This window comes from Callorhinchus milii, unplaced genomic scaffold (genome assembly GCF_018977255.1).
Source record: "Callorhinchus milii isolate IMCB2004 unplaced genomic scaffold, IMCB_Cmil_1.0 Scaffold11, whole genome shotgun sequence".
NCBI lineage: Eukaryota > Metazoa > Chordata > Chondrichthyes > Chimaeriformes > Callorhinchidae > Callorhinchus > Callorhinchus milii.
This window is the reverse complement of record NW_024704752.1, coordinates 9,218,314-9,284,023: the sequence shown is the minus strand read 5'-3', so window position 1 is coordinate 9,284,023 and position 65,710 is coordinate 9,218,314. Positions and strand designations below refer to the sequence as shown.

Sequence of the window (65,710 nt, the reverse complement as noted above, 5' to 3'; positions counted from 1 at the left end):
CTCACTAGGTGGATGGTAGGTTTCTGGACCTCCCTGCAAGCTTCCAGGTGGGCAACATATCTCAGCATGAAATGTGTGAGAGCATTTCAACTAACAACAACAACTTGGATTTATATAGTGCCCTTCACACTGGACGGATCTCAGAGCTCACTAGGTTCCTGTCCACATCTCAGGCACACTTCCACTTCCCATTGAGCGATGGTTTCACCAATTGAAGGTGCGGAGTTTAAGCAGCAGCTGCTTGCCTCTCTGCAAGCTAATCAAGATGGATTCCAGGCACTGGATGTACAAAAGTGTGTTCACGAACTAGGACTCCAGCTAACAGCTTCCAGGAGCTGTCGCCCCAAGACTCAGAGTTTCCTCATTAGCTATCTGGCGGACATCTGCCTTCTCTTAAGCATGGTGATGAGTTTCCACACTCGGCTGATAAAACAAAATTCTTAGATGTTTCAGTCCTTTACACAGTACATTATATCCTAGATACTTTAATCCTTTGCATAGCACATAATATCCGGATACTTTAGACCTATATACATTGCACTAAATCATAGATACTTCAGTTTTAACTATACGCAATATACATAATATCCAGATAACCTGTCCTGTACACAGTGTACGATATACCAGATACCTCAATCACTCTTCTTTGTAAAAGTCAACTCACGTTATTCAATGAAACTGGGATAGTGTAGAAATCCCCACTTGTCTAGACTTTAATGGGATGGTTAGTTTTTAAAACAAAAAAAATTGTCTGAACCTTTTGAGAATGTAAAGCACACAAAAAGTCTGTTTTTAAAAGGAATTTTTCCCCATTAAGTTTTGTTCTTTATGGTATGGAGACATGTGTTACCAGCAGTAATGCAAACCCCAACTCAAACCAAGACCCTCCTACGTACAGCTCTGCCAGTGTTCAGTTTTGAACTTGGAAACTCAGAAGGGAAATACAATACAAACGACTTTACATTTATACAGTGCCTTTCATGTCGGGAGATCATCACAAAACGCTTGAACAGTCCAAGATGTGGTGGGGAGGAAAAACGATGGCCAAATGCACAGTCAAAGAGGAAGGTCTTGAGACAGGTCTTGAAGGAGATGAGGGATGGGGTGACTCCGGCCAGGGTGGAATTCCAGAGAGTGGGGACAAATAGGCTGAAAGTCCCACTGTAGATGGTGAGGCGGGTGAGGCGAGGAATGTTGAAGCTGGACTGTGCCCACTGAGCAGAAGAAGAGGACAGGTTGGTAGAGTTTGAGGAGGTCCAAAGGTACGGTGTGGCAAGACCAAAGGGATTTAAAGGTTAGGATGAGGATTTTGAACTCCGCTGAGGGATAGGGAGCCAAGCGAGGTTGGGGGTGATAGGCTCACTGAGCCCAGTGTGGGAAAGGACACAAGCTGCAGAGTTCTAGATAGTCTGCAGCTTGTGAAGGGAAGAGGCAGGTAGCCCAGCAAGTAGAGAGTTGGCATAATCTAGCCTGGATGTGATGAATGCAAGAGAGAAAATAGGTCAAATCAGAGATGGAATAAGGAACATTTGAAACAGTTCAGGAAGGTAGAAGAAAAAAAGAAATAAGGAAGCAAGACAGGCTTTTTCACCCAGGAAATACTGTACTTGAATGGAAGAAGTTAAAAGCAAATTTCTGAATGGGAGATTATAAATGGGTTAAAGAGGCAACTAATAGGTTTCGGGGCGGGAAGGATTGAAGGATATGGGAAGAACTTGAAGTTGATCTAGTAAAAATGGAACGAATAGGTCTTTTCCTGTTCTCAAAGGTTTTTATGTAAAGAACACAGTTGGAGGAGCTGATTAAGGCAGATGCTATTAAAACCGCAGGATATAACTAGAAGCTGGTTGAGCAGGGACCAAGTGCGCAAAAGCAAGCAGCCATTTCAGAAACAAAACTTGGTTTGGAAAACTACACTGAAGCAGGGCTGAAAGGCTGTGGTTGACACCCTGTCAGGCCACTTGCAGTACCCTAATTGCTGCCCTGGGCGGCTAATGTTCCTGGTTTCGGGCTTCGCTTAGCAATTGGGTTTATTTTTCCTGAAACCGAAAACCTGACGTCAGGCCAGGACGACTGACACAACACCAACAATTATACAGTACTTCAAAGCACCAATTCAATTGTTTTTATAGGCAACAGCTGACAGTGTATGAGAAAGCGGTGCAACACTCTATAACCATATGAAAGGATTCAGGAGCAACAATAGCCAGCAGCAGTCACAACAGGGTGGCAAAATTAATCAGTTTGCAACAGTCCCTCTAATGCAAGCCATTTGACCAGCTCCCTACACGCACATTAGGAGCACTGTTCTCTGTAGTTAGAGCAAGATTTCAATAAGTAATACTGGAATTCAAATCATTAATCTGGTACTACACAATTTACATATAATTTGTAAAAAAAAATGCATTTTAGATTAAATAAATTACCCCTCCAGCCCAAACCATCTTACAAATGAACAATGCTGTGGCACAGTACACAAAGGGTTGGGCACACCGCTGGTTAATATACACAGGACCCCTTTCAACCCCTCATTTGCATCCCCCCTCCATCCAACCAAACTGTAGCAATCAAAACTAAACACACAACCTAGAACCTTAAATACACACCTTTCTCACTGGGTCAAAAGCTGTGGCCGACTCCCTGCCAAACCCATGTGCACACCCTAATTGCCACCCTAGCTGAAATCAGCATACTCAGCAGAAATCTAACCCGGGTCCACCTGGTCAGAATGGCTCAGTTTCTCACTGGATAAACTTGCTGAGCTGATCAGTCCACCATCTGGAACCATTCCCTGAAGTTAACATTTAGATCCCAAATCTCAAAGGCTGAGCTGAAAGATTTTTTTAAAAACAAATGGAGAAGATTACATTTAAGTAACACAGGAAACTCTCGAGACATCCCTCTTCTCTTCAGTGTTCCCAGCCGCTGCACACCGACCTGCTAAACTTTCATGTTTACTCGCCTGTCAGCAGGTTCCTGTGAACTTTCAGAAGGAAATTGAATTACACCTACCACCTGGGCGCAGCAAAACAGTGAGCTTCCTGACAAGTCATTCGTTCAAAACCCCAGTGTCACTTTAACATCGAGAAACAATGACTTTAAGAACTAGACCCATGTTGACAAAAGCAAGCATCAATTCTCCTGAAGCAGAAGGAACCGGTAACCACCCACACCCAACAGCTGGACTGCATAGAAACATCTGCTTGAAAAACTAGAAACTATTTCTTCTCAAGCCGCTAAGCATCATACTGCTAAATATCACCACCAAGTAGGTGCTAGAGCAAACTGGTTAAGGCACAAATAAATGACCTCCTGGTGTATCCAGTTTCGCACTGTTAGAAAGAATTTCATTGGCAGGTTATTTATAATTAAAAAACACCATCAATTGTCTCCGTTCCATTCTTCAAAAAATTATTATTGTGAGTATACAATTCCATATACATCAACCACCCTCTGAGTGACCAGTCTTCATGTCGGAGCCTTGACTATTTGACCGTGGAGGTAATTATAGCTAGCCCGATCCTAAGCTCACCCAACAAACACATACAATTATGTTCCAGTCAAGGCTACTGGACAGTGATCAGAATTAATCCCCACCCCACCCCTCAAGGGGATTGAACTAAATTCTAGCACTCCTCCTGCTGCCTGATGATCAGGTAAGATCATCTAACTCAGCATTGACTGACACGCTGAAAGTTACTTTTATTATGGCAACACATACCCCATTGATACTTAAAAAATGTTTGACACAGGACCAGAATTCTTCCCTCATCTCTCTGCAGACCACAAGCTTGATCTCCTCATCCTCTTTCAGCCAAGACAGGCTCTGCCAGAGATGTTTGCAACCACCACTTCACAATTAACCAACCAATCGACACTGGAATTAGAGTGACAGGCAGTTTTGCACCTAAATCTAAGACATTCCTGCAAGAAGTTAATTAGCATCTCTGCTGTCTGAGTAACCAAGCTACTTCAATTGTTGCAGCATCATAGTGAGTGTGACATACATTTGTTTGGTTAAGGGCCTGCATCTTACTGAATTGTATTTGAGGGTATCCAAAACTGGAAATTCAGAGACTTTCAGAGGGGTTACTCGTAAACTGTTCATCTGGATGATTGCCTAGTTCCTGTACATTCAATCACTGAGGCCAAGAACAGTTAATGAAGCAACAATGTGCTGCTCTTATACACCCCATTTCATCTGTAGCTGCCAGCATTCAAACAAAAACAACAACAAATTGGATTTGTAAAGCGCCTTTCACGTTGGGAAGAAGCCCCAAGGCACTGGAACTTTCAAGATTTAGCACAAAGTTGGAAAGGAGTCCGATAGTACAAAGACTTGTCTCGTCATCAGAATTTAATACCTATGAAAATCTGAATATGTATGAAAATATGCACAATGGAGTGAGCACCTGGTGAGGAAATGGGAATGCAGTAGAGTAATCAAAGGAAGGCCAGCATCACTCCCTGGTGCAGGACTATTCCTGAGGAGCCAGGAGCACGACACCAGTTGGAATCATAAATAATAATCCTTGCATTTGGTATACCAAATGCGCCTTTCACATCCAAAGACTCACTTCATGGGATCTACTGTGAAGTGACTTTATTTCTGACGAAAGCTCATCGACCTGAAACTTTAACTCACTATCCTCTCTCCATAAATGCTGAGTGTTCCCAGCGACTTCTGTTTTTATTATAACTATTTGCAGATGTATACAGCAGCACACAGCAATGTCTCACAAACGGCCATGAAATAAATGACCAATTTTATTTGGGGAATTGTTGGCTGCAATACCAGGGGAAACTCCCTTCCTCCCTTTCTTTCAGTTGTGGCGTGGATTCCTTAATGCCCCCCTCAACAGGCAGGCAGGACCTCAGTTTAACATTTCATCCAAAGGCACTTCTGACAATGCAAACCCAGTACTGCATTGGAGCATCAGATTTAGATTAGGTGAGTTCAAGTCCAAACGTGGGGCTTGAGACTGCTACAAGTCATGGCCCAAGCCCAAAGGTCAGCAAACACCACCAGCTAATCAGACTCAGTAGAAAGTTCAATTGACTCATGTGAAGTAAATACTAATTTGCTTTGGCTCTTTGTTTGATACATACATAGTTAAAGAATCTGTGCCAAACAATTAATAATCTCACAGCATCTCTCATAGATGGATATCTACTGCCTCAAGCGATGGGTCATGCAGTGGAACCCCTACCCCATCACCATCTGCACAGTGCAAAATGAGATCACTGGTTTTCCCTAAACATCTTTCATTGGCAATGAACAGTGTAAAGTAAGAGATTATACAGCTGTCAGTGGTGGTTTTGGCCATTGCCTCAGGATCCAGCTAACCTTACACTTTACCTGCAGAAATGTTGTACAACAATAACTTGTATATTTATACAGCTATAAACTATTTATATAGTGCCCCTGACACATATTAGCACCCAAGAGCACTTTTAACCCTATACATTTAAACCAGTTAAATGATAAAGGATTCATGTAGGTGTATGCAAAAATGACCTCTGCAGAGAGGAGACACTGATGTTCCTTTTTTTTAAAAGTTTACATATTTAAAAGTTGCATTTTGATTGCACAGTAACTGCAGGAGAAGATTTGGGGAATATTTGCTTTGCTGTGCACACACACTGGGAGCAATGCAGGTTTAAAGGGACAAGGCATTCAGCTTTGACAATTCACGACTGCTTGTGGGACACTGCTATGCGCAATTGGCTGCCGCGTTCGCCCACAAGTATACAGTCAATTCACTTTACAGTATATTCTGTGAAGCACTTTGAGATGTCTCAACGACGTAATAAGGAACTATATCAAATGCAAAGATTATTATTGCTTTACATTAGGATGAAATGTGACTGCACCTGACTATCAAGATATCCACACAGGGTTGATTCAAGTCTGATATTCTGAGCCACCTCAGCTCCACGAAGACCCTGCTAACCTCTTCCCCACCAGCCCCACCCAACCTAACCATGAGGATTTAGAATTGGTAAAAATTGACTGCAGATTATTTAAAAATTAATTTGTCACAAGATAGAATTGTTTGTGAGACATTGAAAATGCCATGCTGAAAGCAGTTTGTTCTAACATCAGTTTATCAGATCATCATGATAAGCTTGCATGTCATGTCAGCGCAATAGTAACCTTCAAGATGTACCTGAGGCCTGTACTTCAATGCTCGACATTCATGTGCTTGTACTCTCAAGACCTTATGCTACTTGAATTTGGTCAGCCTCATCTGTATTCATCACAACACCACACTGCAGGGGTAGAAAAGCCAGCCACAGATAGCTCAGAGTGGCACTCTGGCTGGACTGCAGCATACACAACATGCTTTTCCATACTAACAAAAGCAGTACAGAGCTGCCCAGCCTTGGCCAACTCAGCATGCAGAGCAGCCACCTCGCGTAACGGGGGGAAAAAAAATCAACCCAACAATTTTCCCAAGGGTCACACCTGAAACATTAACATGCTAATTGAGCTCTCAAATTCCAGCATTTCAGCTTTTATTTTGCTAATGTTCACAGTTTAGTTCCATTTACTAAAAAAGTCATTTTTAATTCATCTACACCAAAACTCAGCTCATGAACAAACTATGACCAAATTACCATTGAAGATCAGCAACCAGCCATCTAGAAACAGATGCAACTTATTCCATTCTGAAGGTGTAGTGGTAACTCCAGTCTAAGAATGCAGTCTCTCCCCACCCACCTATAAGCACAAGTACATTTCTGACTAACATCCTCACGTGTTTCAAACCCACACATGCTGCACACTCTCATTTACAGAACTCACTGCTAACACAACCATTCCAATTCAGTAGCACCCAATGGAATCTAGAATTAAAATACATGGGTTTTCTTTCAAAAAGAATGTTAAACCGAGGTGCCATATGCCTATTCAGACATTAAAGATCCCATGGCAGTCTCTCAAAGAGCAGGTAGTTCTCCTGAAATCCGAATCAATATTCATCCCTCGTCCAAATTCACCAACATAAAAGATGAATTGGTTATTCATTGCAATGCTTGTCTGACATTGCTAGTTCAGAGTAGCATTGTATGAAGTGCTCAAAGACATTTCAATGTTAGGAGACAACAAAAGCAAATAAATCCTGTGAAGCACTTTAAGGCATCTGGATAACAAAAGGTGCTGTACACAAGGATTATTTTACAAGTGCAAGTTCTTTCTTCTTCTACGTCCAAGTCACAACCTTCTGATCAGGGAACAAAAATTCAACCACTGGAACTGATGACATGTCTCTCCAGTCACCCCTAAAAGGCTGGTTTTGAAGAATTACACAGTTATATAATAATAATCCTTGCATTTGATGTAGCGCTTTTCACGCCTGCTCTATGTCTCAAAGCACTTCACAGAATAGACTGTAAAGTGAATTGACTATATATTTGTGGGCGTAACGCGTCAGCCAATTGCGCACAGCAGTGTCCCACAAACAGTTGTGGATTGAAAATGACCAATTTATTATTGTTTTGTTTTGGAGGGATTATCATTAGGCGTGTGGAGTAAGGAAACTTGCCCAAGGTTTTGCCAGTTCTAGCAGTCAGACAGATATCAGCTAATCATTAAATCACAGACCTGTTGCTATAGTACTGAACATTTCTAACAGACCTCTCCCTGTCCATTGGTATTGTTCCCACCCCATTAAAAACAGCCGTCATCACTCCGGTCCTTTAAAAAAAAACCTCCCTGGACCCATCACTGCTCTCAAACTACTGCCCCATCTTCGACCTAACTTTCCTCTCCAAGGTCCTGGAACGAGATATTGCTTCCCAACTTCACTCTTTCCTCTCCCACCACCCCCTTCACAAACCCCTCCAATTGGGTTTCCGTGCCGCCCACAGCACAGAAACAGCCCTGGTCAAAGTAACAAATGTCCTGGATGAGAGCTAACTTTCTTCAGTTGAACGTCAATAAGACTGAGGCCCTCCTGATTGGCTCCCGTCAGCACCTACACACCTCAGGCGCTGACAGCATCACCATCCATGGATGCACACACTACCTTACGAAGCCAGTCCGAAACATTTGATCCTCAACTATCCCTTCTACCCCACATTTGTGCCATGACCCACTTTGCCTTCCCCCACCTCCGCAAAACCGCCCAGCTTTGCCACTATCTCACACTGCAGGCCGCCGAAACCCTTATACACGCATTCATAACATCCAGGCTTGACTATGCAAACTCCTTGCTTGTCGGCCTCCCCAACTCCTCCCTCCGTAGGCTGCAGATCATCAAGTACTCTGCAGCCCGTTGTTCATTCGTGCTAATCTTCCAGGAACCATATTAATTGAAATATTGGCAGCTGTCTGATAAATCGTTTTCATCTTCAAAACATTTTCTCCACAATCACAGCATACCAAAGATCTGCAAACAGTGGACTTGTATTTCAAGAATATATATATATTTTCAGAGGGTGGAACAGACCTAAAGATAGAATGTTACTTTGCCAGTCAAATTTTTAACTTGCAAACCTGAATTGAATCCAATACACATTGACCCTTTCCTCCAGGGACAAATATTTCAGTCTTGGTTAGGAAGGAAACCATTTTTCTCAAATCTGCTGTCTTGGCATTCGACTAAAGTAGGCCAATTTACTATATGTGAAATCTTCCATTTTCACCAAGTTTAGAGAGTAATGGAGATATAGCCACCGAGCTGGCAAGGGATATATTTTAATACAAAAGGATGTGATATCTCCAGTTGCCTGCCTCCTTAGTGCAAGTGCTGTCAATCCAATCCTAAACAACATTGTGATCTCACATGGCAGAAAGGGTAGAAACAAACCTGCAGCTTAAAGCATGTTGGCTCAAAAAGAAATCAGAGCATCTCAGTGTAGGGTCACATCACCATCCATAATCTATTATGTCATTACCTCCATCTGATATATAAATGTCTGCCCACCAAAGAGGCAATAACAATCTATACAGCACGTGCCCCACACCAGTCTGGAGCAATCGTTTGCCCCTGTTCAAATCCACCATTCCAGAGGTCATTGAAATGACGTTAGAATAAATGCACAAACAGTAAAACAGTCTTTTTCCACAAGAGTCCTTATAATAATATTCTCTCTCATACACTATTGAAACACAAAACACGAGATGCATTCTTTCCCATTATGCATCTGTGTCTGTCCCTATCAGTACAGCCAGTACAATTGTTCCAAAGATACCACTAACCCAGGCAGAATCCTACGTGCTTAAATTTCAACTAGATTTGCAATAACCATTTCTATAGCAACAAGCTTAATGCTACCCTGGAGAAATCATTAAAATTGAAAGGGAGTAGGGCAGGGTAAAGCTGATTCAGCTTCAGAGTACCAAAAGCATGAACTCATTGACGCATTTTCAAAATAAATGTATTTTCTAAGGTTATCCTCCCGCAGGCATGTGATCCAGCCCCACAGGTAAGAGGATGGGACTCAAACGACAAATTAAAATTAATTCAAGTGAATGAATATGCAACACTCGGCAGTTACAGAACAAATTTGGTAAAACATTTTGACCCACAGAAAATAAAACCCAACAATCACAGAATCACAAACACACATCTGGTTTGCTTGGTCAGGTTGTGTTCTACACAGGCTGTGAAATTTATTAACCCTACAAAGTACTGCATTCCCTTTCCAAACACGTCCTGCTCTTACAAGCAACAGTACAAGAGATTTTTATTTTCAAATCATGACCATTGAGACCCGGAAGGAGCCAGAGGGTGATTGTCTTCAATCACGGACTGCTCTAAATACAGAAATCGTTTTGTTCTATTTTATTTCTGATGCAAACATGTTCAAAAAAGATTAAAATAATCAAACTGTTTTTTTTAAACTACTGTGTTAAGTACATTGTGAATGGTAAACTGGCTTTTAGATGAAATACCGATGAACTGGGTTTGGAGGGCCCGATCTGGTGCGATTCCTTTGCATATAGATGAGCACTGCAAAGCATAAATGACCGGCTGCTGCACAACTCTTTGAGGATGTAAAATATATTGACAACATATAGCTGTACCTCCTCTTCTTCGCTTGGCAGCCGCTGATATTCCGACTGGTCACCCATAACAGAGCGATATAATCCAACTTTACAAGTGGAAGGTGCCCGACGCGCTCCAAGGCGATAGCAGTGCTCTTTTCAAAGATGCTGCAGCAGCACACGTCCTTTCGTTATCCTCGACTTACCCTCTCTCTCTCTCCCCCCCACATCCCCCCCCACCATCAACCAACCACTTTCTCTGTGCTGCAATTAGTAAGTCCCAGAACGTTTCGCTGAACACTGACTGGCTCAGCAACACTGCATCAAAAACACCCACCCAAGCTGTGTGTGTCTCTCTCGCACACACACATGGTCTATCAGAGCGGCTGCATCAGCTTGTTTTAAACCATACAGCCTGCCCTTTACTGGCTTGCAGCTGCTGCATTAAGAACACATGATCGCGCTCTCTCTCTCATTCTCTGTCCATCTCTTCATCTCCATCAGTCTCTGATTCTTTCTTGCTCTGTATGCCAGTTACTCACTCCCACTTTCTCATTTCCCAATTTACTCCTTCCTCTTTGTCCTTTTGTTATTTGGGATCTACCATTAGCCTCCTACTTGGGATCTACAATTAACCCCTACACCAGATTCTATCGTCTTCCAGCAGCAGAATGGATACTCATGCAAAAAGCATGACAATTACTACTACCTATAGGGATCACTGAATCTCAATCTTTCCCATTCCCAGTACTACTGAGGCCAATTCTAATGACCTTCTGCTTTATAAGGCACAGATCAGTCACAGAATCCTGGGTCCTCCAAGTCCAAGTAACTCACTGCACATACAGACTGAGTCGATTATAACATACTTTGGTAGCGTAGCTCTGTTTATAGCAGTCTCACCATGGATCTAATATACACGCTTCTGACATTGATTAGCCGGCTTCTTGTCCGCAGGATGTAGATACAGAAGGCTTCCCAGAGTCTAGCGGAGTCCCACCAAGTAGCGAAACACATGCAAAAGGAGTTGCGTATTTCAACACCAAAAAATACTGTGTACAGCTTTCCTGTTATAATGTGGGAATTTTATGAAGCCAAACCGCAGGGTAGGCCTGTACTAACCAATTTTAAATGAATGCCCATGTTATCCCGACACTGATTCTGCCTGGTCATAACTGCCAGCCAGTATTTTCCTCCCAGATACCGTTATTGAATACCAGACCTGGCATTGCCCAACAGCAGCCATGAGGCTACAATGCCCCATCCATCCTCAAGAGAAAAGCCTCACCTCCACTCAAGCAGGAAGCAAGCAGTTTCTGGGCAATTAAAGCAGTGCTTCAGTAGTTAACTGCTTCATTTACTTAAAAATGTTATTCAATGTGGTTCTGCTGTAAAGCCCTGACTTACCACAGTCTGGGTATCCGGAATTTGTACCTGGTGAGACCAGGCCTGAAAGCGAAAAATTAAAAAGACATTTCCATGGGCCCATATGCATGCAAACTCCTGCCAGCCCCACTCTCCTAGTGCAAGCCCCACCTCACAGTCTTTGCTGACCTTCAGTGATATTGACTTTGACTCAGGATTAAATCTGCGAGCAGATGACTTATTCACTATCTTCTGCTCGCAGGATTCAAACAATTATAATATCTGTTCCTAGCAATTACCGGCATCTTATGGGACTGAAAAAAAGCCGGCGCTGAAAAATACTTAGTAATTACACCCCGCTAGAAATTCCAGCTCAGCAGTCCGGATCTCCCTCCATTAGTCCGGCTAGTCGGGGATTTAGTGTACCTAATACACTTTACATTAAAAAACCTAGGTGATGGGCCAAGGCCCATAGAACAGGATACCATTGTAGCTAGAGAGGAGAGAAATTAACTAGTTTTTATAGATTGCAGGAGGAAGGCTAGACCGAAGGAAGCAAGAAATTCCAGTCTTGAGATCGCGGGAAATAACGATATTAGAATTTGTGCTAAGTGGAGTAAATGTGAAGTATAAGCTCCAACTTTCATGTGGAGTATAAACACCAGCACAGACTTGTTGGGCCGAATGGACAGTTTCTGTGATGTAACATTCAATGTAATTCTATGAGTCACAATTACAAACTGTGGAAGAAGAAGGAGGAGCATTTTGGGTTGCATATTTTGAACATGAAGGAACAAATGCAGCAAGCTCAGAGGAGCAATAATTCTAGGATTGATAAAATAGAAAAAAATATATACTACAATCCTTATTGCAGCCAATTGCTTTAGATGAATGCAGGATCTCCAAGTGCAAATCAACAAGCAGCATCTGCTTGTGCTAGTTTCATTCACAGACTACTACTATGGTGTGAAACAGAGACCAAAATACACAGGCATGCAGCCCAGGAGGAATGCTGTTCCAACCTAAATCTAGACCTGTGCCAGTAAGTGAGGATAAAATGCTGTCACAAGTCGGAAATTGGAGCCCTCTTTCTGTGGTATATTTTAGCTCAAACAGCTGCAGTGTGACAAGATTTTCAATGCAATGCAGGCATCGGCCGGTGTTTGTGTTGGAACGGAAGTGAAGAAGTCCCTGAAGGCAGTAGGTCCTGACTCTGTAAGAGCCTCTGGAGGACAACTAGGTGAGTCAAAAACAGGGATCAAATGTTCAGAGGAAAGAGGAAGAAAAAGCAATCAATGTTTAATAAGCAGTTGCAGGTCTGCATGAACTCTGGAGGGATAGAATTACAGGCAAAACGTTGCAGTGCATTGAGCTTACATTCTGACAGCTGCAGACAGATAATATAGAACACACCTCAAATGTTAGCACAATTCCTTCAAACATGAAGCATTTTGGTGATTGATAGAGGAGAGCAGGCACCTCATTGTTACTGAATAATGAACCTATCCAAATTGCTGGATGGAGCAACATACCACAGCGCAGAAGTAAAGAAACTTATTGGGTGCAACTTCATGGGCACCAGGTAACCCATTAGTACCTCATCCCAAGCGAGCATTCAACTCAAGCAGTGAGAAGCAGAAGGTTTCTTGATCATATAGAGCATCAAACCTGAACCTAATCAATCCCATCCCACATTTATATACGCATCTTCTATCAGTTCCTATCCATACATGTGCATCTTCCAGTAGTTACTCGATAGCTATCATGAGTGGGAATCTTTATTTTACCCTTACTAACTTCGGGGCACTGAGGCAAACTGCAGTGTCCTAACTGAGACCAACTAATGCAAAAGACCCCATAGACTGAAGAATTTCACCTTTTGAAGGGAATTGAGAAACCAGGGAGGGGAAAATCCCCAAACAAACTTGCCTCAAGGTAATTCACCTCACAGCCTATTACACTGCACTACTGATATAAGGCTGGGTGCATGTCACCTGGCCTCATTCTCTATCGAGTCACCTGTCAGCCAGAACAAAAAAAATGAAAGGAATTAACATTGAATGCTAGTCACATCTGTGCGATCACAACGTTTTGCCTCTCAATTCATTTTTGTCGGAACTTCTTCAGAACAGGCTTGATGAATGTACCAGCCACTTTTACTTGCCAATTGAGTTACTTCTAATGATACTGTTCTGGCAGGTACTGTGCGCTGACAGCTTATGTGAGTGCCTTTCAAACCTATATATAGGTCAGGCCATCTGGAAAGCATTTTGTAGAAAACTATATATAGATTAACGTTACAAAGGAAGCGGCCTTACTATGGGCACTGATTCGTATAAAATATTGCAAACCATTCTCACCTGTGATGGTCATTAAATAACAAAACAGTAACACTATCCCAACAGTTCCTAACAAGAATATTAATACAGATCAATGTTTAAGCAAATCAATGCAACATGCTAACTCAATATTCTATTTACCACATAATATACTAACAGTACACTGAATGCACATTGAACACCAGACCCTTTTTTTGAATAAAATGTAAGTAGGCTTATTTCCCTTGATGGTTTTCCCCAAAGCATTTTTATGCTTTTTCATTCTACCTGAGAGCAGTTGCACAGGCTGGCTAGATAGCCAATATTACTTCAGCCAAACAGCGATCATTCAACGCCCTAGGCCGTTCTTCCAACATAAAAGGCGATATATAAATATAATTTGCTGTTTTTGTTATTATTTATACCATTATACGTTGTGATTGCACAGATGTAACAAGCATTCAATGTTTTTATATTATATTTATACATTAGCTATTCTAGCTGAGCCAGATTGCGACCTGATCAATTATTCATGCATGCAAACTTCCATCACATGTCACTGAATAGCAATCAGGAGTTAACTCAGCAGACAACAAGGACCGAGGCTGGAACTTTCTGTATATACTGTCGTCAACTTGCGGAACTATTGGTGGAGTACAATTCGGCCATTTTGTCAAATATTGGCTAAACATACTTTTCAGTGCCTGTCCTATGTTTTTTCTGTTGTCGCATGACCAGTAGGGGAGGTTGGTCGAGGATGGGGGGAGGAGTGTGACTATTTAGTTCAGCCTCAATCCAACACCATTGCTCACTCCTTATAGTGACAAGAAGGTAAAGCAAACAATGGATTTGTGGTTTACTGAAAAACAGTGGCCGCTTGTTAACCCATCTTTTTCTTTCAAAGATAGTGCATATCCAGGCAGGTCAGAAGAAACCAGTCAAATCAAACTCACTGGCATATGGCCAACAGGATTCAATCTTATTGAGCTTTTATTCACATGATCACACATGCTTCAGCAGCAAGAGTACCAGATTAAACCTGCTGTTCTGCTCCCACGCATTTCAGTTCATGCCAGAAGGATGCATGTTTAGATATGAGGCACCATCTATTAAGCAAGATGTTCCCGTTTAAAAACACTGCACAGTTCTTCTGGATCTCAGTTGACAAACCAATACCTTATGTGAAACCTAATCACACTGATGAGTTGCAATTCTCAGTTTGTGCTGAGTTAGTTGATCGGAACAAGGCTAACCGAATGCCCCTGAGCCAACCAGGGTTTCATTTTTTGAATGCTTTCCCATAGATCCCTTCCAGAAAGTGCACGTCTATCAGATGAGGGCAAGAATGGGCTCCATAATCGAATAGTCTTGACAGCATGAATAAGAGTACAGATTCATGCACTAATCCCATATACTGAATGCTACTTGGGCAGGTACTGGAGCAGGGCATGAATCATTTCCTTCAGAGGATTTTGATGAGCCGCAGTGAATAAAAAATATTTGCACACAAAGTCCTACTGCCTTTATAAAAGGATTTGTTTTAACACTGCAGTAAGTAAAATTCCTCATCAAATTACCGCATTGAATAAGTGCCGACAAATATACTGTAAAATAGCAAGTTCTAGCTGCGAACACCCAGCAGATGGCACTCTCACATCGACATTTCCAGCAAAGGTAAAATGTGAAACAAAGGATCGTTTCAAATAATTTCACCATATGGGTTGATGTATGAAACCCACAGGCTGCGGAACAAGAGATAAAAATATAAGACTGCGCAATCCAGCTGCTGCTAGCAGATAGCACAGTCACTGCAAAGCAGCCATGAGGAAACTGACATACCACATTATAGATACACACAATACAGTCTCCATCCTACTGAATGATTTCTAATTTGTGATCTCAGGCAGACCCATCCTGTAAAACTCTTCTTCCTGTCACACAAATCTCCTCTCTGGAAGGCTACCCACAGTCACTCCAGTTCATACATTTATATTTGCAATTCTCAATCACTGACTGGGTTCCCCTCAAACACAGCCCTTGGTTATCTGCATACGCTCCCAAGGACCCAGGGAAAGAGGCAACACATAAAGTGGGAACAAGGACAAGGCATGCTCTGGAAAGGTCAAATAAAATCTAGAAACTGTAAACAATCTGCTCTCCAACACTCAGAGTAAACATAAAATCTGCTCAAGCAAAAAGCTACAGCAGTTTCCAAATTCATTTATATTGTGGTCACACACAAGGAAATTAACCATCGTGCATAAGAGTATCCAAACCAGACTACCAAGAGTTCCACATATGTGTGGAAATTAATAGTAAAGAGCTTATAAGTTTGTTAAACTTACGAATGTGCGTTTTGCACTCACATGTTGTCAAATAACAGATGCAAAACGTGGTGAAGCTTAGGAGATGGCCCAGTACTGTTGGCAGGTTTCCTGGCAGAAAGACCTAAGCTCAATCAGGTAAAAAAACTTAAGTTTAAATAAATAAATGTAACCTCTTCATTAACTATACAACTGATCCAAAACAATAGTTGTGCAGCAGATACTACAGACAAAACTAAAAAAAACCTTCCCCACCATTCTGCTCAGACTTGAATTAGTGGTAGCCTGGTAGGAGGAGAGAATTGGAAGGGAAAACAGGGAGAAAATACAACTGAATTTGAACAATGACAGGTTGTTACCAAAAGCTTCAATTGCTAATTGAAAAATTTCACAAACATTTGAATGGAGGATGCTGGAATAACAAACACACAGGACACATCAGCTGTCCTGCATAGTAACACACAGTCGGCTTCAGAAACACTGCCTAAGTAAATACCACTCATCGTGCATCAGTTCATTCGTATTAGCTTTTACATCAGATCAAAAGCAGTGAAACAGAAAGATTCCTAGAACACAGCGCCTGAGAGCAACCAACACAACAAACCTTGTTGTGACGTCAAAGTGAGTCTGACCAGCAGAAATGACTCCAGTTTTGATTCCATTTCAAATGAACCTTCCACCCAGAATTTTATTTGAAATATTCATTTATTTGGGGGACCATTTAATGTCAGACTTGAAGAACTATTGGGGGCAAGTCCTGCGCTGCAAATAGAGACACTCAGGTCTTCCACAGAACTGCAACAAATACTCAATGTGACCCAACCATTACTTAGGTATTTACTTGAATCCCAGCCCAGATTCATACTTAAGATCTCCTGCCCTCACAGGGTTCTGCCCGCCTGCATCATGAGACAAAGGAGTTTCCGTCTGGGATAGAGAGAACATAACAGATCTCATGCTGGCTGAGCCTCATAGGCCTGTCTGCCAACCATACCAGAGCGCATACATCATCCTCAGGAGATACTCACAGTGCAGGCCATAGGAACACTGGGAAAACAATGCTGTAGGAAATAGGAAGTTTTCAAATCTCCTTCACCAAAAGGTTCATTGCAACAAGTCTGAGTTTTCGTTTTTCCCATGGCTGAGTTCACTCCATCAGGGACTCCTGGATACCAGTGGCCACTGCAGAAGATGCATTTTTACCCATCAAGCACTGAAGGGTCACGTTTATGGCTTGCTCCTGTCAATCGCCAGGGCCTGCTCCTTTGATTGGATGACAAAGTGGTCTTTAAAAGCAGTTTTCAGCCAATCTGGTCCCTTAGGTGGTCTCCTACCTCCAAACTAAACAGCGAGGGACAGAAAAACATCAGAAAATGGAAAGAGAAAAGAGCCTTTCATAAAACTAAGTGCAACCCACTTAATCACACTCCATACAAGCCATTCAATCATGACTGCATAAATACTACCTCAGCACCAAATGCAAAAACAGTGTAATTGTGAAGTAAACCTCAACGTGCTCTCCCATTGCAAACTAGAGATGAGCTACAGCAAAATTTCACAGTTCCATCCAAATCCATAAGGGCTCCCAGTATGAGTGTCAAAACCAGACTTCAGATCAGTGAGCTCACCCACACTCTTCCTCAAAGATGTGACGACACAATATTCATCCAGCCATGAGGTCACTTTAGCATCACCGCTGTCTGGAATTAAATCCACCAGGATGGTGCCTGAGGAAACAGTTCAGGAAGTGTAGGCGGAAAATAGTCTGGAACATCACGGGCGTCTAGGGACAGAGGTTAAAAAGCAAACTGTGTGACCTCGTGAGTCATTTACCAGTCTCCCAGGGAATTTGATGTCAAATTCATGCAACAATTAGTCTCACGTTACAAGCTACAATTTCACATCACAATTATATTTCCTGTAAATCACTTAGATCCCCTTCCCAGTCAATTCCCACCCCAACTAGCCAAGACATCTGTAGATGTCTAGAGCATGCATATATCACAACCAGCTTGCAGCATCTAAGATATAGGCATCGATGGAGACATAGACTTAAGAGTTTTGAATCGCTCCAATCAGCCAACACAATTAGCAGTTCCAATGGGCCACAAGACAAATTGACTTATTCAATGCGGTGAACCAGGACCTCAATACCCACCGTCATCCTCAGTGTATTCTCCGCAGCTCAATTTATTAGGTACTGAGCAATTCATGCGGTCATGTATTGGGGCACCTGGACAGGGTTCTCACAATAACCTTGTTCCCTTGAATACAGCTTTGGAGGAGCCCTCAGCTAAAATATCTCAGTAGAAAATAGTTTTGGGTGATGTTTTCTCCAATGGGGGGGGGTGGGGGCGTGGAGATTTGAGGAAGGATCAAGCCCTAAGAGTAGTTTATTCCACAGAGAAATTAGGATTGCCAATGCATAATACGCTAAATGACCTACTGTACTGAAATTTTACTAGAAATAAAAACACTGGCAAGACTCCCAAAATATTGTGGCTTTGCTCCAAAGCAGCTCGGAAACAGGTTGATCAGCATGCCCCATTCTTTCATGCACCAGTTTTGCACTTTGTACTAAAAAAACCTATAGACAGTCAGCCACACCAGTACACTGCAATAAAGTGGGTCTGAATTTAACAGGCAGCTTAGGACTCAATCATTGTGTATTTGATGCGACTGAAGATTTCTGCTGTTCCCCAACAGCTGCTCAGAAACCCAATTGGAAGTTTACATCTTTCCTTGGATACTGATCATATTCCAGAACAAGAGGTTCCTCAGAAAAGCCGTCATACACTTTGCCAGAAATATGAGCTTTTAATCTGCTTTCCACGAGGCAAATCCCAGCCATATGCTGAAGACAAAGCAGCCTCCAAGAGCACTGTGAAACAACGGCACAGCTTCCACTTCAATCTGCCTGTGATTCCTAGAATCTGAATCTCCCCAACACACTGACAAAACCAGGATTCCAAGAACTCTCAACCTCAATCTTCCCCCAACACACTAACATTGGAATTAAAAAAAAGGAAACATGTTATTAATGTTGGCATGAATGGAAGAAATATTTTAATCAACTTCTTTCATTTTGATACATCCAGCAATACTACTGTAACAAAGGAGAATAACTCACTCATATTTCCAGGACTTGGTATCTACCTTGATTGATAGTCAGGCTCCTCCACTGTTAAGCGCTCTGAGACGCTACCCTGTGTGGAGGGTCTTATACAAATGCAAGTTGTTGTTGATGTGCAGAGCGATAAGCAATGTGTGTCTGAAGGAAGAGGTCAGCAGCACCTCCTTGAAGCTGAACCGTGTAACACTGAAATCAAGTCAATAAAATTAGAGGATCAGACTAGACTATATCAGTTCAAAGTCCCGATGTGGGACTTGAACCCATAACCTTGTGGTCGTCTGCTTCCTAAACCAGAAGGATTCCCTGGTCCCAATGACTAGTCTGCTCTATCCAAGTCCTGACAATAAGCCTGTGCTGTCATCAACGGTGTCCAAGAGTGCTACCCTTTACCCTACTAAACAAAACAAGGCATCATACAATTAGCACAATAAAGCGCTACAAACTGCAATTACAGGTTTTGCTCAGGCAGTATTTAAGAACTACTCTTCAAAGTATCTCTAACAATGCATGAGGCTAATTATAACCCATTGTAATTCTAAAGGTGAGAATGGATCCATTGCTGACGAACAAAGGGGAGGGTGTTATTTGAAAAGGTGAGAATAGGCTGTGGGCTGGTCTAGTCTTTGTCCATCTTGGGTGTTAACATTGAAAAACAACGGTTGCCCTTGTTTACCATTAAAAACACAGCCTGCCACAGACCAATGAAATGAAAACACATTAGAAGGAAGCGTGGCACAGCAACAAAGAGCCTTCCAACAAATATAAGGCGACTTCAAATTAATAATATCACACCATCCCCACCAGATAAAGTAAAAACAATCTAAAAGTTTCCCTTTGCCATCAGTGAATATTAAGTCTTAATCCATTGGAGTCACAATCTAGAAGAACATGTTCAGTCTGTTTTAAGAAGCCATAAGCATTTAGATTGACTTGATTCTAGTAAATAATATATGAACAACGGATTATGTTTTAATAGGGAAGAGCTCAGCATAGAACCATTGCAATACACTGCATTGTAAAACTTAACAGACAATCAACTCCTTATAGAGGGTCCCACGGAAATTAAAGAGAAAATATAAGGCTGTACAAGTTACACACGCACATTGTGTGGTGTACCCTGAGCAATGTGCACAGATCCCCATTTCAGAATGGACACCACACCCTGCTGTACAGTATACTAGAATGGAAATACAGTAGTAACTAAAATGGTAACAATTGGTCAGGTGCAACTACATGTCTATTACGGTGATGATTACTTAATACAAATAACTGGATAATACCCTCTCGTAAGGATTACCTAATTTAGAGACTGAATCCTTCATTCAGATGAAATGTTAAAACTGAAGTCTTGTCTGCCTGTTCAGGTGGATATTAAAGATCCTATGGTACTATTTCAAAGAAGAACGTGGGTGTTCAACTGGTGTTCTGACCAACATTCCTTCCTCGTAATGGTTGAATGAGCAGGTTACATGACACTGTCATGCTCACACACACCAATTCTCTACAGGTTAAACAACTGTTCACTGTAAACCCTCAACAAGGAATCAATGCCTCATTCTTTCCATCGAAGCACCAGCTGACTCAGAGTGTGGTTGAAGTAGGTGAGAAAGAACAAGGGGATCTTCCTGACCCCAACTGTCAGACCTTAGACACTGCACACGCTTGGCAAGCGAGATTTTTACACAGCTGCAAAATTCTGGACAGTTTATCGGAGAAGCAGAAAGAACGATTGGCACATAAAGTACTTTACAAAATCTCATTACAATCTAATTACTTAATTATATTCAACAGTGTCCATAAATGAACTAAAGAGACTCAGGTGTACCAACAACTGCCACTCACAATAACACCATAGATGTGAGCTACAAGGCTCCAAGAACATTTTAAAGCCTTGTACTATAGGATGCCTCACTTTATTCTACTGGAGTCCTATGTACCGTTGCTAAAGGAAGAGCGATACATCCACATTCTAGAACTGACTTGCCGGCTAAAAACAAACATGTTGTCAGTTGCACTTATTGCACTTATCGTGTATGAGCAAGGCACAGAAGGTGACATCAGCATCGACCCGACAATCTGGAAGTCAGCAATTTGTGTCATGCTTCATTATTAAGAGGCCTCTGAGATAATGCACCCAGAGGACCATGTAAGAACACAGCTGCACTGCACTTGGAACTTACCACAGGATAAACTGGCAGGGTCTCCGATGTTTTCCCGCAAAGAGAATCCAGAGCAAATCGTTTGCTTAACTTCCCCTGGACACTTGGTGTGAAGCTGCAGATGGCAGAATTCCTCACAGTGTTATTCCATTGATGGCACTAGCCGGCTACGAACATCATCTTTCGGGGGAACAGCCATCAATATGCTCAGCGAAACAGCAGTGAGCAGTCACTGATGACTTCTGCCCACAGACATCAATTGTGTGTCTTTCACATCAGTACAAACAGGCTGGAAGGAAAACAATCATATTCACCATTTATTGGAAAAACAAGTGATAGACATTTTAATCATGTAGAAAGTATCTACGTGTTGGCGCATTTAAATTTTTAACAAACTTAAATATTATGTATAATTAACAAGCACACCTTTGCAAATAAAGAGTATAGCTCTCAAGCAGGTTATTGCTTGAGCAAGATGTTATTTGTTAATAATTATTTGTTAATTATTATTAACACTGCCAATTATTGTTAATAAAGTTCGCCCACAAATATACGGTCAATTCACTTTACAGCATATTCTGTGAAGCGCTTTGAGATGTCAAGAAGACGTGAAAAACGCTATATCAAATGCTATGATTATTATTATTTATTATTATAAAAACTCTTGGAGCCTGTTCTCCATCTAAAATGCCTCTGAATTACAAATATAGTAGGTTTGCGAAGAGTTTTTCTATCAATTTTTTGGTCTCTTTCTGAATCCTTCAATTCTTTCCTTCTTTCTACATAGGTTGAGCGCTACAGATTCAGGAACGAAGAGAATTAAAGAGAAATACTGCTAAGTCTGATGCTTTCCTCACCCAACATACATCTCCAGCAATGGCCACTGAATACCAATTAAGAGCACAAACACCATGGTCCAACGGACAACTGTAGCACCAATAAGCCCAGTTGAAACCAGCTAACACGCAAGTTGAGAGTTCAACCTCCAAGTTGGGGTCTTTGATTTCACATGTATAAGCAGACATTCCAGTGCAGTGTTGGGGGTGTGTTTGTGGGCTGTTTGTGGGGCACTGCTCTGCACAAATTGGCAGCCACGTTCACCCACAAAACACACAGTCACCACACTTTACAATATGTCCTGTGAAGCACTTCGGGATGTCTTCCCGACATGAAACTCGCTGTACCAACAATTCTTATAGCTGTGATGACTGAACAACAACAACAACAAGATTCCATTTATAGAGCGCCTTGGACGTCCCAAGGCACTGAACCTAAGATCCATATGCATGGTTCAGCTACTCATGGGACACTTTTTCCTGATTTTTTTTTTAAAAAAAGGCAAAAAGAGCCTGCGATTAAGTGTAAAGGGCAACATTTTGCATAAACATTGGAAGACACCCCCACACCACCACCCCCAACGTTTCCTCTGAACACTTGAGACACAGCCAAGTATGCAACAGCTGAATTTCAGCACCTCCGACAATGCTGAGCTCCCCATTATTGCATTGTCAGCCGAGACTAAGCTCATGCCTCAATGTGGATGAATAGACACACAAAACCAACTACTCCTACCAAAACGATCAAATTGTGCAGCTCATTTAATCACTGTAACACTGTTCTCAGCATGTAAAACAATTCCAAATTGAATTCCTGCAGCACCAATGTTCCTGGGAAGCAGCAAACGAGCCAACTGGATACACAGGAAGTAACAGTCATGAAAGCCCAAGATTTCAACCACATCTCAGTAAGACATCCAAAATAGATTAAATTGCAGAGCAGAAACCGACACTGAGCTGAACTGGCATCAGCCAGCAAACCTTACCTCTACCAATGTTCAACTGAAGCACTGAAAAATGATACATGCAATCGGATTTCTTGAAACATATTCACCTGGTTAAATCACACTCCTGAATTTAGTGAAATGGCACGGTAAATATAGAGATTCCTGGACAGGTGGATAAAGTTATGAGGGAAAATTATGGTTCAGTATAAAACTGACCTATTACAATTAAAAAGGCCCAGACTGGTTGATCGGAGATATTTTGCCATTGGTGTATTACAAATGCCATAATTTGAACTGATTATTGCGTCATTTAAATTGTTAACAAACTATAGGAGTTGAATTAAGCAGTTTGACAGTAGCAGGTAATGGAGCACCAATAGATGAGTGGTTCCATTTCTTGATGTAGTGGAGTTGCAGTCCCGAAACAGTTAATGCCAAACCCAAGCTCCCCTTTTCTTGGCAACAGAACATGAACCCGCTGCCAGGAATATTGCTTTGAGGCTTGGCACGTGGCATGCTAGCTCTACTAAGACTGGGGGGGTGGGCAGTCAGATTACCAACGGAGATTCAGCTAAAACACATCTGCACTGGCAGCACCAGGACCTCAATCTCCTCACTTGTACCTTCACGGCTTATTCTATGATGCCCAGGGAGTCAGGCGTTGTGCTCCAGCCTGTTCTGCAGATGCTTGATCTCCTGATAAAGCAGTACGCACCGGTGGTGTGTGTGGGAGTTTGACAATGTTAACTTTATCACTTCAAGGCTATTTTGCTTCTGCTGAGTTTTTTTTAAACACACTCAGTCCCTTAAGGATCTAAGCCTCCATACAATTTTCTCCCCACATATTCTGAAGGGCCTAATTCATGCTAAGTCAAAAGCACTGCACGCTATCTGGTATTTCATCCAAGTAACTATCCTTCCCGTGTGAGCCGAGGCAGTGAATATCTGGAGGGGGGGGATCCAATTCTGATGCTGCTTTCAACAAACAAATAATAGCAGGGGTTACTGGATAGCAACTGGGAACAAAAACTCTTAATAGAATTTTCCCACCCTAACTAATTCAAGGGCACTGACAGATACTATGGCACACCTAGCATCGCACAGCTAGAATCAGCTAACTCAGTGCTGATTTAAGATTCAGCGAGGTATAAGATGGTTCAGCTCCACACTACACTGATTTACCAAGTCGTTGGGGGAGTTGGAAAAGTACTGTTTTTTTAGTTACCCAAAAACTTGAATTCTGAATTCAGCAAAAACAATGTATCTTACATTTGATACTGTGCCTTTCGCATCGGAAGGAGGTCTCAAAGTGCTTCACAGGATTCACTGTAAGGTGTAGTGTATTTTGTAGTTCATTACTTTAATGAATCTAATCCACATGGGCAGCGTGAGTGCAGTTGCCTCATTCACATCACAAGCCCTCAGCGAGGCAGCTCTCTGCTAAAAAAAATGGCTTTTCTTTCTAGCACCGCTCGGAGCCCAAATCTGGATTCTACAACTGTCTAAGCAGGATGGTTTTGTGGCACTGCAGCTCCGAGGCAGGATTTGCTCCCAGCCGGTCACTACACAGTCTGATCTCAAGGCTGCTCTTCATTCAAATTCATTCCGTCATGGTTCAGACAAGCGTCTGGTTCTTTCCTAGTGTGGTCGCCAGGGGAAACGTCTCATCACGCAACAGAGTTTCAGTTCAATGGGAATGCAAAAAAAAAAGATAAAGCCTGTCTGAATCAACTACAACACTTTTGTTAAATACTGTGGGTAGGAGCTACAGAAAAGGGGCTGCCCCTTTAAACAAAAGAGCGCAGCCAGTCACACTGGCGTCACACAAGTAAACTCACTGTGCTGTTACAGCCGGGCGGAATGCAAATGATATTTCTAATTTCCAATTGAGAGGCACAACATAACATAAGCAAGTGAGAGCAGACGGCACACACAATGCTTGCATTGATGAAAAGTCACGAGGGACACTTCCATTTACTTTCCACATTTAATTTGATTAGTGCAGTTATTTGGACCCTGTGGGAGAGGACAGCAAGTAGGAATTAAAGCATCTCTTTCAACACCTCTCTCTATTCTGAGCGATTCATACAGTCACAACATGCAAGACCATTATGTTGGTCCATTTCTTAATGCCACTGTTCACGATATCTCTTACCCCGACCTCAATCCATCATATAGCTATTGAATTACTTCTTGAAATTAACCCACCTTAAATATCTCCTACTGGGAAATCTGTTCTACACAATCATCACCTCTGCACAAGCTAGTTAAATCCAAATTGTTAATTCACATTTACTCTTCAGAGCCCGAGACCATAGCCATCTATTGTGGGATTTATAATAACGGCATTTGATATGGAGCCTTATTACATCAATGTGTGTCAAAGCTTTTCCCAGTAATCACTGTTAAGTGTAGCAACTGTAGACTTGTAGGCAAACACAGCAGCCAATTTGGACACAGCCACGACCAATCTATCTGTAAAATTGTCAGCTAGGGAGGTTCCTTCTGCCAACCTTGTAAGGTCACTTAGGTGGACAAATAGCGGGAAAGCTTGCCAGACAGTGCTATCAATGGTAAGATATGCGGTTTTAGCTGGTTAGACTCCAGTAGTACCCCAACGCACACTCTGGGGTCCCCAAAACTTGGCTCTTGCCAACCTGCGCCTTGTACTTCCCAGAATTAGGTAAGCGGGATGCATCCCTCCAGGAAGAGAGTGTGCATTCCCTTCAAACAAATATCTCTGGAATCTCCATGCGTTTTAAGTGAGATGCATGGAACTCTCAGTTTAGTTTGGATATTCTCAAGCATGGTGATGGGTTTCCGCGTGTGTCTGACACCTGGCTGACCAAAAAAAAACAAATTATGGAAACATACGTTTGTGGTAAGTGAGGCTTTCTCGGAATAGACATGTTAGTAGCCGCCAGCTTCCCTCTCAAAATGTACATGATTAAACAGGATCAGCTCGCCAGCATTCCTGGCTCCACCTCCTTTCTCCCTGACTGGAACAGATGAACTCTTGTTAATAATGTGAATCATCAAAGCACTGAAATTAACCGCTCCCAGTGTCCGCCCACACCAATTACATAACTGCAAATGTCAGGAGAGCTTACAGCGATTTGTGCCAAGCTCCAGTGTGTTTAACTGCAAACATTTCAGGCCCAGATCCCCTCATGCTCTACCTGCCCTCACACGCAACCCAGTCACGCACTCTCTTACCCAAAGTAAAAAGGAACAAATACTGTACTCACAGCATAACAGCTGTGCAGCCTTGAGAGATTTTCTGCACGTAGAGCTATCAATCAGATCGGCTTTGAATGGAATAATTTCAGGCATTAACCAATATTTCACTTCAGCTAGCATCTGTCGAGGAAACTGCTTACACAAATAGTGGGATTCAAAAAAACTCCCTCTTTATGACAGCTTCTTTCCCGTTTCAATCCAGATTACTCAACTGCAAGTCACAGATAACAAGCAGCACTCCTTGCACTCACCAAACAAACCTTTATTCCTATTTCAACTGGTTACGTAATGTCCTCTCCAATGACATTTCTAATTCTCATAACCAGACAGATGGAAGCATCCAATCACAATACCCAGTTACAGGGCTTTTGGGGCTATGAACTCATTTATGCTCTAAACCTAGATTGAGTCAGTTTTTGCCCAATTTCATGCATTGCGGGAAAAAATCCCCCATCCCCTTCAGGCTAAACTGAATTGATACCCTAAAGGTGAAGAGAGCATCATTACAAACATGTATTTGACACCGTGATGTACCACATCAAAATGTCTCAAAGCACATCACATGGCAAATTATTTTTAAAATGGGATTATTAAATAGACTCACAAACAGTAATGACAAATCAAAAGCACTTGGGTGAATTTGGATGAGAATTGAATATTAGTTAGGACACAGTGCTGCAGGATATTTAACATTCTGTTGAACTGTTAGAACAAGCCGACATGACCTAAGTTTAATGTCCCACAAAGTTAATGTATCCCTCCAATAACAAAGTGCTCTCTTAATGTTGTATTCGAATGTCATCTTGGATTACGCTCAAGTGCTTGTGTGCGTCTCAAACCCCCAACCTTCTGACCCAGAAGCGACAGCATTACCAACTAAACCTGACTGGAACCTTTCTTAATAAATTGACACCAATGACGTTACAATTACCTCTCTCCTCTGAATCTCACAGTGTATCAACTACTCAGAGCAAACTGATGAGATCAGAATAACTCATTCACGTACATCTGAAACAGTGCATGTGTGAAACAACTAGCAGAGAGTGCTGCACAATCGCTCCAAAGTGATTATCTGATCTCTGGGTTTTAGCAGAACACATTTCACAGTTCACAGAATGATCATCAACCCTTTGAGCCTTGAGCTGACAGTTCCGCATTGATTGAGCTATTTGATCTGATCTCTAATTTTTAACATTACAGAACATAAATTCCACGTGGAATTACATTAGATCCTTGTTATAAGGTGGTAGTTGAACGTCCATAAAATCCATCTATAAAAGGTGTTGACCACAGGCCAACCCGTCTGCATGTGCTGTGCAAGCACCCATAAAGCTGGCTTCCTGTGCCGGATAGCTTCTCGTGCTAAAAAAACAACCGACATCTGGGTTATTGGGGTACCTCTGAACGCACAATGTGCAGGAAGTTACTTCGGCAGCAACTGTTTTTTTTTGGCATTGGAAGTCTGCCAGGTTTTTGAAGTCAGACAATCTGATTTGAAGCAAACTTTCTGCATACATTTTAAATTTGGGGGAAATTAAATGTCACAGTCCACATGCAAAACATGCAATAAGTGAACCCTTATTATAATGGGATACTACTGTAGTATTCCCAATACCTTTAGTGACTGATAGAAACTGATGTTTCAATCGCTGTCTTCAGTTTTCTGTTGTGTGCTTCAGTAACACAGAACAGACATTCAAACCCTTGGAGATAACACAAGACAGAACATAATCGATCAGTGTCGGCTTGGAGTGATTCTATACTAGAAATCTAATCAGAGGTTCAGATAATATTGTAAACCATAAAGGCGAAGCTCAAGTGATTCATAAAGATCAAGTCAGTATTATTTGAATATTCTTTACCTTGTGATAGGTCTTCAGTGATGTGCAGAGCCTGCTTCAGTTTCTAACTTGTCAACAGTTTCACATCTTTAGTTACACATTTCTCCCCCCCCACCAAACCCCCCACCCCCATGTTATTTGCGAATGATAAAGCAACCGGCGCACAAAGAACAATACTCGTTTATCAACATCTCAACTTCAGTCTGTGCTACAGAATCCATGATATAAAATCAACGTAAGCCATAATTAGCGGAAAGGCTACAGATTCAAACCCACACACACACACACACACAGCCCTTCACCCCAAACAAAACAATTGCCGGTTAAAAACAGGAACCTTTTACAGGCTCGAATAGAACGCAACAATAACAAATGGCATTTATACAGCACCTTCACATTTTTTTTTCTCAATCAGCCTTTTACTCTTTCGTGCAACACATATATAAATAATCTGTCAGACACATTCAAGTAAAAGTAAAAGAAGGCTGAATCAGAAACGTGTACGATCATGGCTGAAAAATTACAGAGTCTTGAAACTTTCCTTCCATTAGTTTGACCACACAATGCCACTCTTTTTAAATTGTCAGAAGCACCTATTTGGAGAATGAGTCAAGAAACACAAAACAGAACATTCAAGGCAGTAGTGAATACTGTATGTCTCACCATCCTTTCACAGCCTGCGTGTGAACTCAATCACTCATGCTCATTTCTGTTTGAGGTACACATTTATTATAAAGAGACAAAGGAGTGTTTCTCTCTTCTGTATGTAAAACTGTGTGCGTTAGTTCTCGGTAAAATCCACTCTTCATCTCAGCTGAAGTCACCCTGGATGCTTGGGATCGTGAACAAGGGGCCCAAAATTATATCTGGACTGACACTGTTGAGAATTTGGAAGCAGGTTCTTCTCAAAAACTTCAGAATGTCAGCTTCCACATTACGACTGAATTCAATATACAGTATTGCCACAATTCTGCATAGTCTTAAATATTCAAACCAAAATGGTCTCACAGGGTGGAATCTCAGGTCCCAGACCTTATAGCACGCAACCCCCACCCACCCACCCACACCTACCCCCCATCACACAATGCTGAGTGACATGGAGAAATCATAAGTACAAGTTACTACCGCACTACTTTCACGTGGCAAGAGAGGTGATTAGCAATTTTTAACTAGCGAAGTCCAGATTAGTGATTAGTGAGGCAGTGGGTAGCTTCGGAAGTGGCTTGGTGTAAATTCTGAGACACCGTCAGCAAACGAACTGACGCGGACATTAATTTAAGGTAACAGTGCAGTGTGATACACAAACCAAGGTCAGCACACCTTGAGAACATAAAAAATATTGAACTACATCCACCACAAAAATTGTCCCAAGCCTGTTGAAGGCTAGAACTGTCTCGGCTTTAGATGACTGTAAGGACCAGCTAAGATTCTGCTCTCATTCCCTGAACTCCTCCACTATATTAAAACCTCCTTTTTTAAATTTCTACACTTACAGACAGACACAGCAATCAGGTTGTGAAGGAAGGAACCGGACCCACAACCCATTAAACACCAACGAACGAAGCACATGTAGGGATGGCAGGAAAAAAGCTGACTTCCAGGTAAACTGGCCCAAGTTAGTAACTCTTGCATTTGATGTATTTGAAGCGGTTTGAAACGTCTCGAAGATGTGATGAGGCGCTGTATCAAATGCAAAGATTATTATTATTATTATTATTATTATAATGTAGTGCTGCAATGCATAATGTTTTACTGTGAGGCACAGTGACTGTGTAGTGGCAGGCGAACACAGCTGCTGTTTTGTGCCAGGGCTGAGCGGTAACAGCCCGACACGACTGACATGACACACCAACTCTCAGTCCTGCTGCCACCCACCGCCAGGGCTCAGCATCAACAGTGCCGACCAGTGCCAGTGCCGACCAGTGGCACTGACGCCCACGGCCAGTGCCGACCAGTGCCAGTGCCGACCAGTGGCACTGCCGCCCACGGCCAGTGCCGACCAGTGGCTCTGCCGCCCACCGCCAGTGCTCAGCACCTGCCCCCTCTCCCCAAGGCCAGGGTCAGGGTCACTGACCGCCCCCTCCTCACAGCCAGAACCGCCCCGGCACCTCTGCCAACCACCTGCAGTACTGTGTCCTGGGGGGTGCTGTGGGGGAGGGGGCTGTGGATGGGGGTTGTGGGGGCTGTAGGTGGGGGGGGGGGGGCTGTGGGGGTGGTGGGGGCTGTGGGGGTGGTGGGGGCTGTGGGGGGGGGGGCTGTGGGGGCTGTGTGTGTGGGGGCTGTGTGGGGGGGGGTGGGGACTGTTTGGGGGGAGTGGGGGCTGTGTGGGGGGGGCTGTGTGGGGGGGTGGGGGCTGTGTGTGTGGGGGGGGGTGGGGGCTGTGTGTGTGGGGGGTGGGGGGGGTGGGGGCTGTGTGTGTGTGGGGGGGTGGGGGGGGGGGGGGATAGGGTGGGGGCTGTGTGTGTGGGGGGGCTGTGTGGGGGGGGTGGGGGCTGTGTGTGTGTGGGGGGGTGGGGGGGGGGTGGGGGCTGTGTGTGTGGGGGGGGGGGGGCTGTGTGTGTGGGGGGGCTGTGGGGGGGGGTGTGGGGGCTGTGTGTGTGGGGGGGGGGGGGCTGTGTGTGTGGGGGGGCTGTGGGGGGGGTGTGGGGGCTGTGTGTGTGGGGGGGGGGGGGGGGCTGTGTGTGTGTGGGGGGGGGGGTGGGGGCTGTGTGTGGGGGGGGGGTGTGGGCTGTGTGTGTGTGGGGGGGGGGCTGTGTGTGTGTGTGTGTGTGTGGGGCTGTGTGGGGGGGGGGGCTGTGTGTGTGGGGGGTTTGGGGGCTGTGGTGACTGTGGCCGTTTACCTGCGCCTCTCTCTCTCTCTCTCTCTCTCGCGCCGCATCCTCCGCCGCGGGCCCGGCTCCGAGCGTCTGCGCCTGCGCCGAGCGCCCGCCCTCACCTTAAAGGGGCAGCGCCGGTCCAGCGGCCCTGGTGCAGATTGGGCGGCTTCACGCCCAATTGGGCGTGTATTGGGGTTTTTGTGTGTGTGCTGTTGTGCAGCAACGGCTTTGGGGAGTGCATCATCTTCTAATTCTTTTTTAAAAAAAATTTAAACCTGACAAACGTTGACGAGTACCAACAAGATAATAATAATCCCTCCAAAAAAACCCAAAAAACAATAATAAAAAAAAATTGGTCATTTTCAATCTACGACTGTTTGTGGGACATTGCTGTGCGCAATTGGCTGCCGCGTTCGCCCACAAATATACAGTCAATTCACTTTACAGTGTGTTCTGTGAAGCGCTTTGGGACGTCCTCCCGACGTGAAAAGCGCTATATCAAATGCAAGGATTATTATTATTATTATAAACGTCCAAAACACAAGTTCAAAAAGCACTACACCCCCCCCCCCAAAATTGGCCACTCTTCCCCCCCCCTCCCCCTCCCCAGCAACTCATAATATTGCACTACTTTTGGGGCTGGTATTTGGTTGACTTTGGGCTATAAGCGTATTTTTATTGTGTGTGTGTGTGTGGTATCAAAAGTTTTTTTGGGACAAAATGTTCCAACTAAGACCAGCATATGTTTTTTTTGGTGGAGGGGGTTCTGGGTAGATAATTAGAAGTTATAATTTTGGTAAAGGTTCTCCCCCCCCCCCCCCCCTTCCAAACCTTTCCTTCCTTTTGTTTCCAAAAACAACCACAAAATGTACAGAAGGACCTTCTCCCCCCTTCTTTACACTGCCCCCTCCCCCCTTTAGAAACAAGGATAATGTACTTAAAAATTAATTTCAAGGAAGATCACAAATTAATATCGTCAACAACTTGCGTTTATGTAGCGCCCTTTATGCCGGATGGCGTCTCGGAGCACTTTCGATCTGTCCTGAGTTGGTTGATTTCTACTACTACGACTAATAACAATCCTTGCATTTGATATAGCGCCTTATCACATCTGCGAGACGTCTCAAAGTATAGTGACTGTATATTTTGTGGGTGAAACGGCAGCAGTTGGCACATTAGGAGTCCTGTAGCTCAGTGGTTAAAGCACTCGCCTGGCAAGCGACAGATCTAGGTTTGATTTCCTGCAGGGCGAAACCTTGGGCAAGTTTCCCTACTTGATATGACTGATAATAATCCCTCAAGAAAAAAATAATAAATTGGTCACTTCAATCCACGACTGTTTGCGGGACACTGCTGCAGGCAATTGAACCCACAAATATACAGTCAATTCACTTTACAGTATTGAGACGTCTAGAAGATGTGAAAAGTGCTATCTCAAATGCAAGGATGATTATTACAATTGGTTTTGGTCCTGGGCAGAAATGGGGGAAGAGAAATCCTGCTCCTTATCATTATCCACCATCCACAGACCCCTGATGTGACCCTCAGGTGCGACCAGGATACAGCTTGGTGTGCGAGAACTTTTGCTGGCTATCGGCCGAGCTCAGGAACACTGCAGCCAGTTCTAACGCTTTCATTGCACCGGTTGAGACCAGCCAACTCATCACGGATCAGAAATTGGTCTGGATGTGACCAGTTTAACATCGGTCAAAGAACATTTAATTTGTACCACTATCCTCCAGTACCACACCAAAAAGAGCCCAATAGGTGAGAACAAGGCAGGAGATTTCAAAACCCAAGCTCGAGTCAGCATCGTAAATTAACATTTTTTTAAAAAATCAACCAAGTCAGACACAAACAAACTGAATGTGCTTCCACTTTTCTGGCGGAGTCTTGCGATAACATAAAGCGACATAGGAGAAAATTCAAGATTTACTTTGATGTCTAGGCTTTTATCGCCCTCCGGTGGTCATTGCATATATCTACAGGACATCGCCATGTACTAAAGTACAAAAGGCAAAGAATACTCCAGATGCTGGAAATCTGAAATAGAAACAGAAGTCGCTGGGAACACTCAGCAGGTCAGGCAGCACCTACGGAGAGAAGAATGTGAGTTCACGTTTCAGGTCGATGACCTTTTGTCGGAACTAAAGTACAGTACATACAAACTGTAATCAAACCATAGCAGCACCCATGTATGCAAAATGTATAATAATAATAATAATAATCCTTGCATTTGATATAGCGCTTTTCACGTCGGGAGGACGTCCCAAAGCGCTTCACAGAACACACTGTAAAGTGAATGGACTGTATATTTGTGGGCGAACGCGGCAGCCAATTGCGCACAGCAATGTCCCACAAACAGTCGTAGATTGAAAATGACCAATTTATTATTGTTTTGTTTTTTTGGAGGGATTATTATTAGGCTCTGTGTGGAGTAAGGAAACTTGCCCAAGGTTTCGTGCTGCCTGGAATTGAACTCAGGTCTCTCGCTTGCAAAGCGAGTGCTCTAACCACTGAGCTACAGGACTCCACAATTATCATTAAGAACACCTTAGTTTTTACTTTGTTCAAATGCAGTTGATAGTAAACCAGCCTTTATTTAGAAATGTAAATAAAGCGTTCATTCAATGTTGCTCGTTTTAATAATCTAAAGTTTTATTTATTGCAAACGAGAAAGGGGGAAGAATCAGTTGAATTATTTCTGTTACAGTAGTTCTGAATACATTATTCTCAATAGATGATTAATACATTGAAGAACCAAAAGATGATTTATATTCTGATACATAACACTAAGTTACATGGAAAGATGTCTCACATTTATTGCAGCAAATACAGAAGGAGCACAATCAGAGAGTTTTAAAACAGGTATTAACAGAATTAGTTTGTTAACATCTACTTAACTAAATTAACTAGTATCCCCAGCAAGTACAGAATTGCAGTAACCTGTGCAGCCAGGACCACATCAGAATATCCAGCCATCCAGTGCCTCGCCTATTATATTTTGAAAGAACATGCGATGTTACAAAACACAAGAAAATCCACAGGCAAAAGAACACTCCGCCATTGGAGCTCCTTCGATGAACTCTTAGTATTGCTAAAGGCAAAGTACTGCAGATGCTCATTTTCCTCTATCCATGGATTCTGCCTGACTCATTGCATGTTCCCAGCGACTTGTGTTTAACCCTAACCACAGCTCCCATCTTCTCCCAGGCTCACCTCACCCCCTCACCCTCTTCTATAATCCAGTAACATATCCTCTGGTTCTTAGATGCATTTGTTTGTTCTATAATCCCCGTTGCCTTTTGTCTTGCACCATCAACAACAAAATTACATTGGTATAGTGTCTTTCACATCGGGAGGACTTCCCAGGGTGCTGGACAGTTTCGGACCTGAGCTGGGGGTCAGGGAGGGTGGATGGCAGGGGGGCGTGGGGGAAGCAGGGAGATTGAAAGGACGTCCCAAGACGCTGGACAATCAGTGTTTCGGACTGAGATCAATACCTCTAATCTCATCATCTTCTATCCTCCATCTAAAAATGTTTCCTTGTTCTTTCCCTGCCCCCTTCTCTGCTTGTCCTTGTAAGCTGCTCCCTTCAGACGTCGGGGCCGTGTGGTGACCCTAAAATTGAAGCATCTCTTGTAAGTCACGGTGATTAATCTGGAACACAATTTTGAAGATGTGGCCTTATGTTTTTCTGAAAATATGAAATTTTGGGGGATGAAATTGTGTGCAATCCAATAGGGCTGTGTCAAAGCAAAGGTCTGAAAGAGCTGCATCTCATTCTGTGAGGACATGGGATGAAGGTAACAGAGCAGATCATAGTTGGAAGAATCACTTTGGATACACATCGTCTGCCCAGATCCCGACAGAATGAATTATTTTTGGGTCATTAGAATCATGAATTTTCTCATTTAGTCTTTGCATTCCATACAGTGAATATAATGTGAAGTGAACTACCAAATTATCCGGAGGATTTTGGGCTGGAAAAATAAGAGAAAATCCTTTTGTATTGAATAACGTGGAGTCCTGTAGCTCAGTGGTTAGAGCACTTGCTTTTGCATGCGAGATTTGGGTTCGATTCCCGGCAGGGCGAAACCTTGGACAAGTTTCCTTACTCCACACGCCTAATAATAATCTCTCAAAAAAAATAAAGTGGTCATTTCAATCCACGACTGTTTGTGGGATACTGCCGTGCGCAATTGGCTGCCGCGTTTCGTGTAATGATTGCATTTGTAGGAAAATGCATTTTGCACACAGCAAGATCCCATAAATACCTATGAAGTGAACTACCAATTTATCCGGAGGATTTTTGGCCAGAAAAAAAGAGAAAATCCTTTCTCCTGTTGAATTTTATCATCGGATCTTTAATATAACCTTGGAGAGGACAAGTTTGCAGGGCTATGGGGAGAGAGCGGGAGAGTGGGATTGATTTGGATAGCTCTGTTCAAAGAGCCGGCACAGACATGATGGGCCGAATGTCCTCCTTCTGTGCTGTATAATTCTATGATACAGCAGATGGGACTTTGGTTTAATGTTTCTTCTGTAAGGTGAACCAACAAAAAATAATAATTTGTTCACTCAATCTACGACTGTTTGTGGGACACTGCTGTGCGCAATTGGCTGCCACGTTTCGCCCACAAAATAAAGTCAATTCACTTTACAGTATATTCTGTGAAGCGCTTTGAGACACCAACAACAAGATTCCATTTATAGAGTGCCTTTCACGTCGGGAGGACGTCCCAAGGCGCTGGACAGTTGCGTCAGGACCCGAGCAGGGGGGAAATGGTCAGGGTGAGGGGAGGGAAGCGAGGGAGCGAGGAGGGGGTAGAGAGTCGAGAGGGGAGCTGAAGGCTCGGTCAAAGAGAAAGGTCTTGAGACCGGCCTTGAAGGAGGAAAGGGAGGAAGCGGCGAAGGCACTGGGGGATAGAGTTCCAGAGCCTAGGGGCTGAGAGGCTGAAGGCCCGGCCACCGATGATGATGATTGGGGCGGGGGATGTGGAGCAGACAGGAGCCAGAGGAACAGAGGGTACAGGCAGGTAGGGGGATAGTAGGTCGGAGAGGTAGGAGGGAGCGAGGCCGTGAATGGCCTTGTAGGTGAGGATGAGGATCTTGAATTCGTCCCAAAGACAAGATACGGTGCTATATCAAATAATAAATAATCTAATTATTATAATTAGATCGAACCTCTGACAATGCAGCAATCCCCTCATACTGTATGTCAGCCTCAGCCATGAGCTCAGATCCTGGCAGATTCACTGATAGCAAGCAAGAAGTCTTGACAACTGTTACCGCATGAACACAGTTCATACAAGAAGGCAGTGCTCCAACACAATGTTCTGGTTTCCGCGCTTTTCAATAAGAAACACATGCATATGATTTCATTGATTTATTGAAGCAAAAAAATGTGAACAGAACAATTTTTAAACTTTCTACTGCTTTCTGTATTTTACGGATTGAACCTATTCATCAGTTACCACTTTCTGTTCATTGTTAACAATTGCAATAAACAGTGCAAAAAAACTACAATAAACAGTGCAACAAGTGCTGTGCTAATTGGCTACTGCCTAGAAAATATGGTGTAGCAGAAACTAGCATTATTCGGATCAAGGAAAAGGCTAATGACATTAAAACAAAACACAAAGATTCAACTCCCAACAGCAATAGACATGGGGCATGTAAAATACCTTAATTTTCTGCAACATGATGCATTTCAAAGGGATCACGCAACCCCAAGAACTCCGAGATCTGTCTGGTTCAAGGCAGAGCTATCCTGAAAAGCGAGGATTTTATTCACCCACTTCAAGAACAGTATCTGCACCTTATCTGCAATTAAATGGCTTGTGACCTCTTTGACTGCACCTTCGATCATCTTTCAAGCTTTCAATCTTTCAATATCTAGGACGCTACTCTGCGTGGGAGGCACTATATAAATGCACGTTGTTGTTGTCGTTATATCTTTCCCCTCAGCACTTCGCCGGCTCGGTTGTCCTCCCCATATGAAAGGTGTAGAAATGTAATTTTTTTTATTGTATTGTAATTGGTTTGAAATGTTCTTTGCTCCATTCCTCAACAAAAAAAACCCTCTTCAAATAAAGCTAAGACTGAACCCATTTTAAAGAATGCATTTTAAAATTGCAGCGACAAACTTCCTTTATCAGCCTAAAGTTTACGGATAAAAGGTTCCAGTTTGAATCTGTGCTGAGTTGTCTGATCTCAGACAAGGCAGAGACCCGTGTTGGAAGGTGAACAAATGTCAAGTGAGCATCAAATCAGACTGCGGTGTGATGTCTACCCACTGTCACACTGCTCGCCAACCAACATTCACAGTAAAAGCTTACATATGAAGAATGGCCACTTCGCAAGTTACTGGAGGGCAACCGTAGGACTGTACTCCCACTGAAAGCAAAAAGAGCATCAAACATTTTCAGCGACAAGCTGAAGAAACGTTGCCTGAAAAAAGATTATTTCCCTTCCGTAGAACCAAAAAGAACGAAAATGAAAGTGATACCAGCAATTGGAAACAACCATCAAATAAGGACCCACCACTGATTCTCTCTTCCCCCCTCACCCTCTCTCAATCACTCTCTCTCCCCTTCTCTCTCCCTACCACCCCACCAGCTCACTATCTGACAGAAGGAGATTCCTGCCTTATTTCCACTCTCCATGGCTCAACGCACTGCAGTCTGTCAGGAAGTCCCTCTCGAGCTGAGGGGAAGGCAAACAGATCTCCTCCCAACCGTGCCTGCCGTGAGAGGACAGTTTGCCAGGCAGTGAGAGTGAGAGAGCCGGATGAAATCAATCAGCCGGGTCAGATGCGACTGGGTCAGCTGGACCACCTTGTTGTATTCAAATGAAAGCTCGGTGCCATCTGACCATTAGCTGATTTATCTCATCCTCTCTTCTACTCTGATGAACTGTAGGTGAGGGCTCCGGGCTCAGCCCAAGTAATGCTAGATTATGACTGACATCTTGGGACGGTTGAAACTTTTAAAATGTTCTCCAATGTCATTGCTGTTGGTCATCGAATTCCCCCCCCCCACCCCCCGCCCTACACCCAACGATTAATAGCGCACACACAAATTTATAACTATCACAAGGCACAGAGCAACCAGTTGGTGAGGACCACAACTACAGATCAAGCCAACACACACATTTAAGCAAAACTACAAAAGAAGCTCACTCACACACACACACACACACACGTGTGTAAGCAAATAAAGCTCATCACAACTGATCAAGAGCAAACGCTTGGTCCCCACCGATTTTGAAAGAAAATTTGTTAAATTATGGGAATCTCTGTTCCCGATAACTTTATGTACACCTTAAGGTGAAACATATGGAAGACCCTGCTTCCGATACACACCTTGGTAGGCAAAAACTACCTTATTCTGTAACATTATGGAAGTCACTGCTCCCGATAATGGTTTATTGTATAGAAACGTCATTGTTCTTATTTCTTAGTAGCAGATGCTGCTTTCTTCATGACGATATAACCGTCATAATTATGGAAGGCACTGCTTCCGATAATTATCTTATATAAAAAAAGATAAAACTATTTATAGTGAACTCTGTCACTGATAAATAACAGGTAAAAATAAATACTTCAGTGCTGTCCAGTCGGAAAAGTGACACGAACAAGCCTCGACACAAGATGTTTCAAGACATTCAGTACACAGAGAATATAATAAACAAAGTCAAGCAGTTTCAGGGTGAACAATATCCTAACAAAGTTACGTATTCTCTCATGGCAAAATATTAACATATTATAAAATAAGAGAAAATGTGAACATCGAGCTGTTATTTTGGCTAAACATTCTCCTTTGCAGTTTGTTTTTGGTCAGTGTCTGACACGTGCGGAAACCCATCACCATGCTCAAAAGTATCCAAATTGAGAATTCCATGCATCCGATGTGCACATTGAAATTCCAGATGTAGACTGCTGGAATGGATAACGAACTCTCTCCCTGGATGGATGCATCCTGCTTAGCTAATTCCAAAAGGTATTAGGAGCCAAGCCTTGGGTTACTGCTGGTGTCTAACCAGCTGAAACCACAAACCATGGATATTGCTGCCTGGGAAGCTTTCTCGCTGCTTGTCCAGCTACGACCACACTATCCGTTAGAACAGGAGGAGCAATGAACGAAGGGTTTCAGAACAGCCATGGAATACAAGGAATCTCAGAAATAAAACACTCTTAAGTAGATTCTGGTCATTAACAGTGGAGTACTTCAATAGTCAAATTTGCAAAGCAAACTGATGAAGATTGAAATGAACTGCATAAGCTCTAAAACATAAAATTTGATGCAAGCTTAATAGTTATGGTGATGAGTATAAGAACACCTTAACAAGTTCCAGTGCAGAGGTGATTAATTAATTAGATAGTTAATTAATTAATTAGCTCCTGGTGTTGATGGCACAGGTTAGCTGTTACATTTGCCTATGTAACAGTCACTTTCATTTCTATTATGACTTGTAAAGGCTGGCGCAGTGTTATCACTCTCGCTCAGTCAGAAGGTTTTGGGTGAGACATCAGGACTTTTCAATCACATAGTCTAAACTGACATTCCAATATTATGAGTGCCCCATCTGCCTTTTTATGTGAATGTTAAAAGATCCCATGGCACTATTTAAAAAAAGAAGGGAATTTCTCCCGGTGTCCTGGCCAACAATTCCCCAAATAAAACTGGATACTCACTCTATGGCTGTACGTGGGACATTGCTGTGGCAAATGGCTGCCACATTCCACCCACAAAATACACAGTAAATCCATTTGAAGGGCTTTGAGACATCTCAATGTTTTACATTTCTTTTTATGTGAAATGGGCTACATAAGTACAAGTGATTAATTTTGTCATTACCTTTGTACAAGGATTGGGATTAGGTGGAGCGACATCAGATTAATTACGAACTTGTACAAGATATTCCATGTTAAGTATGCCTTTACTCAACATTGCACAAAGTAATAAATAGTGCTTTGGGATCTCGGAGAGGGTGTACTGTGGACTCTGTTCTGCAAGACGATGTTCTACAGACTCGGAGGATTTTTTTTAAGAGGCAACCTTATGGAGTACTGATTAACAAGGGCCAACAAGTAGCTGAGCAATTTACTATCCTCTCAGTTTTACTGCTGGAATTAAAACAAATCCCTTAAGACATCTAAGAAGGTGTCTATAATGCACATACTTCAGATTTTGTATGATAATCATTTGCACTCTTTTTTACGTAAGAGATACAACAAATCAACTCAAGTCTTTTTGAAAACAAGACACAACGTATAAAACTTCCAAATTAATTCTGTGGTTGATGATCACACCACCTCCATAGAATCCGATCTTCCAATCAGAACATTAATGCATTTCCGTTTTTTTGGAATTTAAAAGCGACAGGCAATGATGTGGCCAGCAAATTCCTAAAATACTAGATACATTAACGCCCTGGTTATTTAATGCCATTTAAAACTCTGGCAATGACAGGATCTACAGAGATTTCCGAGAAGACAATGGGATCTACAGAGATTTCCGAAGAGAAGAAGCACCATCAGATACTTCTGATGTAAATCAGAAGATGTTCTTAATGGTCCAGATCTCACCGCTGAGTGCATTGGCTGCTCCCTGGATGGTCCAGGTGGCATAAGCCAAATCGGTTCGGATCAGATTGATGTCGGTCAGGTTACGGTTCTCTCTGAGGAGCTTCAGTCGTTCAACAATACCAGAGATGGTGTGATTCGCGTTGCCATATAGCAGATGCCTGAACGGGCAACTACTTTGAGAGACAAAAGTAGAGAGGAAGTTGTACTCCACCTGTTTGGACAGAACAAAGAGGTATTAGTCTAAAGAGCTCTTTTTTAGGACTGTGCCTGTTACCGTTTTTTAGTAGTTTCTGTCACACTGCATTGTTGTACGATTGTGCACTGTTAATAATGCAGCATAACCTTCTTGGCCTCAGAGGTCATGGTCGGTATAGGATTCAATACAGCAAATATGATGACAATATCAATTTCCCACCCAATATCCACCTCAGTTGTGATAAATATCTAGCTAAACATTGATTGATGTTATCTCTCCTGACTAAAGAAAGCATTTTGAGCTGTCTACCCCCAGACTTAGGCAAAATTTGAGGCACAACATTCAGTAACAAGAAACATATGGATATAATAGGTTATGGGTAAAACTGCCTCTGTGGTGCCTTGGGCAGCAAGCACTGAATGAATCTCATTGACATACCAAAGAGTCAAACATAAATGCCAACGCTTGTTCCTAGAAAGCATACGTTGTGCAGAATGGGCATTCTGGGCTACAATCCAACACTGTAGTTGACAAAGAAATTAATGGGATTCAGTATTCACTTGTGCTAAATGACTGTAAGCCACCAGAACAAGTTGCTTGTATCATCAAAATATTCAAAGTGTTATATGATTGTGCACTATAAAAAGTAAAACCTACACCAAATGTTAAATCAAGGTTGCTTGCAAATAGTGTATTAAAATAGAAACATTGAACAAGCTCACTAGTCACACAGCCAGATAACAGCAAGCACCTGTTGTATTTGAAGCTGATGTTCAAATTTATGGTAAACCCTTGATCAAATACATTTTGCCACATCATGAATAAATAGGAAGGAAATTAGAGGAATAGAAATTGAGGGAGAGAGAGAGAGTGTGAGGGGAAAGAACGTAGTTGGGTGGGTTGAGGAAGCGAGAGAGAGAGTGTGGAGAGAGAGCGCGCGAACGGAAGAGAGGCAAGACAGTCACGGTTGGATGCAGGAAAAAAGAACAAGCGGGGATAGATAGCAAGAGCGAGACAGTCTCAGAGCAGCTCAGTTTTGCAACTACTGTAGAAGCCAGATCTTATTAGTAAACAACTTGCAGATTAACTGATTACTGAATTTCTGAGTGTGTGAAAGGGTGGATCCAAGAGCACACTGAAGAGGCTGCATTCTAACTCCACAATCACATCAAGCATCATTCTCACTTAGCCAGGTTATAGAGATTGAGAACATTGCAGCAGCAGTGTAAGAGTTCTTACCCTCATAATCCGGTTGTTGTGGGACCTTGTTAGTAACACATTTGTCAGATCAGATTGTTTTGTTTCATCTTCCAGTGCCTGGGCTGCTCGGTAGTAGTCCCCTTTAGCCGAGAAGAACCACATTGCGTCCAGCTTGTAGTTCTGTAGGAATAACGTGCAATTCATCAATACAAACACGTCTTAAATTGGATCTAATGAAGCCTCAATGTGGGGTCTATTCAGAATCAACTTGGGGTGGGCATGCTTCATAAGTAAACTCAATCCTTCAATTTAGTAAATATAAGCTCTTTCTAAAAAAAAAGCAGATTTTGTAAATAAGATAATAAATAAGATCCCAAATCCACAACAAAACTGCAATATATTTTCTCCCAACAATACAACCCCCACCCCCAGGATTGCATTGGAACATCAGCTTAGACTAAGTGATACCAAGTCTCGACATGGGGCCCCACAACCTTCTGACTCAGAGGTGAGAATGTTGAGCCAGGCTGTAACGCAATCATGATTATCGGAATCTTTGTTACAAAGTACTGGATGCATCGAGACTGGATTCTACTTATTCTTTATCATAAAACTTCAGATATTGAGTTCTTTTTACATTCAGTTCTTCGTTGTACTCATCTATCTTCATAGCAACATTGACAAGCTCATCAGTATATCTTCTGTAATCGAGTGGGAGATGATGGTCATGCGTTAGCTTGATGACCATATGTCCAATCATTTCAGCCATGGCACGGCTTACTTCCTCTAGTCTGTGATCAACAAAAGTTATGAGTTTGTCTGTTGTATCCAGCATTGTGCCATTATACTGGTAGGAATTCTCCTGCAATGAAGAACAAAAATTTGCATTTATAGTGTTTTTCACAGTGTGAGTTCACAAGTTCAAATCTGAACAAATAGAAAGTTCAATCAGAAACACACAACACCCACATTTAAAATGGCACTGCAAAAATATATTTCCCATACTGTATAGATGCTGGTGTACAGTACAAACTGCAGAAACTTTGTATACATTTTATAAGACATTCCCCTCCCACCACTTTTTAAAGTTTGTGTGAAGGACTTTTTTTTAAAAAAAACATTGCAAGACTTAACCAGGTATTTGGCAGTTGCTAAGGTTAAAATATTAAATCTCGAATTAGACATGAGACAACAAGAAGCAGGCAGACACACTAAGTGCAGTGCTATGCAGACTTGCATTATACAAAATGGCACCCTTCTGTGCAGTGAAAATCTCTTCTCAAAAGCTACATTTAGTTTAGCTATTTTAGGCCAACTTAACCCACACCCACAGTTAATTACTTCATTCTCTATTTTGTGAAAGAAAACCATAAAGACGTTGCTTACTTTAGCAAATCTGAGACCAACAGATGGGATCCCACCAATTACAAGAAATGCGTAAACACTGGTGTCCATGGGGATTGGGGTCAGACTGCAGGAAGGAAAACAAGTGGTCGCTTTAGGCAATAATTCACATTGTCTCTATCCCCACAGCGAGTTACTTTAGTTATCTACAATTCCAGACTGCTTGTGCTTTTGTGAAATAAGCCAAATGATGTAGTATTGCAAAAACACAGGCATCTCCTCATTCATCATCCTCATCCTTTATAGCTGAAAGCTATGCGGTTCCCCTTGCTACAACCAAAGGCCAAAGGGTGCCATTTGTCCATTCCAGAGCAAGATCAAAGCTATGCTCTGTAATGGACAAATCTGAAGCAAAGAAAGTGCACCTTTTGATGCAGGTTCAATAAATAAGTTCTCAAAAGCAACTTACACTGCTTTCTCCCATTCGTGGTTACGTGCTGTTGTTCTTTCATAGATGGTTTCTGAACTTTGCATAGGGCTTTTAACCTGTTGGAAATACAGTGAGTTAAACAATCTTCAAGCATAGAAGGACCAGGAAAGCAAGACCTAATAATTCAACATTATTGGTCTAATTATTCTAATTACTATTGGAATTTATGCTAAAAAAAAGTTGCTTTACATTTCTTGATGCAAAGGGGAGAGGGATAAAAAAAAATTAAGAATTGCAGCACAGCCCAAACCTACCCTTAATTGCCATCTAAACTCATCTATACTTAATAGTGATCAGCTACTCACTGGAAAAGCTTTTGTAGTAAGATTCTTGGATTCTTGGATTTGTGGAGCCTTGTTATAATGCGATAGCTGGGATCCATAAAATCTCAACCAGTGTTATAACAGGTTCTAAAGTTATAACAACGTCATAGGGTTTCTACATTGTTACCAATTACACGATCAATGCAGTTGCGACACTTCTGCATAGAAATCAGGTCACCATCACCGTCATGTGTGGGGAAAAGTCGCTGGAGTTTAACTCTTACCCCCATCATGGCATTTTCAATCAGACTGAACATCAATGGGCTGCCAAAAGCTTTAATCATATCTCCACCTGGAAAAGAACAGATTACGATCATGTAATTTCAGAAAACCGTCTTTTTCAGCTTGTACTCAAGAGCTTTGTAAAGAAGTTCTTTTGAATGAAGCCCAAAGTGATTATCAAAGCTTCATCACCAGAGATCTTCCTCATGTACTCAGTTTCATAGTTGGTGCACCTTTTCCAGACTCACTGTCAGCATTCTGTATAGAATACACATGGCGCAGTTAAACAAATTCCCAGGACACTAATATCCTCCACATCTGCAGCCAGTATCAGTAGGTTATGCACATTCCACGGATTCAGTTCTTTCTCAAAATAGGTCAGCAATTAAGGTATTAAATTCAGAATAATCTGGTCTATGTGGATTAATCACACTCTGTAGTGGTTTCCCCAACTTTAGCCTCAGCACAAGTGCTTCACTAAGATAGGGTCAGTTGCCAATCAAGGTGACCATAGACCATAGAAGAGGTCGTTTTTGGGGGTCGGGGGAATTTAAAGACAGATAAAGAGATGGTAGTAAGACAGAGGGAGTTCCAAAAGTTAGGAGTGTAATAGTTGAAGGTGAAGGTGATGGAGAGGGTGCAGGGGATGGCAGCAGACCCAAATTAGCCATGCGGAGGAGGCAGGCAGACAAGTGGGAATGAAGATCACAGAGATAGGAAAGTACTAGGATGTGAAAAGATGAGGACTTTGAAGTCAATCCTTTGGGAGAACAGCTACCACTTAACTGAGGCACGTTCAAAGGCCAAGATAACTTTCAAACTTCATATTGTTTGCACCCCCCCACCGCCCAGAAGACAACAAACCACCATTGTTGATGAACTTACCAAGCACTGCTTTGTCAAGGCTGAAGTAGGCACAAACCTTCAAATGCAACATAGACATAAAACCCTGAGGAGAAAAGAAAACTAATTTAATTAAGATTCAATTTACTGCCTATCTTATGCAGATTCTTTCCAGTTCTGTTTTAAATATCCCTAATGTTTTTGCTCTAGCACCCAATCTGGTAAATCATTCCAAACATTCATCACAGAAAAAAAAACATTTTCTATTTAAAATTCACATCACTGCCTCATTTATGTTACAATGCTCCAGAAGTGAGCCAAGATGTTCAAAAAGGTGTTTCAGTGACGTTGAAATGACGAGTCTCTCAGCGTCCAAACTAAAGTGTAAACTAGTTTTACCTCCAGCCACTCGGTAGCTCCAACAGATCCAAAAGCACCTCCGCTCCAGCTGGCAAAGATGATGCTTCTTCTGGGTTTAAATCCATCTACAAAACAAAATAAGCACAAAAAATATTCTTATCCAATCATTTGGAATAGTGGTGGCTGGACTCTGGCCTGCCTCTTTCACAAAACAACCTATACAACTGTACACACGTGACCTGTCATCTCATAATAACCATCAACAGCAGAGGCATGTCTCAAACTTTTATGTGCTAAATTAACAATCACAAATAATGTTTGGCAGGTGGCAGATGCAGTATGGATCTGATGCTGCACAGAACAGTCACAGCCCAACACTTCCAATTGGTCATGGAATAACTAATGCTGATTTTTGCAAATGGCAGTGGTCTGTTCCGAAGCCTCCTGATGACCTCAACCTTGTAATGGTAGTTTATCTTTTAACATTATTTGGCAATAATTTACAGAATTGTACGGGAGTGACACAAGTCTTTCACCTTTTGGACCTGGTAAAAATCTAGTTATGTCCAATGAGATGAAAGTCTCCTCTGTCTTTAAACTTCGTGAATTGAGTTTGAGGGCAGCTCCAGCCAACATCCTAAAGGGGACCCACCATGAAACTGCCTTTCATTTGACAATCGTACTCACAGGGGCAGATATTGGAAACTTTCTGAGTTTGTGGTTGAGGCACATTTTTGAGGCAAAGAAGAGCTTTACATCTAATCCACTCATACCTCTCACACCGCCTGCACTTCATCTCCTTCAACAGCTTCTCCTTTAGCCCCCGGACCTTCTCGTGGGGTGTGCCTCAGGGCTCTGTCCTTGCTCCCCTTTGGTGACATCATCCGCAGACATGGGGTCAACTTCCACATGTATGCGGATGACACCCAACTCTACCTCTCTGCCTCCACCCTTGACTCTAGGACCGCTGCTGTGCTGACAGAATGTCTGTCAGACATCAAGTCCTGGATGAGAGCTAACTTTCTTCAGTTGAAAGTTAAAAAGACCGAGGCTCCTCTGATTGGCTCCTATCAGCGCCTCCTCACCTCAGGCGCTGACAGTTTCACCATCCATGGTTGCACTCAACCTTGCTAAGCTAGTCCGGAACCTTGGAGTCTTGTTTGACCCTCAACTATCCTTTCTACCCCACATTCGCACCATGACCCGCTCTGCCTACCCCCACCTCCGCAACGTCACCCAGCTCCGACACTGTCTCACAACGCAGGACGCCGAAACTCTCATACACATCTTCATTACATCAAGGCTCGACTGTGCAAATCCATTGCTTGTCGGCCTCCCCAACTCCTCCCTCCACAGGCTGCAGAACATCCAGAACTCTGCAGCCCGTATCCTCTCCCGCACTAGGCTCTGTGACCCTATCACCCCCATCCTTGCCCAACTCCACTGGCTTCCCATCACACAGAGGATGCAGTTCAAGATCCTGGTCCTCACCTTCAAATGGTCTTGCTCCCCCTTACCTCTCCAACCTCCTTACCCCCTACCATCCTGTTCACATCACCCGCCTTGCTTGCCCCACTATCGGCAGGAGGGACTTCCACCACTCTGCACCCACCCTCTGGAACTCCATCCCTCCATCGAAGCAAGCTACAAGATTGCTTCATCTGGCACATCGCCTCTTGGCTCACCTTGAACCATCTTGGAAAAGACTCGTGCCAGCTCCAACAACAGTGCTGTACCCACTCCAGACTCTGCAGCTCCAGGACCATAGGAGTCACGCTGCGCCCCAATCAAAATGTAATGATCTGAGGGACAAACATGTTCAGCAGCTCAGAAAGGTACATACACCACATCTTATTTACATATTGAAATCAAAAGTTCAGGAAGACTTTTTTTTTAAAAAGCCACTGTTCCTATAGTTACAGAGTCACTGAACATGCAAAACATTATGCAATACAAAAAACCTGCAAATGCTAAAAAAAACACTTGAAAATCAAACCAGCAATTGAGTAGATAAATTAGCGTTTCTCAAATTTGTGTTTCTTATTTAGAGATTTTATGCATTTTTTTGCATTTCTTTAGAATTGTTGGCAATCTTCGTCCCACAAATAGCAAACAGTCAAATTTTAATAATATCCAAAAAAAAAATTCCCTAACAGTACAAAATGCTGCACAGATACATTACACGTATTGTCCTGGGACTCAATCCAGTCAGCATTGTGTACGTGTGCAGGCTCATGCAACAGTATACAACTGGACCTTTATGCACGGGTTTTGTGGGCAAATAAAAGAAATTCAATGGTTGCAGGAAATTACTCATGTTTTTCAATATTATTCAAGAATGTCTCCAAGTAGCAAAATAAATGTCCACCTCCGTAAACTGGCTGTATAGGATATCATACAAGATACAAATCCCCCTAAGGAAAGGTATTAACAATTGAGATATTGTGATTAGCACAGAGCACAAATGGGCAGTCAGTGTGGCGAAGTGCACAGAACAGGAAAGGTGGAGGGAAGGAGAGCAAAAACAAAAGCTAAACATGAAATGACTAAAACTGACATTAATGGAGGAGGAAGAAGATAATTGCATTTCTCTTGTTTGAACACTGAATAAAATGAATAGGGATCCACTCACTTCTAGAGTATTGAGGGGGAAACTACCTCAGAATAGTTGTTGGCCTCAAATTCATACGAAGCAAAGGGAACTTCACTGGAGATCTTGAAATTTATAGTATTACAAGTTCTCTAAACTTGGTAAGAATGTATAGAATTATTAGGTTATGCAATTACTTTTATGCATATAAAAAAACTCAGTTACCCCAACACAAACTCTGGGGTCCCCCAAGCCTTGGCTCTTGCCAACTTGCTTCTAATACTTTCCGGAATTTGGTAAGCAGGATACACCCTTCCTGGGAGAGAGGGCACGTTCCATTCCAACAACCTATCTCTGGTATTCCCATGTGTGGTGGGATGCATGGAATTCTGTTTGATTTGGATACTCTTATGGTGATGGTTTTCCGCAGTTGTCAAGACACCCGGCTGACTCCAAAATAGTGATCTTTGCTCTTATAAATCAAGTTCTAATCACAATTTCGCAGTTGGCAATCAAAATGTAAAACTTGTAATCCATTGAGCAAACAAGTCAGCATTGTGCAGGCTTGGTAATGCATGTCAAAGGCAGCTACTCACCAGGTTCTTCATTACCCTTAATAACACCAAAGACGTTGTGAATCTGTTTGACTGTATTAACGTTGTTCACTTCCAACATGACTTCCATTTCATTCTTTTCATGCCCTGGTCCAATTTTGGATGGAAAAACTGCACCCTTCCAGGCATCTGGAGTACTGGGACCACTCATTGAACTGTAGAAACCAAAAGATACATGCATTATGGAGGGGAGGGAAAGGAATTTGTCTTTCATAAGTAAGGATTATAATAATAATAATATTTTAACAGAGTGTAAACAGAAGGGTAATAAACAGATTATACAGATAACCAGATTAAAACACTTGCACACAGTGAGATTGGCCTATTTTGGTTTGTGTTAATTAACTTCCATGCTTATCTACAAATATACTTCACTTCACAACAATTATCTAATTAGTACTGTGAAACATTTCAATGTTATTAAATTGTAAGGATTCTAACACAATAACAAAAGCACTTGAGATCACAATCTTGGCTAACACTTCATTGCATAGTGATTACCCAGAGATATTTCATGATGATAAAGCACAAATCCAAAATATAAGTTTGTTCTGTCTTCTTACCTGAAAAGCTTAGCAGCGGTGTTGGTACTAATAGAATGAGCCAAAATTCCAGGAAGCCCTGAAGATTTAGTTGGGGGGAACTGTGTGTGATTGAAGGATGGGAATCCAGGAGTGAATGGATCACCCAAACCAGCATGAACCTAGCAAACAGAAAGATTATTGTACATCCACCCAAGAAACAGTTTTAAATACAGAAGAAACAGGACTCTAGCTAGAGTATGAAGTTTGTGAATTATGAAATTAATGTTCTTGCCCACCAAAATTGTAGATACAAGGAACACTTGTATCTCCTTAATTGCCTATAACTACCTTCCTTTGGGGCTTTTGATTTATCAGTTACAACTACATCACTGAATCCCCCCCCCTCCCGATTCTTGCTAGGTATGGGGATAATTTTTCATATATCAGCTCTAGGCTATTTGAGACAAACTGTAGATGTACTACCATCACTTCAGCTAATGATGAGCAGCGCTCTGCATATGGCATTACCTACATGTGTATTGAACCTGAACCAGAATTCCTTAATAACTCTTGGACCATAAAGTGCCTGTTAAACTGGAAGCAACTATTAACTGGGCACAGGGCTCTAATTTTGTACACAAAGTAGATGCTTAAAGTTTTGCTTTGTGATACAACTGATCAATAATATTTTTAAACAGTAAGGTACTTACATGCCCAAATATGGCTATGTCTCTAAAATATTCAAAATCTGGGTAGATCAGAACTGCTCCTGCTTTCATCTTCTCAGCATTATAAACCTACAAGCAGAACAAAAATATTTCATAGGTTATCATTCACCTCAAATACACATTTTTTTACAGTATTCTGTAAAACATAAACCAACTAAAGAACATATTATTTCCCTCTCAATGGTACATATAAACTAAAAGAGTCTCATTAATATAATCTCATTAACCCAATAACTATGATTAGCACTTCTTATTAATAGATAGGATTTTGTGTTTGATTTCTTCTCCTTTAGGAACCCCTCCTGCTTTATGGAAAATTAATCCAGGTACTGTTTAACCCAGCGAGCTCACATTACTTTAAACATTCACTAGTTACAGTGCAAAATCCAATAGTTTGGATTCCATCCATTCCTCAAAAGTCAAATCAAAAGATTCACCTACGAAGTGTTAAATTCATTGTACTGACCATCTTGTGTCACACCTTTATGCCTTTGACAAAGTTAAGTTTTTAAATAAATGCATACACAACTTAGTTGCTCATTTCTTGCTTGTGTATGCTGGACCTCTGGAAGTTGACAGTGCACAGCTAAATGCTGTCACCTTCTATTACAGATCAGTACACTACTTTGCACTTATACAGTGTCTCTAATGTCGGAAGAATATCTCAAAGCAATTTACAAAGAATTTAATGTGAGTCCGACCTGAGAGGGAGGTAAAAGGGCATAAGGGAGGTGGATAAAGGTACAGTAAAAGAGATAGGTCTTTATATATATTATATAAATCGAGAGGGAAGGGCAAAACAGATGGATTTTAGGTGGCTAGTATTAGGAAACAGGGGCAAAGTGTATAAATGTTCATTTGTTGATAATGGGAATGGCAGTGGACATGAAGCAAGCCGGATTTGGAGGAGTGGAGGGAATGATCAGAGAATAAGGATGCAGGAGATCATAAAGCTAGGATTGGGCAAGGCTATGGAAGGCACCTGAAGGTGATAATGAGAATTTTAAAATTGATCTACCTAGAAAATAGAAAACTTGTAGAGCTGGGTGAGCATAGGGGTGATGGACTCACTGAGCCCAGCGTGGGAGAGAATACAGACTGGGAAGGTCTCCATGATTTGGAGCTTGTGGAACTGGGGCTCTAGGATTCAAGCAGGAATTTGGAAAAGCAGAGTATGGAGATGACAAGGCTAAGTCATGAGAGTGACTTAGTAGCAGATGTGAGTAATAAGAGTTGTCCAGATAGAGTTATCAGAGTCAGATAAAATGTTGACAGGAGAGTTGAGGATCAAACAAACACAAAGCACATTCCAGGGAACTTACCTTCTCAGCAAAGCTGATTATTCCTGCTCGAACAATGACAATAGTGCCACTGATCGTCCCTACGACCATCTTTGTCAAGTCTTCAAAGTCAGCTTTAGTTCCATAATTGGCATATACCAATTTTCCCTGAAAAATCATAAGAGAATGCATTGAGATACAGCATTAACATGGATCAGTGCTGTATTGATGCCTGAGGTATGATTGAAAGAGGGAAAGAGATAGAAGATAGGATGTCAAGGTACAATAATACTGCAGGTGGATTTACTTTTGAATGAAACACCCTTTTCAGTTTGAATACGCCACCATCTCCTTCAGCTGCTTTTGACCATGGCAGAAATCTCTCTCTACTTCTCCCACAATATTAGGATGTAAAATAAACTTTTAACCTGCAAGTCAAGAACTAAAGGTTTGGTGATTTTCATTCGAAACACCCTCACAAGGTTTGTAGGGAAAGTCGGAGGGATTGGAATTAATGGATACATGTTGAGCTGAATGATTTTCAATTATGTAAATTTATTTTGGGGATTTATTGGCCAGGACAACAGGGGAAACTCCCTTCTCTTCGAGCACTGCCCATGTGATCTTTAACATCCACCTGAACAGGTAGATGGGACTTCGGTTTCGTCAGAAGGAGGGCATCTCCAACAATGCAACACACTCTCAGCATTGTATTATAGGGTCACCTTAGCTATGTGATTCCAAGTCCCAATGTGAGGCTTGAACCTCAGTGGGGGGAGTTCTACCACTGAGCCAGGCTGACACACAGTGCTCACTAAACTCTTGAGCAGCTTCAGGAGAGAGACTGTATGTCTAGGCCAAGTCATAAGGAATATCAAATGGATATTAGGACAGCAAAACAATTTTTTCTTTGTCAAATTATATGAAACATTGCATATTATACAAAGGAAAAACCACAACAAAAGTAAATATGTTTTTCTTTCTCCAAGAACTACAGTAACAAACCCTAAGGAGTGTGTGTAAATAAGAAATGGATAGAGCAGAGAAGAAATGTTTAATTAGTTTAATTCTTGCCTTGAAAGCCCCAGTTTCACTGTATGCACAGTATACCGGAGAGTTCTTGGATTCCTGAGATATCTCCTGTTGACTTACATTGGAAGCTATCTTGATTTTATTGGGGGTTCTGCGATAAAAACAGAAGTCAAACTCATCAGAAGAAAGGTTCAGATGAAGAAGATTCTTCAGCCAATTTGATCTCATTTTCCCCCCAAAATCCACCCTCTCGTCTTCCCATGACAGCATCACGTTGTTTCCACCATCAGCGGTCAGGCTTCAACCTTTCTGCTCCCAACCTTTGGATCTCCATCCGACTGTCCCTTCGCCTCACCCACTCCTTTGCCTCCTTCAAGACCTGTCTCAAGACCTTCCTCTTCAACAGCGCCTTTGGTCACCTTCCTACCCCCACCTACCCCACCTGATCACTAACCCCAGCACCGGTGCACATCCTTGACTGTCCAGCTCTTTGGGATGTCCTCCCGATGTGAAAGGCACTATAAAAATTTAATTTATTGTTGTTGTTTCTTGAATAATTCCAATGCCCTGCTGTCATGCACGTTTCCTAGTAACTACTCTAGTTATTAATTACCCATTGTGTAAAATACTGATACCAAACTAGAAAAACTGCATGATGTTTTTCATAAAACTACCTCTGAACCTGTGTTCACTACTTCCACTCTCTTGCATCTGGATATATTGTTACAAGTTGACTTTCTCTATCCCATTTAATATCTTATAATTCTCTTTAAGGCACCTTCTGAGACCTAGGTTGAAGAGCCGAGACTTCTAGAAACAGAAATGTTCATGATAGGAGGTTATTCACATGTGTGCAACTGCTACTTTGATTTCACTCCTGGTCATCTTTGTGTTCCGCATAGCTCATCTCTCTAACCCTGGGGATCAGTAACATTGCCCCCCCCACCCCTTCCACACCTCACGCTCTACATTGATCTGGGAAGACCCTTTATGTCAAGGTGCCCAAACTGTACACAGTACTCAAGTGCAGCTTGACCAGAGCACTACTTGAGCATGACTTCAAAGGATTTTAATTCAACTGATTTGGAAATGTAGCCCAGCTGTTCACATATGAAAACGAGTCCAAAATAGATCCCAAACCCAGCAATGAGGTTACCTTAATAAGTGTGAGTATTGAGTACCACTGAACCTCAGCAAAAGTAAACCATTATAGTCCACTGCGCTACACATAAACATAATCCAATCAGAAATTGTAATGTTTATTCTATCTGAGATCAAGCCTACATAACTCATCTGCATTGGTTGTATAGTCCCATTCAAGTGTGCAATAAGTTTTCTCCATGCTACAGTCGATAGGAAAACATTTAAAAGAATCTTTCTACTTGCATTTGCTTTTTCAATAAACCCTTTTACATCTGAAATAGTCCCAATGTCTCTGTGCAACTTGCATCATTCCACTTCTGCCTGATTTAACAAAGCTTCCATTAAGTATGAAGGCTTAACTTAATTTTCAACATCAAAGTTAGCTCACTTGATCTTACACAAATCATGAGCTACGAGTCACAAATCTCTCCATAGCCACAAAAATTTAAACTTTTGCTCTCGCTCTCTTTTTCTCCCACGACTCTTTGCTTCCCCCCTCATTACCCAAACATCTGCTATTTTTCAACCCACCTTATCTTCTACATTGATTTGGACAAATTATTTAATGATGCGGCAAAACCTATTCTACCCTCGGGCAAAGCATAGTCAATAGCTCTGCAATGAAGGCAGGGAGTGAGAAAAAATGCACTCACAAGAGCAACAGTGTATTAAGATCACACATGTGCATGTGGGTGTTAAAGAATTAAAAGAAATCGTGTGAGTTAAAGGATTAAATACTGACAAGTAAATGCAAACAGTCTTAGCAAACTCAGAACAATAGCAGCTCTGTCTTTAGTCCAGCTCACTGTGCTTTACTGCCATTAATGCAAAAAACGTTACAATGCACCCATAGCCCGAGATATATCGAGTGCCAAGGCCATAGGTGGAAAATGTCTTGAAATGCAACTTTTCCCATGGGAATTGCTTTGCTAATTTAACCTTTCCTCTAAAGTGGGTGACCAAAAATCTTGAATGAAAACACAAAATGATTTCTTTGCAATTCAGCATGAATATAGATGGAGGAGAAAACAGGAGACAATTTTGTGTAAACACACCCCACATGCACTTGTTGATACTGCTACTTGGATTATAGAATATATAATCTGATATAAATAAAATAATATAAATTATATATCTGCACAGTTATAGAAAGCTGGGAATTTTGTATTTTTATAACATGACTATGGAATAATAGCCTCCATATAAACTACAGAAGATGAGACGGCATATTAAAAAAAGTCACTCCCCCCTCTCCACACCGAAGAGGAAACGCAGAAAGTTTATTCCATTGAAATACTCATCAGATTTGCACTGTTTGACTGTCATTTACCTCATGCCATTAAACAATCAGATTTCTCTCCGTGCAATCCTCACAGTACTCACCCGCTGACCTGTAGATTCACGTAGTGACTATCGGACCATACGTTTGTCTCACCAAGATAATCAGTTAGATTTGTAAGGATGTAATGGGCAAGTTGATGATCTCCATCTGTTCCAGTCTCATGGTTGTTCATATTAGAGACTTTCCTAATAAGGCAAACAAAACTTGGTCAGGTTATCAAATTCAGACCTGCAGAAATTAGACTGCTGAAGATGCATTAGATTAATTAATACATTAATACTAATTAATACATTTGACGTCAACCTATCTAAATGGATTTTCAAAACAGTCTCCAAATACTAGGCTCAAGCAGACACAAAGCTAGTACCTCGTCCCATGTCAGAACAAACCCCAATTACTATTTTTCAGTCACATGAAGCACCTCAATATAGGCAAATATGCATTCAACTGCATAATAATCCTTGCATTTGATATAAAATCTATCCCAAGTGCTTCACAAGGAATTGGTCAAGTGTCGTAATTGTGTGTTCGTAGCCAAAATTCAAGAGCGACTTCACATTAACTGAGTTTTAAGCAAACCAAAGGTGCCTGCTTTGAAACTGTCAAACGGTTTTAAGCAATTATAAACCACTCTAAAGACAGGCCTCGGCGTTGTGTTCAAATATTCATCAAGTGTAACATTTAGGATTATACAGCAAATCTGATTTCCCCTTTGCTCAGCAAATTTCACTTTTAATCCTCGACTTCGGTTGCTGGGCTGCTCTGCAGCAATATCACTAAAGTCCACGAGAGACTTTATTAATCCTGTATCAGACTTTTATACTCACAGGTCATTCTCAAGACCAAAAACAACCCCCAAAATTCTGTTCTCCACTACCCACCACTTCCTCCACCCACCTCTCAAACACCCTTGGTCCTCATTTTCAAAACCTGGACTTCTTTATCTCTAAGGTAATATCTTACTGGCACCCTCCCCCTCCTCCACACCACCCCATGTCACCTAACAACCCCACACCGTCCATGGCTCCTTCATCACCCTTTCCTCTTATCACGGCCCCCATCCTAGACTCATTTGCCCCGCATCTCTTCCTCCTTCCTTTCCCCCCACTATCACCCAGATGAAAGACCTTCCTTTTTGATCGTGCTTACGGTCACCTCCCCCTCCCTTTCACTCAGTGTAAGACTCCGCCAGTGAAGGTCACTATATAAATGCAAGCTGTTGCTGTTCCCTTCTTTAATTATTCTCACTCCCCAAAAACATTTTGTGCAGGTGGAGAGAGGAGGGAAGAGTGAGGGACATGAAACACGCTGGCGCTGCTGAGTGAAGAGACCAGCCCTATTGCTACGATTTGAGGTGGCAGCGGTAGGGCACGGCAATATTGTGCAGGGAATTAAAGGTGAGAACAAGGATCTTGAACTCGATTCTCTGGGAGATGTGGAGCCAATGGAGCCAGGGGGCCATGGAGATGACAGACCCATGGAGCCGAGTGCAAAGAAATTATTAATCGTTACAGGAAAAAATAGAATCTTTTGATATATGGACAAGTGTGACTGCAGCAAAGCAAACCACAATATGTAACAAATTGTATTCGAACGTTTGGGTCTTCACATAAAACGGGAGGTGCAACCTCTGTACGTAATGTGTGAAAACTGATGATTTTCTAAGGTGGATGTACAGATGTGTGCAAATGTTTAAATTGTATTGTAACAGGGATATTTTACTGACAGTTATACAATGTGCTCACCAAATTTCATCCACCAGTTTTGATGATTTCAGATTCTCTTGCAGCATTTTCTTAATATCGGGAAAGTACAAGTTTGAGTCCTCTTCATTATCCTGATAATCGTCTGGAGCTTCAGTACTGGAGCCTGTAGAGGACTTGGATAGAGCTTCACTGCTCAGTGGAGGTATCGTTGGGTTAATGGGGCTTCCTTTCTGCATTCGTCCTCTGAATGCCAGGTAACCCACAAGGAATCCTAAAGGTCAGAAGGAAAGAAAAATACTCAGTTCATACATTTTAAAAATAAAAATTAATACATTATTTTAATAATTAAATCATTTCTACTTACAGGAGATTTAAAATGTAAAATATAACCTTAAGAAAAAGGGGAGATCAGGAGTTGCGGTTAACACGAAACAAGGAAAGCAAAAACAATACAAAATGTGCAAAAGCGACTGATAATTTAATTATTATTTAATAATTTTATATCAGTTGTACAAGAACCTGACCAACCCTCTGGAGTCCTCTCACTGTGGGAAGAAAAAATCCTCAAGGGGAACAAAAATGATGTAGCTCATACCAAGGAAGTATACAATAGTATTTCCATCCATAGCAAACATGATTATTATAAACACAGATGGAATCACTGGTCAGCAAGTCACACCATGTGGTATATCACAATTATTTTTTATTACAGAAATGAGTTTAGTGTATAACCAAGAGACTACATAAGCTGGCCTATTGTATATCTGTAAAAACAGAGCGTCACTGAAGGCATTTTAAATGTTCACTGATGAGATAATAATGCAGTGTAGTATTTAGATTTACCATTACCACGAGATCAGACTGCTGAAAGCATTACAAAAGCAAACCGTGATGAAAGCATAAATGATCTGCACTTGGCTTGATTGAACCACATGGACCAAATCAGCAATGCACGACAGTAACAGGCAAAGGCACGTAGAAAGGTTTTTTTTTCTTTCTCATTCTCACCTATCAGAAAGATGAGTAATATCGCAGTTATTAAACGGCAGAGGTTTTTCACATTGTTTTGAGGTTTCTCTATGCGAGTATCCATCCCGTCCGCCATTACCTCCCCGACCTCCTCATCGTTCTCGTTTCCAGCGAGTTTCATCTCTACTCGGCTGCCGTCACCATCTATCTGACGGGCTAGGCTGAAGCGGGTGTACGATCTTGGCTCATTTCCAAACTAAACAGGTTGTAAAGATTACTTGGTTAAAGAATGCAATAAAATTCAGCCTGCTGCTTTCAACTTCGCATCTAAAGTATCGATCGCGCTTAATTGTATCAGGAAACATTCAGAAGTTGTGCAGCACATAAATAGGAAGTTCTCTTGGGCTCAGCATGGCTACCAAACCAACTGGACGAGCAATTCCCCCATGCTGCCAATAAAGCAAAGGCCAACAGTGGCTACTGACCCAGACTACCAGTGGTGAGCATTCTTGTGATTTTACTGTAACAAAGCAGCCTTTTTGCGCAGTCACACCTAACTCATCATTGTTGTCTGAGCATTCTTGTTACCCATTGGTGTTTCAAAGTGAGATACACTGGCTCACTACAGTTGCAATACAAGATTCTGGCCAGCAGGACGGCTCACAGAAAGTTCTCCTGATGGCCCGCTGGATTGGATGACAATTTTGACAACCGTCAACATGTCGTGGTACCAGGAGGCAAGCCTTACCCCAGTGTTGAGCAACCCGTCACAAAAGAAAACTTGGCAAACTTTTCTTTGTACAATTTTTTTTAGAAAAAAGTAATAGATGGAGTGTAACAATTGAAACATTTTGAGGTGGGATCTCAGAGCTGGCTTTGCCTTAACTGGTCAAGTTAAATTCTAGACATGAGATCTTAAAAGTTTGCTGCTGACTTGTGGATCTTGACTCATGTACAATTCGCACGTGCAATGTCCTCTGCTGGTTCACTTTGGCACAGCAATACCACATTGCTGCCTCAAGACAGGTCATAGCTGCCGAACACCAACTGAAACTAAATGAACCGACTGACAAGTCCAGATCGCTTAGTGAGTAAAATTTTGTGTGCATCATTAAGCAAACCTGGATGAAGAAGAGTTGGGTCTTACCAAGTTCGAAACAATTGATCTCGCACTGTCCATTTTAGGATTTACTGATCAGGCTCCTGAAAGAAATAAATAAACAGTGTTATGATCAGCCACCACCATAACAGACAGACCTTCTGCACCCAATCCATCCAGCCCAATGTTCCCCACTTCAAACATCTATCTAACTTTCTAATCTTACCCCACCCTAAACAAATGTGATACATGCAGAAACCCTGAGTGTTTCTTGGGATACAGCTGGTATTTAACCACCCAAAATTGATGGCAATGCTCTCACACATGTCACGTTGAGCTGCGCATCGGGAAATAGCAAAAAGCTTGCCAAGGCAGTGCTTTCAATGGTAAACTATGTGGTTTTAGCTGGTTAAACTCCAGCAATACACACTATGGGGTCCCCATATTATAATATTCACCAGAATTTGGTAAATAAGGTTTGACCCTCTGGGAGTGTGTGTCTTGCAGTCCTGACATGGAAATGCGCATGTGTAGGTGGCACATATGGAACTCTGGTTTGGATACTCCTAATAAACACAGTGATGGGTTTCTACAAGTGTTAACACACCCAGCTAGCCAAAAAAAATCTAAAATCACATAGCTTTTCATTGAGAAAACTTCCTGGCAAGCTTCTTGCTGCCTATCAAACTACCTAGGATCACACTAACTTTCACTTGCAGGGTTAACATAAGAATAATCCCTGCTCCCAGTGGCAACATGAACAAAAAGACCCATATAATTCATGCAAGGTTAATAGTTTGATAATAGATTCAAAATGTTGGATTGTAAAAAATTTCCAATGCAAAACTATAACGAAGTATAGGTTTAAAACCAGCTTCCCATTTTAACCTCATGTTACCCAGAAAAGACAAAAGGAACTGTTCGAGACGCAAGACTATTATAATAATCAATGTTGCATTTGCTACAGCACCTTTTCACATTTTTAAAACATCTCAAGAGCTTCATAGGACTTACTGGAATGTTAACTAATCTTAATGGACATGAGTTTAGCATTCTGCCTGCGCTGTAGTTCGTCTGGTCAGCAAACCTATTAAAATTTAACAGGTTGATTTTAGTAAAAGCAAATGACCTTTTAAGCTGGGCCTACTGCATGGGAGAGAGTCACCGAGGACAAATGCTTGTGCAATCAGCTAATGCAGGTCATTTACCATATACTGTACTGCTAAAAACAAGCTGGTGTAATTTGAATCTCATATCATTTGACATTGGGATACCGTACATTCCTGTAGACAAGCCTTTTAAATTCAGTGTTCATATCATTCATCGCTATAAACGACCAAGGTAAATTAAATTGCCAAATATCTTACCTTCACAAGAGAAAAAAAATAAGAGCTGCGATGCTTATAAGAACCCATTCATTGGGCACCTCGTTCTTCTAATATGTTAACTGCCGCCGAGCTGCAGTCAGATTGTACTTTCAGGCCACCCTTTCTAACCACCCTTGCCTGGCTTGTATGATACAGCTTTATCTCCAGATATGACTAGGATGCCATTCAACACAGATATACTAAGAGGTTTAGATAACGTTAGGAAACAGGAGTCAAAGCTACAAGATTTAGTCAACACATTAAAATTTCAAGTAATACCATTCTTAAACTGGATTTGGTATCAGTACCTTCCCCTAGCCTCCACTTTCTGAACTAACACAGACCTATCAAGTAACACTTTGCATGAAGGTGACACTGCCTGCCAAGCATTTAAAGCATTTAAAAAGATGAAATGAGTTTTCGCTTCTCGCACTTACTCCTCTCCTGAAGTTATTTGACTCCCTCATCTTTCTACCCGGGTACAGTTTCACAGCCCCTGAGTGTACATTGGAATCTCACTCTGGCTGTCACTGGTATGTGTGCACCTTGACAGTGTCAGCAAGCGAACTGACAGTGAAGGGCAACACAGCTGAGTGAAACCTATCCTGAAGCGGAAGGTCACCAGGAAACTTAGATTATTTTTGCAATCCCAAACATGTTTAGTACCATCTGTACATTAAGTGTATTCGAGGAATGGAAATATGACACAAAATAAATCATTGTCTAAATTATAACTCGATTTTGCATTTTTCTTCCCTCCCCCAAATCAGGTTAGGAATTTAGGTCATCAAATGACTGCATCAAATTGACTTATTCAATGGAGTTCAGAGAGATGACTACATTAAACTTTGTACCGCACTGGCTCAGGTATCATCAATCGGTTGGTGAGGTATTAACACCAGTGAATTAATGTGCTCCCATCAGATATGAAAAGCAACAGACATTATGTAGGAATTGTGTTGGTTTCCTTACTACTTTGTGCCAAGAATCAGGCTAATGAAGTATATATATAATATATAATAGTATATAATAATATAATGAAGTATAAATAATAATAAATAGGCAGTGAAGGTATACAGTAGGATACAGTCGGCACTCTTGTGTTCTCTCATCTCCTGCACCCCCAAATCAACTGCAGCAGATTCATATTTAAGCACATGATACATGGCAAACATTTTAATATCATATTTCAAGTTATTGGGAAAAAAGGCTGTTAAGAATACAGTAGATCAATGAACATGGTGAGTGTTATAGACTCATAACAGTCTATATGGCTTCAGGATTGCGTGACTTGGGTTAATACTATGATTGGTTCTATAAGTGCGGAATATTTTCTGTACGTCTTTCTATTACGAACCCCTACCTCCTCCAATCGAAACTTAGTTTATCCGGCACTCAGTTAGTTAGTTAATTAGCTCAGAGAAACTGCAGACTATTGATACTCAGAACCTTATCCCCTCAATTCGGGGAATTTCTTTATCATTCACACAAATACCAAATAACTCCCCTTCCCACCCACCCCTGGCCAGAAATAAGAAAAAAAACACCACAAATATATATATATATATATAAAAAAAACTTAGCGATCTGAAAACATGCAGACAACAGTTAGTTAGTTATCCGCACTCAGAGCAGAATGCCACTTAGTGTTGTTCCACACTATTCATAAGAACCATTTCTATATATATATATATATATATAAAACACACACACGCACGAAACGTGGCTCCCAGCCAGTTCGGGTTAGATGTTGCACGATCAACTGGCAGATTTCCTGACCAGGAAATAAAGAAACATTTAGCACAATTTGTTTTAATATTAATATTTTTTTAAAAAGCAGTGTATTCAAAATACACCCCGCGTGTGTGTGTATTTTTGTATGTGTGTGTATGTGGGTGCGTATGTGTGTGTGTGTGCATGTATGTGGGTGGGTATGCGTATGTGTGAGTGGGTATGTGTGGGTATGTGTGTGTGTGGGTGGGTATGTGTGTGTGTGGGGGTGGGTATGTGTGTGTGTGTGTGTGTGTTTGGGTGGGTATGTGTATGTGTGTGTGTATGTGTGTGTGGGTGGGTATGTGTGTGGATGGGTATGTGTGTGTGCGTATGTGGGTATGTGTATGTGTGTGTGGGTGGGTATGTGTGTGTGGGTATGTGTGTGTGTGTGGGTGGGTGGGTATGTGTGTGGGTATGTGTATGTGGGTATGTGTGTGTGGCTGAGTGTGTGTGTGTGGGTATGTGTATGTGGGTGTGTGGGTGGGTGGGTAGTGTGTGTGGGTATGTGTGTGTGTGTATGTGTGTGGGTGGGTATGTGTGTATGTGGTGTATGTGTGTGTGGGTATGTGTATGTGTATGTGGGTATGTGTGTGTGTGGGTGGGTAGTGTGTGCGGGTATGTGTGTATGTGTGGGTGGGTATGCGTGTGTGGGTATGTGTATGTGGGTATGTGTATGTGTGTGTGGGTGGGTATGTGTGTATGTGTATGTGTGTGTGTGTGGGTGAGTGTGTGTGTGTGGATATGTGTATGTGTGGGTGGGTTTGTGTATGTGGGTATGTGTATGTGTGGGTGGGTATGTGTGTGTGGGTATGTGTATGTGGCTATGTGTGTGGCTGAGTGTGTGTGTGTGGGTATGTGTATGTGGGTGTGTGTGGGTGGGTAGTGTGTGTGGGTATGTGTGTGGGTGGGTATGTGTATGTGGGTATGTGGATGTGGGTATGTGTATGTGGGTGTGTGTATGTGTATGTGTGTGGGTATATGTATGTGTGTGGGTATATGTATGTGTGTATGTGTGGGTGTGTGTGTGTGGGTATGTGTGTGGGTATGTATGTGTGGGTATGTGTGTGTGGGTATGTGTGTGGGTATGTGTATGTGTGTGTATGTGGGTATGTGTATGTGGGTGTGGGTATGTGTGGGTATGTGTGGGTATGTGTATGTGTGTGTATGTGGGTATGTGTGGGTATGTGTATGTGGGTATGTGTATGTGGGTATGTGTGTGTGGGTATGTATGTGTGTGTATGTGGGTATGTGTATGTGTGTGTATGTGGGTATGTGTGTGTGTATGTGGGTATGTGTATGTGTGTGTGGGTATGTGTATGTGTGTGTATGTGGGTATGTGTGTGTGGGTATGTGTGTGTGTGGGTATGTGTATGTGTGTGGGTATGTGTATGTGTGTGGGTATGTATGTGTGTGTATGTGTGTGTATGTGTTGTATGTGGGTATGTATGTGTGTTGTGTGTGTGTATGTGGGTATGTATGTGTGTGTATGTGGGTATGTGTATGTGTGTGTATGTGGGTATGTGTATGTGGGTATGTGTGTGTGTGGGTATGTGGGTATGTGTATGTGTGTGTGGGTATGTATGTGTGTGTATGTGGGTATGTATGTGTGTGTATGTGGGTATGTGTGTGTATGTGGGTATGTGTATGTGGGTATGTGTGTGTGTGTGTATGTGTGTATGTGTGTGTGTGCGCTCCCGCATTGCCAACTGCACACACCGGTGTCATCTCGCAAACGCTCTCACACACACACACACACACATACACACATGTGCTTTTGGCTGAAGAGAAAGCCGCACCGGGAGGACCCCCCCCGGAGCCGTACGGGGGTTGAGACCCGGAGCGCCCCGTGTGAGCTCGGGAGGGGTGGGGTGGGGGGGGGTGGGGGTACACAGCAGGAGACGTACAGTCAGAGTACTGCATCAAAAACGCCTTGACCTTGGGACTGAGCCTCGCCCCCCCCCTCCCCCCCCCCCCTCCCCCCCAGCACATGGCGGGGCCGTGCAATGCAGAGGCATCGGGATCAGGAAGTTAGAACACATTTGCAGTTGAAGAAAAACCACACACACAACACACACACAACTCACCCTTTTTTTTTGCCTCCCAGTTGTCTGTGGTGCAACCAACTAATTCCAGTTATCAGGAACGCCTGTGAGATAAATCAAGGGCAATGTTGGTGTTTGATAGAATCGTAGAAATTTCAGCGCAAGTCCAGGAAGATGTAGAAGCTGAAGTCATTCTTCCCACAATTGGCAAACGTTCCATGGTCTGAATGAGCTGCCAGAGAGAAAGCAAGAGTGGAGTCCAGTAGGTTACTGGAGATGTTCAGCAAAAGTGTATGCATCATCTCCCTTTCAATGTATGTTAGTCAAAAACTCCAAAAATCAAATATGTTTCAAATTCTCCAAAGGTCTGGCCTGGGAGTGGAAGGAAAGTTTGCACTATTGTATTGTATTGATAAATTGCTTTCAGTGGTAGGTTGTGCTGACATGATAAGTGATTGGGTGTGAGCCTGCTGACTGGACATGATAAAACTGCCCTCTTCAGTGGGTGCAGATCTTTCAGAGCCCACACCACCTTTTACAACGAACAAGTAGGCAGAGGGCAGCTTGTGTTTCCAGATAACAGGCACTTAGTCATTGTGGTCAGGTAACTGTTATTGATAAGCAACTTGTGTCAAATCCTTATCGAATACCTATCTTGCAGAGGAGCAGAGCAGATTCTGCACCCAGCAATGGAGTAGCCTTGGTGAAAATGCAGATTAATACCTTTAACCTCCCTGAGAACTTCCACTGCGAAGCCCTCTCAAAGCGAGTCCATGTAGTTCTGACCAGTACTCCAGTCTGGTGCTAAGAAGGTTCACTAAAGTACCCTGAGTATGCTTGTGCTGTGGATTTGCCCTATCTGAGCTGTGGCCAGAAGACACAACAGTGGCAGGCAACATGTAAAGAATAGCATCTATACAGTTGTTCCAAAGTCACAAATTGTGACTTTATGTTTTGTCCACATAAATGACTATGTGAAAAAAGATTTGTACAGCCCAGCAGTTTGCTGGCATGGATAGGGTGTTTACAAAGTTTTGTTACCCCCATGTTTTTTTTTGTTGCAATGAATTTTTATTTTCTGTTGCAGCAGAGTCGATACCAGTAACTTCCTCGTCAACCCAAGATGTTATTATTGTTAAGTCACACCGAACATGGCGACATATCATTATATCCCATGAAATCCCAATCCACACTGAGCCTCTGGACATCTAAATACAGTTAAACACTTGTACTGAATACAGTTAAGTACTTCTAAATACAATTATTATCATTCTTCCACATGTTTCAGTTGTGTGTCGGTGCACTATAGAAATAAACATGGAGGGGTAACGGGACTTTGTAAACAGTCTGTACAGCCAACTAGAAAGGTCACCCCAGCTGCTAGGATGGTAGCTAAATGTGCTGAAGACAATGGGAAGGTTTGTTTTAACTTTGCTGCCTCTGGAGGAGAGGTGGAAACCTAGGAAACCATAGGAAATGCTGCCACAGAAAGCACCGATTGTGGCAGTAACCAAATTTGTAAAAGACGTATTGGTTTCCAGTACGTTAGTTCTGTTTCAAGTGTCAGATAATATTCTGGAATCCCTCCAACCTGCTAGTTCCCTCTTTCCCCCTCATTCTAGGCACATTTCAAAACGAACCTCCTTGTACGTGCATTCGGTCATGTTTCCCCTTCCCACCCCAGCTTGGGTACCCAACTAGCTATGTCACGCACTTTGAGACATCATCCTGATGTGAAAGGCACTATATAAACATAAATTGTATTACGTATCGCATTATTATATTGAGCATAAAATTGGGGCTGGAACTGCCCAACGGCTCATTGGGTAAATGCACCAACTATTGTCCCCAAGCAAGGAGTGCGGAGTATGAGCTCAAAGTCACAACCATGCGGCATGAACCCACAACATTCTGACTCAGAAGGGAGAATGCTACCAACTGAGCAAAGTTGTTCCGCT

At 42.2% G+C, this 65,710-nt stretch overlaps 1 protein-coding gene across 3 annotated transcripts; it reads right to left on the bottom strand.

The window, feature by feature from the left end:
* Positions 1 to 39,743: 39,743 nt before the first annotated feature.
* On the bottom strand, positions 39,744 to 63,857 carry LOC103183061 (transferrin receptor protein 1). Of its 3 annotated transcripts, none has more exons than XM_042339272.1 (19): positions 63,795 to 63,857; positions 58,619 to 58,674; positions 57,511 to 57,727; positions 56,542 to 56,773; positions 54,838 to 54,981; positions 52,354 to 52,462; positions 51,322 to 51,447; positions 49,982 to 50,068; positions 49,311 to 49,450; positions 48,730 to 48,902; positions 47,229 to 47,345; positions 45,583 to 45,668; positions 45,226 to 45,289; positions 44,343 to 44,410; positions 43,775 to 43,851; positions 43,348 to 43,432; positions 42,599 to 42,823; positions 42,001 to 42,141; positions 39,744 to 40,776 (listed from the first exon to the last, which is right to left on the bottom strand). In XM_042339272.1, exons 2-19 carry the CDS (start codon positions 58,649 to 58,651, stop codon positions 40,534 to 40,536), a joined length of 2,367 nt encoding a protein of 788 aa, XP_042195206.1. In that variant the 5' UTR covers positions 58,652 to 58,674; positions 63,795 to 63,857; the 3' UTR covers positions 39,744 to 40,533. The 3 variants fall into 3 exon arrangements, with proteins under 3 accessions (XP_042195206.1, XP_007898591.1, XP_007898663.1); XM_007900400.2 differs by lacking the exon at positions 63,795 to 63,857 and adding an exon at positions 59,938 to 60,125; XM_007900472.2 differs by lacking the exon at positions 63,795 to 63,857 and adding an exon at positions 59,585 to 59,707.
* Between the last annotated feature and the right edge of the window lie 1,853 nt (positions 63,858 to 65,710).

What these genes read in the sequence shown, in the direction of transcription:
- LOC103183061 (XM_042339272.1), bottom strand. Translation starts at nt 58,651, where the DNA reads ATGGACAGTGCGAGATCAATTGTTTCGAACTTG. An exon ending in CTTTTCCAAGATGGTTCAAG is followed by an intron (nt 45,669 to 47,228) that starts GTGAGCCAAGAG and finishes TTTGTTTTGTAG; the next exon opens with ATGGATTTAAACCCAGAAGA. An exon ending in AGTACAACGAAGAACTGAAT is followed by an intron (nt 42,142 to 42,598) that starts GTAAAAAGAACT and finishes TTATTCCTACAG; the next exon opens with AACTACAAGCTGGACGCAAT.